This window comes from Rhinolophus sinicus, chromosome 5 (genome assembly GCF_057876585.1).
Source record: "Rhinolophus sinicus isolate RSI-liver-muscle chromosome 5, RSI-T2T, whole genome shotgun sequence".
Lineage (NCBI taxonomy): Eukaryota > Metazoa > Chordata > Mammalia > Chiroptera > Rhinolophidae > Rhinolophus > Rhinolophus sinicus.
In genome coordinates this window covers 44459745-44528898 of record NC_142505.1, presented here as the reverse complement: position 1 = coordinate 44528898, position 69154 = coordinate 44459745, and the positions used below count along the sequence as shown (strand labels likewise).

Here is a 69154-nt window from a genome sequence, read left to right as displayed (position 1 = left end):
TGTCCTTGTGCCCACAGGTGCATCTACACTTTCCTTCTGCTGTCTGCGTCACTCTTGTTGGTGACGTCAGCAACATCTGTCCTCTGCACCTCCCTACACCTCTCTCTCCCATCTTTGGGTGTCCTGCCATGGTCTGGAGGCAGCAGGACGCGATGAGCGAGAGTCCTTGCTCAGCCATACAGCAGACAGTGCAGCAAGCTGGCGGGTCTGGGATGAGCGCTAGGAGGGACAGCCAGGGGCCAGATACTGGGAGAGGAGGCTCGGGACGTCCATGTGTGGTCTGTGCAGGGAGAAGTGAGGCGCGACTGGGTTCTACGTGAGCTAGCCCGCGGGAGTCATCAGTCACAAGAGGGGACAGAGCCAGAATCAGAGGCTGTGGCCTCATGAACAGTCGGAGCTGCCAGGGGTGACCAGGGTGGCAAAGACAAGGAAGAACCGTGCTCTGTGGAGGTCTGAGCTTCCTGGGACACACAAGCCTCCTCTGGTCTTAAGGGAACTCTCTCAGATTCCACACTGAAGAAGCCAGGAGACCCTGGCTCTGGTCCAAGCTGCCACATACCTTCAGGCAGGAAGCTCATCCTCTGTGAGCCTCAGTTTTCTCATGTTTGAAATCGGCCTTACAATAAATGGACCTCAAAAGAAGAATAAGTGCATCAGGTCGAGATGGTAGATGGAAAAGTATGTCATAAATAGGCACTTAATAGCTGGCGTGGTTTCAAAAGCTCTTTCCTGCAAAACAAGAGCACAGTTTAAAGGAGCCTTCAGTGCCTTATCCCAAAGTAGGAATTCATGGACGTTAGTAGGAAGGACATAGGATTTTGAGCCCAAATAGTGTAAATTTCAGTCATGACTTTGACTCTTACTCTTTAGGAAACTTAGAAAAAGACACGGTGATTTTTTTATGCATCTATTTCAACATTTTTTCAAATGAGAAAAGGAATTCCAGCTTCCCCTCAGTTCTAGAGTAGGGACCAAATAAGAACAAAAGAACTTAGTAAAATATAGTGACAAAATAATAATAATGATAATATAACTACCCTTTACTGACCACTTACTCTATGCCAAGCATTATCTCATTTAAATCCTCAAACAACTCTCCAAGACAGAAGTAACAGGAATAATAATAATCAGATGTTAGATTAATAATAATAATCATTATCTAGTGCTTAGCGTGTTTCTCTGAAAATAAGACCTAGCCGGACCATCAGCTCTAATGCGTCTTTTGGAGCAAAAATTAATATAAGACCCGGTCTTATTTTAATATAAGACCGGGTATAATATAATATAATATAATATAATATAATACCCAGTCTTATTTTAGTATAAGACCAGGTCTAATATACTATAATATAAGACTGGGTCTTATATTAATTTTTGCTCCAAAAGACGCATTAAAGCTGATGGTCTGGCTAGGTCTTATTTTTGTGGAAACACGGTAGTATGTGGTAGCCTCTGTTCTAAGGTCTCTCGGGCATTACACATCATTAGTCCTCACGAGAGCTGTAGGAGAAGTATATACTACGAATAACCCATTCTGCAGATGGGCAGACTGAGTTCACAGAGATTGATAAATCAAGGTCTTAGGGCTTAGAAGAGCATAGCTGGGATTTATTCAAATCTAGGGTGATTTTACAACTTATCATATATATGTTGTGAGAGTGTATAAATCATATATTGTATAATACATAAGTAATTCTAGTCCCATGAATGATTGGCAGGAAGAAAGATCACACAGGGCCCTATTAGTCCCTTGCCCAGAATAGTGACATAAACAGGAAGCCATGGACAGGACCCATGCTCGCATTCCGAAATGAAGCTGTTTCTGCTCTAGGGTGTGGTTAAAGAGGTAACTTGGGACCAACTCATCTTGAGAGGAGGCCAAGCCAGCTTTGGCAGCAGAGAAAGCTGGGCCCAAAATGTCTACCCAGGAAGAATAACATACTTCCGCTCAGCAGCCGCAGGGCTGGGGCCTCCCAAGACCCACAGCTGTTACCAGCCACCCACCAGCAGGCAGGTGCTCTGCCCACCCAGCCTCGGCAGGAGTGCAAGCCTGCTGCTGCTGTCAGCTGGACTATACACTTATCCCCGGAGTCCCCGGGGATCACCCTCCTTACACACACACACACACACACACACACACACGTACACACAGCGCCTGTGCTGGCACACTGCATGTGCACCCTGGACTGAAAGCCAGACATCCTGCTCTGTACTTACCTGGTGAGAACAGCATCTGGCACTTAATAAACACTTAATAAATGTTTGCCATAATCATTGTCTGTTGCAATCAGTGGAAAAGGGAAACAGGAATTGGGAGTTGTCATGGAGCCAGCCAAGGCCAGGTTAGAGGAATCCCAGAGCTTTGCAGTGACTCCAGAAGGAGGAGACCAGGGCTGTTAGTATAACAAGGTCCAGATGTTGGGCCAGGTCTCCTGGAGGTGGGAGGACTATTTGGCCATGACCCTCTAAGGTGAGAGGCTTGGCCTTCTGGGTGTCTGGGGGCATCTGGAAGAAATGGGTAAGAAGTAGAGAGCATCTCTCCTTCCTATCTCTTCCAGGAACCCAGGGCACCTTCAAGGAGGTTGAGGACCAGACTGAAAGACTGCCGGCACCCAGGAAGGGGTAAAGAGAAGCGGCCAGTGCCTGGGCTACCTTCAGTCACATGATGAGAGCTCTGTGCTGGACACAGCCCCACACGAGGGGCAGGGTGGAACCCCCACTCAGGGAGTTCCCAAAGCCAACCATGAGCGGACAGCACCTGTTCTCACCTCATCACACTGAGACTCGCAAGTGCCTCTTACAGAGGTAGAAACTGAGGCCCTGATGAAGCTGTGGCGACCTGTGGCCTCAGGAATGTCGAGCAGAAGCAATCAATTGGTTAACACGTCTGATAAATATGTCAGAAGAAAATGCTTTGAGAGTGAACAGGCAGGGCTCAGAAGGCTCTGGAATCATGGGGAATTAGATCATGACTTTCTGAGACCTCATAGAAGTATGTAGGTTCCAAAAGCAAGGAGAAAATCGTGAGGGAGAACAGCCTTTAATAGAGAGTAAAGGGGAGTCCAGATCAGCAACTCAAATGTCATCTCTTCTGAGAGCATTCACTGCTTCTCACGGGGCCAAATCAATGTGCTCCAGGTCTCTGCAGCCTCTCACTCCAGGCCACTCAGCCCTCGCATGTTCTGGGCTGGGGCTGCAGCAATGAATCACACTTAGCCCTTTGTTCCTTAAGGGATACACAATTCATGGAGATACAGTGTCACAGGCAGGGCTCCCCCAGCAGCTGGTTCTGAGCCAAGGATTCCAGTGGGAATAGTTTAGTTGGAAGGTGATCCCAGGAAACAATGGTAGGAATGTGAGGAAGTGAGACAGAGAGGGAAGGAGCCAGGAAGCTTGGATCATTGAGCAAGGTACTGCTGTGGGCACCTGGAGGTCAGTCCCACTGGGGATCACTAGGGGGCGATATAGAACACACCTCAGAGTTGTCCCATTTTGCCTCCAACTCTCTCGCCTGCCTTTGGTGGAGGTCTGCTTGCAGGGACATCATCTCCCCAGCACTTCCCATTGCCCAGCTCAATGAAGCATCATCAGTATGCCTGGGAATAAGGAGTGACTGAGGCAAGAGTCTCTTATAGTTCTTATTGCTTAAGTCTTTACTATGTCTGCCTCCCCCAATAAACGAGATCGAGCATAGGCTCTGGAGCCAGACTGCCCATGTTCAAATCTCTGCCTCTAGATGTGGAACCTTGGTTTAACATCTCCGGACCTCAGTTCCCTTCTCTGTCAATAATACCTACCTAGCAGGATTCACGTCAGTTGACATACATAAAGAGCCAAAAGCAGCACCTGACATATGGGTGGTACTCCAGAGATGTTCACCATTATTTTGAAGACCAGAAGTCCTCAAGGCAAGTTCAATGCCTGATTTATCTTTTTCTCCCTGTGCCTGGCCTAGTTAATGCCCAGCAGAGAAGGGGCTTAGTTCATGTCCAGAATGAATGAATGAATGAATGAATGAATGAATTGGATTCAAGAGCTAATGTATTGACTTAGACCATTAATTTCTGGTTTGGTATCTCAAGCCTGGCTTTCTAAATGTCACTATTGTTTCCTATGGTGTCCCTTTGGAAGCATAAAACAGTTTTAACTGGAGTCTATGAATAATAGAAGACATAATAAATACATTTCTGAAGAAACTTTCTGGAGCCACCCCAATTTCCCTGCAAGGGACCCAATAGCCCAGGGACTGCTAAGAATGAGAGACCCTCCTAGGGTTCTGATTTCACTGCACAGGGAACTCGCTTGTGCGGGAGACACTGCTCTGAAGTTTCATATGTGTGCACCTGCTGCCCTCTGGTGGACAGACTGAAAGGCAGCAGGAAGCCTTTGAACCCATCAGGTTGTCTTTACCATTTCGAATAAGTAAAACGTTTATGCAGTGCTTTAGTTTGCAGAGCACTTTCACATTCTGTCTTATGTGAGCCTTCAAACAACCCTGCAAGGCAAGTAGGTAGGACCAGGCTTGTTCCAACCAACTGCACAGAAGAAGAAACTGCGATTTAGAGAAGATAAGCCCATGGGTAGCCAAGAACTGAAATTTAAGCCTGAGAATTTGGATTCCAAACTCAAATATTTCTTACTCCAAATGTCAATTTCCTGTTCTGACTGTGCATAAGAATCATCTTGGAGCCTTGGTTAAAACTAAAGAATCTCAGCCAGCACCCCAAATATCTCGGGGCGAGACTGGAAATCCGCGTTTCCAGCACACTTTCTAGGTGAGGCTGGTGCAGTCAGGTCCCAATACTGGGACCAGCTTTGGGAACCACTGCCTGTATCACGTGGCCTCAGTTTCTGGGCTTACGTACACTCTGTCTCAGTCTTCTCAGGCTGCTATAATGGAATACCACAGACTGGGAGGGTTATAAACAAAGAAAATTTATGTCTCACAGTCCTGGAGACTGGATCGTGGCACCAGCAGACAGTCAGGTTTAGGCCTGTGTCTTAGTTCATAGACAGCCATCTTCTCTCTACAACCTCACAGGGCAAGGGCACCAATCCCATTCATGAGGGCTCCACCTCATGACCTAAGCACCTCCCAAAGGCCCCAACCCCTAATACCATCACATGGGGGGTTAGAATTCCAACGTATGCATTTTAGGGGAGACACAACGTTCAGTCTATAACACCCTCCTTCCCCTGTACCCTGGTGCTGAGGATCTGTCTCTTCCTGCCAACATTTGCCTCCGTCATCCCCTCATCTACTAACAGCTCGGATCTCGTGAAACTCGCGAGCCATGCACACCTTATACACTATTCATTTCATCTCCCTCAGTCCCAACAGTCGGCACTGCCGTCTTACAGGTGGGCCACTGGGCGAGCAGAGGTCCCTGCGTCCACACGGGTAGTGGCAGCAGAGCCAGGATGTGACCCCCAGGCTGTGACTGTGTGGCCTTGTACCATACTGTAGTCTCCCCTACAAAATGTCCCCCTCCTGTGTCCCAGGCCCCTTAAACTGTCTGACTTTCCTATCACACGATAGAAACTAATTGTCACTAAAATGACAGCGACTAAGTTTGGCCTAAAAGATGAGCTCCCCATGTTCATATATTTCTTTTAGCTGGAAATTTCAATTCCATCAGCTGATGGGGGCGGGGGGGGGGGTAGCAAAGACATGCTCCAGACTTGAAGACTTAAAGATAGGTAGCAACACTGCTCCAGCTTGGGGACCAGGTTAAAGGGCCGTTCTGCTCCAAAGTACAGGAAAAATACCAACTGCCTAGAGTACCCCTAGACAGAACTTTCTATGGTGTTTTTTCTCTCCATGCACTTTTCACTCTGATAAATACTCCATCAGCAAATAAACTCAGGGTTTCATTCTCTTAGAAAGAAAAGAAAAGGGAAGTTTCCAGGAGTGCCCTGTGGTCTGTTAGAGACGCAGCCCAACTCCCAGACTCCTGAGCAGTAGTGAGACATCTGGTCTGGCTGTGTTCAGGTGGGTTCCTAGAGGCTGGAGGTGAAGAGAGGACAGGTGTCAGGGGAGGGCTCTGGGCCTTCCACCCACACCTCAGCCACAGCCACCATGTTTCTATATCTGGGTCCCACATAAGATTTCATTTGGGGGAGACATAAACGGTGCCATGAAAAAGGAAAGGAAAAAGGAAAAATAGGATCCAAACCAATTCCTTGTAATACAAAAAGAAAACTGACGTCCAGAAGGTAAAAGGACTTATTCAGCATCACACAGCTGGTGGAGGCCACCTAGAATTAGAATCTGACATTCTTTATTTTAAATCAACATCCAGCACCTTGATTCAGTCTTGGGTTGTACTTGGCAGTGTTTACAGATGGGCGCCGCATGTAACAGTGATAAGCTAAACACAGACCTGCCCTATGAGTCCGGCAGTTGGGGTGGGGGGAAACGGGGGGGGGGGATACAAGTCATGAAACACGTGCAACCTCCCCAGAGATAGGAGCACTGAGGATGGGCCATGGGAGCTGGCCCCACCTGAGGACGAGGGGAACCATCCCTGAGGAAGGGGTACGTGAGCTGAAGGTTGAAAAAGCAAGGTTTCTGGCAGTCACTGCTGCAGTGCAGGAGGCCGGCTCACTAGAGAGGTGCTGTGACACCCATTCAGCACTACCTACCCAAAGGAGTTTCATTCAAGGAGAAGACAGCCTTCCCAGGTACTGAGCGCCTACTGACGCTGAGCCCTGCACACCTGACCTCTTTTAACCCTTTCTACCCACCTTGCAAAGCAAGTGATATCATCCCCATCTCACAGATGGGAAAGTGAGGCTCAGTGAGGTTAATAGAATTGCCCGGTGTCACACAGCTGATCATAAGCAGGGCTAGAATTTGAACCAGAGTATATATGGTCTCCAAACCATGCTGTTTCCACAATCCCTGGCCATTAAATATAATTAAAAAAAAGACTGGAATTCTGAGTGCAAGCCATCAGGGCCAAGCTGCTGTATCTAGAAGGTTCTTTCCCACTGGGAAACATAACTCCACTTGGATCATTTGAACCAACTATGAAAATAACACAGTTCTCTCATCATTCTCCATATCAAGGGCTGCATGTGAATTAGGAATTGAAGTCAGCCAAGGTACAGCAAGCTGACCAAGTGCTGAGGGCTAGGGTATTGGGAAATACTAAGAATGACAGGATCCTGGAGGGAAGGGAAGAAAACCAGGTGGGAAAGGAAGTCCCTCTTGCCTTCTCAGCAGTGATCCTCCCCACATGGCAAGCACACACACACACACACACACACACACTGCATGCACTCACACCCCATACACACATGCACAAACATATACACCAGGCATGCAAACACATGTACACACACATATACATACACCACACACATACACATGCACATGCATACACATATTCATCATGCATGCACACACATGCACACACAAAAATACACGCACACACGGTACATGTACATCCACCATGCATGCGCACACACCATTGCACACACACATATACGTATTAGGTTGGTGCAAAAATAATTGCAGTTTTTGCAATTTTAACCTTTTAAACTGCAATTATTTTTGCACCAACCTAATGCATGCACACACCGCGTATGCATACATACATACATACATACACAAATGCACATGCACACACACACACATATGTACATATACTTGCAACCATCACCACCAATTGGGTGTTAGGCATTCTCATGTCATTAACTCCCTCTCACGTTGATTCTTTCCTTTCCCTCTGCACAACACACAGTCTCTGCTACTATCCTGTAGTCTTAGGGCAGAGACCAGATCTCTGGGAAACCCCTGCCAGCCCAGCATGGCTCTGCCCACCTGACAGGGACCCAGTGACTGGTAAAAAACAGGGCTCGTGTTGCCCTCTGGCAGGGCAATAAGGAAAAAGCAAGCCACATGAGTCTGATGTTCTTGGAAAACAAAATTGAATTGGGATCCGAGCCGGTCTGTGGTGGCCGGTTTTGAGGTAGGGCTGCCCTTGCGTGCTCTCTCTACCCCCCATGACTTCAGCTGGGGCTAGGGCTACACAGTCACAGCCAGCTCAGCCCTCGGGTAGCAGAGAGAGGCAGAAATAGCAAATGAAGTCATATCCTGGCTGCAGCAAAAGTCATAAAAACAGATAACACTGCAGAGAAAATCACACAGCAGTTATCAACCAATCAGAGGACCCAGCATCCATCTGGGATTTTGCCGAAACCATGGGAACTAAGGAGCCTGTGGCGAGTGGCTCACGGGGGCTCACTTGGAACATTGTCCTTTTGGACCCACTTTATTCCTGCTGGATTTTTCTCATTGGGTTCACGCACCAACCGTGTGTATGGCCCACTGGCCCTCAAACTTCACATACGCCGTTTTTATCCTAAAATGATATTCATATATGGCCTACTTATATTGTATGTTTTAGAAAGCAATTGAATGCCCAAAGTGAAATATAAAGGGGAAATAAGAAATCATTGTTTTAATACATGTATTTCAATTTGTGAATGCTCAGGCACAGCGGCACGAGGAGCCTCAACCCAGGTTAGGACTTCAGAGAAGTGACAGGACCAGAAGCCATTTCAGACAAGGTGTGTGGGAAATTCAAAGAACAGAGGTGAACACTAAACGAACATCAGCACTACGTTAAGCAATAACGGATGATCTTTTGTAAAACTGAGTGAGTTCGCCATAAAAGTCAGTGGTGTGTCTGCAAGTCGTATCTGATGTGGGACGGTGCTTCCTGGACTCCAGCCATTGCTGGACCACAGCTTTCCTGGACTCCGTCCACCAAAGGCTGCCAATCATGTCGCTTCGAATCACTGTAACAACCAAAACTGTCCCCTCCCTTTGTACAAGTCCCCCTAGGGGCAAAAGCATCCCACAGAGGGAGGTGGGCCATCCCCAGGGAGGTGGGCGCTGGCCTCCCTTGTGAACCAGAGCAGGAACCTCCCAGACTGGAGAGCACACAGTTGCAGAAGGAGACGGAAGTGGGAAGCCTTGGGAGGCCGTCCCTGGTTCCCCTGCCAGCACCAGGCTCTGTCCCCAGGTGCACCCCCACCAGAGTGCCCTCCACCCAAGTGTGCGCTTCTCATGCCCTTGGCTTCCCACACGTGCAGAGAGTGTGGCACTAGCTGGGGGCAGCATCTGAACCTAGAAGGTTTGCGGGGCTCAGGACTCTCAGAGCCTCCAAATCCCATTCCTGTGCTTCTCAGTCAACTTTCCCTTGTCTTCCTGCAGCCCTAGGGGAGCCGGACACCCCTCTGAAGCCCTGCTGCTCCTGCCAGCCATCCCCCACCCCACTTCCAGTGTGCAGGAAACAGCAACACCGGAACAGAAGGCAGGGGTTGCCTACGTGGCAGGCGAGGATGCAAGTGCTTACTTGCATTGCATTTGTCAAAGATGCCCTGGGGAATGGCCTCAGCCCCCGCCCCCAGCCTCCCCAGCCAGGCCTGTTGTGTCCACATCCCCCTACCCCACGGGAGACAAGGGCTGCAGGCTGGCAGGAGCTTGGGAATCAAAAGGGTACAGACTGGCCCTCGCAGGGTATGGCAATCCCCTTCTGGGTGTGGAGCGGGGATAGTAAAATGACAGGGGCCTCTGGTTACACACAGACAGGTGCACAGTGGCCCAGGCCACACCACCCCTCCAGGGCTAACTGAGCATGCAGTCTGCAGGGCACCCCTCCACCACCCCCCAGCCTGGATACACCAGGTGGGCGCTCCTGCACGTGACTGGGTACACAGGACATCCAGTTTGTGTGCGCCTCAATGGGCAGGTTCTGAGGTCAACACGTGATGTGAGAACCTGCATACATCCAAAAGCACGCTCTCAAATTTCCCCTTGCGTAGGCACCACGTTAGGTATCGGCAACTAGACCGTGAGTCCATCCAACACACAGGCTTATTCTCCCCTTAGGGAGGAGATCTCTTTCCTCAGTCAGGCGAGCATGAGGGGTGCTTACCCTCACAGCTGCCATGCTTTGAGGAAGCCCCGGCTGTGTGGAGAGGCCACATGCAGGTGCTCCAGCTGACAGCCCTCGTAGAGGTCCCAGCCAACGGCCACCATCAACCACCAGATCTCTGGGTGAACCAGGCTTCAGGTGATTTCAGCCCCCTGCCCTTGAGCCACCTCAGCCTTGAAATCTTCCCAGACATCACTGAACAGACACAAACCGTCCCCGCCGTGGCTGTGTCTGAATTCCCGACCCACAGAATGGGGAGTCGAAGTTTAGGACATAAAGGTACTTTATGCCTAAGTGCACTCTTTGGTGAGCATTAAGGGGCCTCCGGCTTGTGTGTATCTTTAAACATTCCAACGACGCTCTGCTTGGCAAATGGCTCACACTCGAAGAGGCGTGCCAGAGCTGAGCCTGACCCAGGGCAGAGCGACATCAGACTACACGCTCACTCAGGGCATGAATAGGCCTAGAGGCAAGAGGCCAAGCCCCCACCGTGAAATGACTTGTCCTAAAGGAATGTGTGAAGTTGAATTCTTGCAGGTTAAACACATGATAGGCCCCACCAGAGGTGCTCCGGAAAGGAAGACCGGTGGCTTGACAGACGATGAGCTGAAATTTCTGGAAGGACGGACACCTGGGCTTGTGTGTGATTGTCCCATGTAGCTAATGACGAGTGAGCTCAGAGACCTCAGTTGTCTTCCCCGGTGGGCTGTGGAGATAGCTGTGACGAGTCAGATGATGGTGCAGCCACAACAGTACCGCTCAGGGTAGTCTGCCACATACACCCTGTGGTCAGTGCCGTAGATGTAGTAGACATTAGTCTTTCCTTGGTACCAGTAATGAACTTCTGTGAGGGGGATCAGCTCAATGGTCTGGCGCTGAGGAAACAATTGGCCAAGTAAAACTTCAGTGTTCTGTTCAAGTCACTCTTCTGCTCAAGAACCTTCAGTAGCTCCCTACTACCTGTGGGATGAAGTTCATGCTCTGGAGTTGGCATTTTGGCTCCCGTCTGCCTCTCTAGGCATATATCCCCCTGCACGCCTCCATATACCCTACATTCTGGCTCAAACCGACTTGTCATGTTTAGCCACCATCTGCTGCTAGGTTTCGTGAAGTGGCGGCACAGGTATCCCCAGGGGAGTCCCCAGATGCATGAAAAGTCACCAGCCAAACAGGACATCTCCCAGAAACATTCATTTTTAAATGGTGGGATGACAAATGGTGGGTAGAAGATAAAGTCATTTTTATATTAAAACAACCATGGACATATTAGCGAGTGGATTATGCAATTTGAATTAAATTTTAAAATAGAACATGGACACGAAAGAAATTCCAAAGTTTGATGGGCTGCTTCAGGCGATTTTCTCCGACCCTGCCCACCCCCCACCAAATGGGAAAATCGAGGCCCATGGCCCCATGGAATCTCCAATTTGGAAGACCATCTAGGTCGAGCTCCATCTCCTTACCCTAGCTGTACCTGTTTAATGCTCAGGTCTCCTCTCCAGCACTCATCTGTACCTGGCACTCCCTCCCTCCCACAGAGTGGTCCTAAAGTCCCTCATTTTCTGGCCCCTTCTCTGAGCACTGACTCAACAACCTTCTGAAATCAAGGGGCCCAGAATGGAACTAGCAGCCCCGCCTTGGGAGAGAACACTGGCTCCTACTGCGGTACCCTCCCCATTAGCTCTCCATGCTGTTTTATTATTGACAACTACAGATGGAGTTGCCATAAGGAAGTTACCCCTAATCATTGAAGTGAAGCTTTCTTGGGGACATCCTGTGGGCCAGGCTCTGTGTCAAAACCCCTAAGTTCTTCTGCACTATCTGCTCCCCTGTCCCAGACTCAGATGTGGGGATCACAAACCCAGAGGGAGTTTGGCCCAGGATCAGACTCTTACTTGCAGGAATTTCCCCTGCTTAGGAAAAGAGTCCAAGTCCTGGCAGTGTATGTGATGGTCTGAGGCCCCGTGGAAAGGGTGAAACAGGCTGGGGGTAGAGGGTTGGATTTTGAGAAGCAGCTCCCTACTGTACTGGAGGAGAAGCTTAGGGGAAGGATGACATTGTGAGAGGAGGGGGACCCAGATCAGGGCATGCGTTTTCAATGAAGCTTTCTGTGTGATCTTGCACTTTCTTTCTCTGAGCCTCAGTGTCCTCATCTGTGAAATGGGGATAAAACTTCTATGTCACAGAGTTGTTGAGAGAATCAAATGAGATTGTGAAACTGAGTTTTTTCATATGCCAGAAATTAGTTTCCCAGTGATAATTTGGGAAATACAAGGTAGAAACCCCCTCTTGACATTTTGGTATGGGGGACCCAAAGTGGAAACTATGAGGAGAGAGGAGATGGTAGTCAATATCACTACTCAGAAGGCCTGGACAGTGGTGTCAGCACCACTCGTTTCCAGACTTTTCTACTAAGGTCAAACAGAAAGCACAGCAATACCACCCTACTGACCCCCCCACCTGCCTCCATTTGCTTCTGATTTGAATGCTCTGAGTTTGAGGCCACAGGTTGGTCAGGACATCAATTGCCATCAAGTGGTTATCTTGTAACCAGCCATTTATCTGATTCTACACCTCGGTCATGCCCCTAGGATGAAAAAACCTGAGGTCTGAGCGTAATGACCTGGGCTGGTGTCATGACGGCGGTCTCCACTTTGGATTGCACTTGCTAACTTCTTGATGCCAAACAGAATGTCGGCATGAATCTTTATCTACAGTCCAGGACCAAGGGACAATGTAGGAAAAGACTCACAGACGTGGCCTCTTCTCCCATTACGTTCCCTTTTAAAGTCTAATGTTCCCCCATGCCTCCAGTTTACCCTTCCCTGCTCCAGGGCTGGTTCACAAATGGCTTGTGTTGCCCGAAACAGGATCATGCTGTAGGGAAAAGCCCCAGGAAACCAGGTTCCAGACCGAGGCCAGCCACCTAGGTCTAGATCTCGGCAGTCACTTCGCCTCTTTGGGCCTCAGTTTTCCCAGGTGCCAAATGAAGGGTCCAAAAAGGACTCAAATCATGTTTCAGAAGCAAAAGAGTCCCAGGATAACCACTAGTGTCCACACGCCGCTGAATCACATCCTCACCTTCTTCCCAGGTCCCAAGCAGATACCTCAATATTTGGGGCGCTTCACTCTGACCCACACCATAGGATACTAGTGCCATAAGAGCAAGCTCCCCAAGAGACCGTTCTGGGGTCTCTCGTAGGTATTGTTCTCATCTCACCTGGGTCCCCTGGAATCTGCTTCTGCACACTCACCCCCATCCCGCTTCTACACACACTACTGCTCACAGCTCAACCTTTCTCTCCAGAGTCCATCCTTGAGATACAGAACCCACCTCCCACCCACGGGCAGAAAGTGCCTGGGCGGTGGTGCCAATGATTGGATGGTACTACAGAACAAAAGTCCAGCTCTCTCACCTCCAGGAGGACAACCTGAGGTGTGATTGACCCTCAGAGGTCACCTGGGTTTGGGCAGAGTCTGGGCCGTCACTGGCACTGTGTCCTTGCATGACCTCCCCCTCTTCCCTCTTCAGCTCCCCCACTACTTTACCAGGCTCTCCTGGGACCCCTTCCTTAAAAACTCTTTGCCTCAGCTCTGCTTCTGCAAAGTCCAACACAAGGCAAGGTCCAACCCCGCTCATTTCCTAGAGAACACGGAGGCCCCTGGCGGGGAAGAAAGGGGCTGAAAGCCGTGGGTGCATGCCCGACCAGGCAAGCAGGTCCTAGCCTGCTAAGCAAATTGTCCCTGCAGTGTCTGGCCCAGTAAAAAGGGTCCCAAATCTCCCCGCTGGCTGATCTCCCTGGCGAGCCTACACTAGCTCCCAGAGTTGCTTGTGTGTCTTAAATGTGGTGAATAACAACATTTGGCTTGGAGTCGGGAAAGTTAGGTTCTACTCCTGGGCTCTTCCACTAAGAAGCTGCGTGACCTTGGGCAAATTACTTCCACTCCCTGGGCCTCTGATGTATTGGAAAAGCCGTAAGTTTGGACTAGACCAGGGTTAGCCTATGATGGCTCACAGGCCAAAGCAGGCCCACCAGCCTGTGCACTGCTCACTTAGCATTTTTTAAAAATTGTCATCAATATTGAGAAGTCAGAAGGCTTCATATATAAAAATCTGGACTTTAGATCTGAAATCTCTGCCTCTGAGTCTACATAAAGCTGAGCGATGACGGGTCCCTTTGGATGAAGGGCTCTCCCGCACATGTTACCATTCGGCCCTGGTAGGCCTTTGAGTTTGCAGTTCCCCAATTCCATGATTTCTGAGGTCCATTCCAGCTCCAAGATGGTCATTTATTAATTTTAAATTAAATGCATCCTTCTCTCTCCTGCAAATAGGGGGCATTTGCAGAGAAAGAAGAGGAAATACTCATTGCAAAGGGAACAGAAGGAACAAGGACATTTTGATCATTTTGATCACCAGGTTCCAAACACTTAAAGCAAATTGTCTCATCCTTACAACACCCCCTGAGGCCGTTCTAGCATCTCTTTTTCCGCAAATGAGAAACTGGACTTCAAGGAGGAGGACGGTTAGGATGTGGGAGAACCAGGATCTGAGCCCAGTCTGCAAGACTCGGGCCTCTGATGACAAAACCCCTCACAGAGCTCTGGCGCTGGGCATTTCCTGGCCAAACCTCCAACTTCCAGCAGCTTCCAGCCAGGTAACTGCTGGTTGCAACGGGTACTACTACCATCTAGAGGCCACCAGGATACAGCACCAAAGCAACCCTAGCTCCTGGGGACGCAGCAGGCACCACCGCCACCTAGTGGCCACCAGGATACAGCACCAAAGCAACCCTTGCCCTGGCCACACCGGTGCCCCAGGGAGGCTGGTGGAAGATATGCCTGGGATTTGGAAAGTGCCCTGAAGGGCTGAACGCTGGGTTCCCACCTGCCTAGGACTCTGGATCTCGAGCTTTCCCTTCCCCTCTCTGAATACCAGGGGGTTCGAATCAAAATCACACCGAGCCAAATTCCTGCTTGAAACCCAGCCATAGCTTCCTGTCACTCTCAGGATAAAAGTCCAAACTTCTCACCATGGACTATGTGGCCTGCCCTGCTCTCTGCCTCCACCCGCTGACCTCAAATCAGTCCCCAGTACCCCCCGTTTTCTCAGGCTGAGACTTCTTTCCACCACCCTCCCTCTAGCTGCCTCTTCCTTATCCTTCCCCCCCGCCCCTCAGAAAAGAGCCCCAGCAGAAGAAATATCTCATTTCCTCCTTTACGTGACCAGAGGGACGGTGCCCTCAGAGCCCCAGGCTGGCCCTGGAAGCCTCCCCAAAGCCCCAGGCCCCTGCCCAGCTCACCTGCTGAAGGACTCGGGCTCTGGAGGCCAGAGCGGCACTGTGCTGGGCAAGGCCTCGCTGGGAAGCCAGAGAGATCTCCCTCAGGGGGAAGTCGACAAGTGGGTATACCTGGGGAGAGAGACACACCCACCTCACTCTCTGACCATGTCAGCACCTAGAGCCTTGGTGAGCTGATTCCAAAAGGCAGGCGGGAGAAAAAGCCCAGAGGGGAGGGCCCGAGGCCATGCAGCCAGCAGGTGGGGATTGCTCAGTCACCACAGACCCTCAATCACCAGCATTAAAGCCTCGGGAATTCCAACAGAAGCAGGAGGCTGTGGACAGAGTACTCCTCCACCTGCAGCCCACTCAGTCACCCAGCAAGCCTTCCAGGCTGCCTGACTCGGGGGATGCAGGGCTTTCTATAGGGGTGAGGCCTGCCGTGAGCATTTAGGAAGCCCGAGTGACTGGGGCAAAGAAAGGAGGCCGAGGAATATTATTCAGCCATAAAATAGAAGGAAGTTCTGGCATTTTTACAGCAGAGCTAGACCTTGAGTGTATTATACTAAGTGAAATAAGTCAGAAAAAGATACAGATGGTATGATCTCACTTATATGTGGAATCTAAAAAATAACAATTAAACTCATACATGCAGAAAACAGATCCATGGTTGCCAGAGGGGTGGGGCAGGGAGGGGGTTGGATGAAATGAGTGAAGGGGTTAAAGGTACAAACTTCCAGTTATAAGATAAATAAGTCCTGGGGATGTAATGTACAGCATGCTGACTGTAGTTAATAATACTATTTTGGATATTTGAAAGTTGCTAAGAGAGTAGATCTTCAAAGTTCCCATCGCAAGAAAAGACTTGTAACTAGGTGTGGTGATGGATGTTAACTAGACCTATTGTGGTGATCATTTCACAATATATACAAATACTGAACCATTATATTGTATACCTGAAACTAATATAATGATACATGTCAACTACATCCCAATTATTAAAAAATGCATGTTACTAAGTGAAAGAAGCCAGTTTGAAAAGGCAGAAGGAAGGAAGGGAGGAAAGAAGGAGGGAGAGAGAAAGAGAGAAAGCTGAGCACCTGTCCCTCTCAGAGAAAATGGCATAGGGACCTTGCTCAGGTATCCCATAAAGGCCAAGTTCCCTGCCAAGGCCTACGCAGGTACAGCAAATCTTTTCTGTAAAAGGCAAGATAGTAAATGTTTTAGGCTTTGTAGGCCATAGGGTCTCTGTCTCAGCTACTCGACTCTGCCCTTCTAGCACAAAAGCAGCCACAGACAATATGTAAACAAACAAGCATGACTGTGTGTCAATAAAACTTTATTTATAAAAGCAGGCTGAGGGCCAGTGTTTGCTGATCCCTGGCCTACAGGACCCTCCCTGATCTGCCTGCTGGCCCCTCCTGTGTCTTAGCTCCTTGCTCTGCCCAGCTCAATGTAAGGTCTCTGCCATGCTGTTCCCTCCGCTGGACACCCTTGCTCTGATGGCCACATGGCCCACTTCCCCTCTGCACTGCCTGCGGGTCTTTGCCCAGTGTCACTTCCCTGACAACCAGCTGAAACACCACCCCCAACCTTTTATGTCTCCTCACCCTGCTTGCATATTTCTCAATGACCCTTACCACCATCTGACATTGTGGTCAAATGTTATTATCTTCTCCCTCACCAGACTGTGAGATCTATGAGGGCAGGGATTTTGTTGGATGGTATCCCCGGGGTCCAGAATGGTTCTTAGTATAGGAGAAGTGTCTCCAGGTTTGTGAAAGGAAGAGAGGAGGGAGGAAGAAGGTGAAAAAAGGGAGGAAGTAAGGTTTAAGAGTGTGAAATTCATGGGAGAACTGGCCCCCTGGGGTCCCAGCCGCCTCTGTTCTGTCTAGGTAGCTCAGCCTGTCTTTCCAAATGAGAGCAGCCCCACAGAAAGCCGGAGGAGCCATAAGAGGAACCTAGCTTCCATGGGACAGTCTGCAAAGCCCTCCTTACCACTGTGTTTTCATCCTTAAAGAGGTTTTCTCCTTTGGCTTTAGCTAGGAGCTCCCCGGGGCAGTTCAGCCGGTGCTCAGACACAAACTCAAACAGGCTGTTCTTCCTGGAGGTGAAGAGGGTGAGGGACAGATTAGAACATGGGTTTGGAATCAGACAAACCTGGGCTGGAAGGCTTGTGTTACTACTACTGGTAGGACCTTGCGAAAGTTCTTTAGTCTCTCTGGGCCTCGGTATCTTCAACTGTAAACTCAGAAACTAGTAAAGTACTGACAGCTCCATCTTATTACCTCATTTCACCCTCACCTGTGACGTGCTCAACGCGATGTGTGAAGGGAGAAACACTAAAAGCCTGGGAGCCTTCCCTGACATGGGAATTTAGGACATGGGGACTCACTTCCCAGATGGGAATGTCCACATGACGACTGGCTGTTGCACTAGAAAAAGTGGTGCTGGCTGAATTTGAATTTAGGTCTGCGCTGAAACCCGGCAGCACCCCACCATCCCATGCTGCCTCTTCCCAGTGATCTCTCCCCTTCCCAAGTCACTTTAATCCCTTTTGTCCCAGCAGGTCCATATACTGTGAAAGCCCCAAGCAAGTGGAGTTTCCCTGCAGAAGCCAATCCAGCCCACATTCCCTGGCTACCCCCCCGGGCCACGGCATTGAGACACTGCCACATACCACATGATGACCAGCTGAATGAAGTGCAACAGTTTCTTCTCCCCCTTGCAGGTGGCACAGGTCTTGTTCCCCCTTCCCGAGCATGTGCTGCACCTGAGAGGGACACACCATCAGTACCACTCTGATAGTGATGGGGTCCTGGGGGCCTCCAGAGGCTCCACCCCCAAATCCTGTCTCATAGATGCAGCCTGTGGTGGACATGGATTACTTCCACCTGCCCACCATCTAGGCCTCCTCCTTCTGGTGGCAGTACCCCAATTTCCCTCTGGAGACCACCCTTCTCCCATCCAGTCCCCAGAGTTCATGGGCTTGCCCCCACCCCTTCTAGGACCAGCTGGGGACCTCAGCCTGGCCAGTTAGCTTATTATCTCCCTGGCCACCGTGGCTTACACAAAGATGGGCACGTGACCCAGGTGAGTGCAAGGAGACCTGCCCCATAACTTTTGTTGGAACATTCAGGAAAGGGATACCCTTTTCTACTGACATTACTAAACTTGGAGATGGCTTGCCTGAGAATAAAGCCAACACAAAGCAAAGCAGTCTGAGAAATGGAAACCGATTCTTGATGACATTGTTTAAGCACCTGGATGCAGCTGTACCTTCAGCTGGATGGAATATACTCCTGAACCCAGAAATACACTCCTGAACTTTTCCATGACAGGGGACTATAAATTTACTTTTTTGCAACAGCCAGTTTGAATTGGATTTCTTTCGCTTATAAATGAAATAAACCTGAGTTTCCTTCCAAATCAAAGACTTTCTTTACCAACCACAGGTGGCAGGTATACCAAAGCTTCACCATCGGGCTTCTTAGAAGGATAGCTTGGGCCTCGATGAGCCAAAAGTATCATTAACCAACACAACTTTGAGTAGTTTCACTCCTCATGATTTCCTGTTGCCCTTTAAAGATTTATAAATACGTTAAGGAATACGATTTACAAAATGCAACGCCCCACTGTTTGCAAAGCCTTCTGAGCAGAGATGGAACTTGGTTGATTGTTTAGACCATCAACCAACCTTCCTTGACTTCTCTCTCCTCCATTCACACCCTGCAATGAGTTATAAATAAGCGTTTCCCCAGGCCCCGGGACTTAGAGCATCAAGAATCACATCTTTGGGTGGTTTTCTGTATTCACTTCCCCGCCACGCGCGGCAGGACGAGGTCTCCTCTCTGTAAACTGCCTGCCTGCCTTCGTCCAGCGGCTTCACCCTTACACCTGACTCACATATTGCTTGATGAGTTCCAGTCTTTTCCAGAAATATTCAGCCCATGAGAAAAGCCCACCCACTCCACAAATATTTATCAAGCACCTGCTGTGCACAGAGGTCTGGGGACACAGGAGTGATAAGACAGACAGGGTGCCTGTTTGCTCACCAGAAGGGCAGACAATGAGAAGCAAGAGCCAGGGAGAACCGTCCTACCTGCGCCTGCCACACCCCGAGCACATCTGACATCTCCGGGGCTGCTTGGCTCTGCGCTTGGCTCCACAGCAGGAAGGGCACCTCACCTGCGGACACACCACAGCCTCAGCCTTCACTGGCCTCCCAGGGAAGTGGGGCAAAGAGCATCCTGAGACCTGGTTCAAATCCCCACCTGGTGACCTTAAGTTTGCCCTTTCCTCTCCCTGGGCCTCCGCCCCTTCATCTGTACAATGGGAGGATTGGACATAGTGAATTTGTGGACCTCTTCTGTTGTACCTTTCAAAGAATTTACATCCTAATATCCCTGTTTCTCCTGGGACATCAGCCTCTCCTGCTCCCCTCGGGTCCCCACAAACCCTGGGACTGTCCCCTATCCAAACAGCCATGGCCAGAGAGCGCAGGAAGAGGGGCGGGCTGGCTGAGGGACCTGATGCTGGAGACAAAGATCTCTGTCTTGGAAAGGCCCCCAGAAGTGACCCAGGCAATGCTTCCCCAGTTGGCTGATGGTGGATGCTGGAGACATTCCAGGAAAAGCCTGAGGGAGGTGGGAGAGGGAGGAGAGGAGCGGGGTGGAGGAAGGAACAGAAAAGACCCCAGAGAGGGGCTCCGGAAAGCCACAAGGAGAACAGCAGGGGTGAGAGCACAGGAGAGAGACACCGGTACTCAGCACCGCTGGCCCCACAGATGGGGTGTGAGTGGACAGAGGGGTGAACACACAGCAGGCAGAAGAAGGACACTACCAGGGTGGGAGGAATAGACAGAAAGCAGGCAGACAGAAGGATGGAGGAAGTCCCAGCTTACAGTGACAAGTGGTTAGTATGTGTCCAAAGGATTAGCTACAAAGGAGAGCGCTAAGCACACGTGAGGAGCTTGGTTCTGCTCCTGGGATGGTCAGCAGCCCTGAAGATTTCTGAAAGGCTGATGTCATGAGAGCCTGGCTGTGTGCTTAGGGGCCTGTACTGGGTCGAATGGTGTCTCCCCTCCTCCCCCTCACCAAAATGTACACCCAAAATGTACACCTCAGAATGTGATCTCATTTGGGAATAGTCTTTGCAGATGTAATTGTTAAGATGAGGTCATGCTGAACTAGGGCAGGCCCTAAATTCAATGGCCGGTGTCCTTATAAGAAGGCCGTGGGGAGACACAGAGACACACACATGGGGGAGAAGGCCATGTGAAGACAGAGGCCGAGGCTGGAGTGATGCAGCTCCTAGCCAAAGAACACCAAGGATTGGCAGAAGCTGCCAGAAGCTGCCAGAAGCTTGAAAGATGGCTTCTCCCTCAAGGCCTCCAGAAGGAAACAACCCTGCTGACACCTTGATTTTGGACTTCCAGCCACCAGAACTGTCAGAGGATAAATTTGTTGTTTTAAGCCACCCAGTTTGTGGTCATTTATTGGGGTAGCTCTCGGAAACTGATACAAGGCCCCGTCTATTTTGTCTCTGGAAGCCCTCTGACCTTCAACTTCTCAGCACTCATCACCCTACAAGTGCTGGTCCCTGTCAGCCTCCCACACAGACAGGGCGTCCCCGGTTGGAAGGAGCTCCAGTTTTAGTTTTCATCCTTTTGCAGGGCCTGGTACCAAGCAGGTACTCAATGAGTGTTTGTAGATGGATGGGACAAGGAGAGAAGAATTAAAATCATAAACCATCAAAGTGAAAAACACCAGTAGAGACCACCCCATCCAACCTTTCCATTTTAGAGGTGGGAAAACAGAGGATGACTTCCCTAAGGTCACACTGATAGAGTGGGAAGTGCCAGGCCCCCAGCCCAACCCTCTGTCTCTATGCGGCCCTTCCCCTCACACTGTCCCTTACTCACCAGCCGCCACACGTGACTCACCATGCCAGCCCCATGGCAGCCGCTGCACTTGTAGCGCCCACGCCCATGGCATTTGTGGCATTCCTGAAGGTGAAACTTGCCTTGAATCTAGTTTCCCAGGCACCAGTAGCTTCACCACCCCAACCCTCGCCCCCATGATGTCACCATCCCAGAGCTAGGGTGGGAAGACAGCCCTTCCCACTCAACTATGATCCAACGGGCCTTGAATGCCGAGCCCAGGAGATCGTGTTAGCATTTCCTCAGAGCCCCAGCCCAGTCTGTCCTGGATACTAAGAAGGGGACACTTGCTCTCCCAGCCCCGCATCCTGACTCTCGTTCCCAGGCTAAACCACAAAGACCACCTTCACTCATTAAGTAGCTAAAGTGGTCTTTGGGAATAGAAGTCATAAACAATGGACACATTGTGAGAGGCAATGAGCTAGCTATTGGAACTTAATCATCGAATCAAAATAGCATTTCCACTCTCGAGAAAAGAGTGGAACACTTTGCTTCACCTCTCACAGTCCCTTCCATCTTATAATGCTATGAAAACAGAGGGTTAAATGACGTGCTTGCATCAAGTTCTACAATGGAAACAAGGCAGACAATTAGATGAGAATGTAATATAAAATATCTCAGCTGTGTTTTTGTAATACATGAGGTTACCCTCACTTCGTGTTGTGATATTTCTGTATAATAGGATAGAGGTTAAATGTTGTTCCCCTACGGATTTCTATGAAAAATTCCAACAATGTTTTAACTTTATTTTATATCCGTTTTATTCAGCACATCAGCTGCTTACTATCAGGCAAAAAAAAAAGTATAAAAATCATTCAGATGGTCTAGGCGTGTGAATGCTCACTGTTTAAATCTGAGGAGAATTTTGTAAATGGGATCATCCTTTTGCTGTGGGAATAGAAAGCCAAGAAAGAAAGCAACAGCCTGGATTTGGGGTTTCCCTTTTAAAAAGGATGAAGTTTGAAGAAACTTCCAGGGCCTGGAACACCCGCTCGGAGAGGAGGGCAAAGGTCCCAATAATCATGTTACCTTGACCAGCGATGAGTGAGGCACTTGGAACTTCCTGATGTCTTCCTGGAACATCGGGGGCACCTGGACCTTGATGTCCCAAAGCCTGGGGGACGCCCCTCTTTGTGGCCCATCCACAGAGTGTTCTGACACAGAGAGGGATCAGTGTGAGAACAGTGAGTCTGCCAGGACAAACTTCTATTGATTTACCAAATACTTCAGAGGCTTCTCTCGGTGCCAGGCGTGAGGCCACCCTGAGGCAGGGAGATAAATCACTGTCTCCTTGCGGTCAGTGATGAAGCCCCCAAACTCGGGGGTTGAAGAGACTTGGGCTTGACTCCTGGTTCCTCTCCTTCCTAGCTGCATAACTCTAGACAAATGAGTTCACCTCTCTGACCTTCAGTTCTCTCATCTAAAATGGGGATAATGGTGGCATCTACCGTTTAGGATGGTAGCAAAAATTACATAGAAGAAGGCATAGAAATGTTTAGCGCAGGCCTGGCACATGGTGAAAGGCTCAATCAACAAGCACTCTCGTCTCCATCCCCACCATCTTCTTCCTCTTCCTCTTCCTCCACTCAAGGAGCTACAACACGATGGTAAGCGCTTTGGACAAGAGTTTCATCAGGGACTGTGAAAACCCAGAAGACTGATTCATTCCGCCAGGGAGGGAAGTGGCAGGAGAAGAAATCCTGAAAGGCTTCATGAAAGAGGTGACTTGTGAGCTGAGTCTTGAAGGATGAATCGAAGTGGTGAGCAGACAAAACAAGTACAGCATAGGGCTTCCCAGACAGAGAACCTGAAGCCTCCAGTGGGTTTAAGCAGGAGTTGGGATGGCACAGTGAAGAGGGGCCCAGGGATCTAGAGACTTCGGGAGGTACTGGGGTGGCCTGGGAGGCAGGGAGATGCTGCCTTTGTAATATGGCCCCATGTGGCAGCACCAGCCTGTGGTCAAAGGCAAAAGCTAGACTTTCTCAGGACCGTCTACAAACCATTTCCTAGGCGGGAAGCGTTTGCTAAAATCAGCACTGGAAAGCCTCTGATGTAAAAGCCCATCCTCTCATTTTACAGGGGACGGGGAAACTGGGGTTCTGAGCAGAAGAGCGTCTCATTCAAGGTTAGTGGCTAAGATGAGCCCCTGCCATATTTGCTCCCAACTAAACTGATTTCAGACTTACTAGTGAAGGGTTGAAATGTCCATTCACTTATCCTGGATTCGCTGAAAGTCTCTAGTCGATACTATAGAGAAAAAGAGAGCATATTCAAACTCGTGCCCTTTCGGAAGACAGAGCATTATACAAAAAGAAGCAGGTCCCCCCTCCCCAAACCCTCACCCCGTGCTGGGGCTCAGTGGAGAAACCAGAAACCCCACTCGTGGCATCCGGGAGCTGCTTAGAACAGGCTGGCAATAGTGATTTCTGTTCCAGATGTCTCTGCTGAGAGGTCAGTCAGCCCCAGGAAAGTCCCTGACAGGCTCACAACCGGGGCGATTTCAGTTCCCCATTTCTGTACATGTAGAAGCATTCTAAGAGGCAAGTGTGGGAGCAGCAATTGTCCTCTGAGGATGGAGGCTGCTGGAATCCACTGCCATGAGGCTCCCCTTCTGAAGGAACTTATCTGCCTGATGTCAAGGTCCTTCTTGAACCTCATCCACAGAATCACAAAACGGGAAGGGAGCTTGGAAATCACATGGCTCCTTTTTCACAGAGGAAATGGAGACTCAGCGAGGTCAGCTGACTTGCCCAAAGCCACACAACTACACAGGGGGCTCTTCTCTGGGACCCCTGCTCTAGCCACTCCCTGCAAGGCTCGTCTGATTTCTGTGCAGTCCTGTGCTCACCAGAGGATGGTTGTGCCAGTGACACTAGGAAATGTGAACTTAGAAGCTGTCCCTCAGCCCTATCAATGCAGAAGGTGACACGGGTGCCTGTTGAGATCCCGGCGCAGGATTTCCCTGCAGTGTCAGGCCCCAGTGATGAATAAACGATTCCTTGGCACAGATGTAACTTGGTAGAGGAAGCTGGGAGGAAGGGGAGTAGAGGGACCTCTCCCAGCCCACCCCTGGTGTCTGAGCACACGGGCTCTGGCACCAGCAAACCTGAGTTTGAATCCAGCTGCGGATTTGGGGGCAAGTACTTTTGCCTCTCTAAACATCCAATTCCTCCTTGTAAACTGATGACGATTAACACCTACCACGTAGGTAGCTGTTAGGTTGTGATATGGCACATCTAGCATGATTTACACGATGCCTGGCACATTCGAGCATTTCAATGAAGGTTGATAATTACTCCTTGTATTATTACTCAGACTTCAGACCAGAGAAGTCGCAGAAGGGACGTCAGCCACCACCATTCACGCTCACTGCCCCACCCTGGACGCCTTTCTCCCGGTTCACATCACAGCCCCCGCCAGGCCCAGCTCTCTTACCCTGCACAGGGTCTGCTGCTTCAGCTCCTGGATGATCAGGTCGCCCGCGGCTGTGCTGCCATAGCAGCATTTGGAGTTCACGAAGCTGAGGAGGGCTTCTCGTGCCACCTCCTCCGTCACCACGGGGACTCTGCCGGGGATGGAGCAGAGAGGCAGGGGCGTCTCAAGAGGGCCTGTGGGCTGAGCCAGGCCAGACTGCCCCCTCATTGTGCAGATGGGAACTGGTCCACAATAGTGGGAAAGCACTCAGGAATCCAACTAGGTAGGGCATCTCGGCAAATGGAACCATGCAAACAGATGCCCAGGGTGGGAAAGTGGCAGGTCTTTCTAGAGGACAGCAAAACCACATTAGCTGAAGTGTGGAGCTCAGGAGAAGGGCGGATAGAGCCTTAGAACAACAACAAAAAAAAAAGTTAAAGATGAATTATGCCATTTTACAGATGAGGAAAATTGAGATCCAGAGACAATGTCACACAGCTAAGAAGGCAGAGCTAGGCTAGATGAGGTTCCTGCCCTTGGGAAATTTGACCTCAGCCAGAGGAACTGCAAGCAACTTCATCCAACAGCAGCACCCACAGCCACTCACAGAGAGCCTGCGGCGTTAGAGAGAGGGGGGGTAGGAAGGCAGACAACCGACTTCTTCCTCAGCCTTCTCTCTGGCCAGCTTGCCCTCCTCCTGGAAATCTCTTTCCTGAGGCCCAGCTGCCATGTCCCCTCCTTAGAGAACCTCTCCCTGCCACAACACCTCCAGTAAGCAGGAGCCCTGTTCTCCTTCCCCCAAGCCCTCGTCTCATCTTCATACATTTCTTCACAGCAGCCCGCTCCAAACGGTTAGCTCATTTCATTCACACTAGTGTCTCCAGCAGCCCACCCCGCCCAGAGGGTCCTGTGTGCCTGCAGGAAGCGTGTGGACTAGAAAGAAGCCGGCCTGCACTGGGCACGGAAAGTGGGAGGCCAGAGAGGAGAAGGGGAGTGCTCCAGGCTCCCCCTTCTGTCTGCACGAAGCTGGCAGCAAAGCTGGAACTCCGCCCCAGCTCTCTCAAAACAAGGCCAGTGTGGGCCTTTCCAAGGAGCAATAAGTTTTTTCCATAAAGGGCCAGAGAATAAAAAGTTTAGGCTTTGCGGGCCGTCTCATCTCTGTCTCAGTCACTCACCTCTGCTGTCGTAGTGGGAAAGCAGCCACAGGCAGCAGGTAAACAGAAGACAGCAGCTGTGTTCCGATGGAATTCGATTTACAAAAACAGGCAGTGGGCCGTAGTTGGCAACCTGCAATCCCCACTATGGTTTTCAACTCTGGCTTGGGAGCCAAATAGCCTGAAAAGCTGCGTAAAATAGAGATTCCCAGGCTCTATCCCTGGAGAATCTGACCTAGGGGTCTACCGCCTGATGTGCTGTCAGGGTTGAGATCGTGGCCCCTGAGAGCCCTCAGGAGGGTGCTATCAGGGGCAGTGGTGACAATGAGACTCACCACACGTGATTTGTGGGATGGCTCTCTGATGGTCACCGAGCACACCTGCAGCTCACCTTTGTTCCAGGAATGAGGACCAGCACCTGGGTTCCTCGGGTCTCCCCGGGGCCTCCAAAGGTGTGAAGAATATCTGCCGTCCTGGAAAAGAGGGAAGGAGTCGGGCTAGCTCAAAGGGACAGATACTTGTGGGGTGAAAGAAGGAAAGACTAGCTGAACGTGAGAAAGAACAGATGAAGAAACTGGTTCTCAGACCAACATCATTCCGGTCTCTAATGGACATGGTCATGGAATGTTCGTGGACACACGGCTGATGCCATGTCCTCCCATTCCCTCCCTCAAAGCTGATAAGAGGCTTCCTAGGGCCCCCAGAGGAAAGGGGAGCTAGCTCGGTGCTGGCCCGTTCCAGAGATTGTCCCCTCAAACAGCAGAAGCCCCAAGAAGAGGCCACAGCACCCAAGACCCCACAGACTTACCACCACCTTGAAAAAGGCAGTCATAGCTGGGCAGCCTCTCCAGGAGTTCAGCTGGGGGTGCCAGAGGACTCTCGGCCTCGAAGCTGAGGTCCACCACACCTGCAGAGAGACATACCTAGTCCTCAGCCTCGGGGACGGAAGGGGTCTTGATGGCAACTTCACAGGAAGCTAACAAATGAGGGCAGGTGCATTATAAAAGCCTCACAGTTTAAGCCCCTCTCACTCTGGCACCGTCTGGACAAAAAACACGTCTGCAGGGCAAGCAGAAATGGGGTGGGGGTGTGAGAGTAGCAGCAGTAATAATAATGATGGGAAAAACATTAAGAATGGCAGCTCCAGTTTGATGGCCACCTACTCTGTGCCAGTCACCATGACAGCTGCTTTGTAAACATTGTCATATTCCACGACTCTAGAAGATAGATGCTGAATTATAGGTGGTCACACTTCTTCAATGCTCCTCTCTCTCATTGAAAGATGATTTAAACAAGTGCTGGTGAGGCTGTGGAGAAAAGGGAACCCCGTGCACTGCTGGTGGGATTGCAGATTGGTGCAGCCACTGTGGAAATCAGTATGGAGGTATCTCAAAAAACTGGAAATGGAACTACCTTATGACCCAGCAATTCCACTCCTATCTATCCAAAGAAATCCAAAACACTAATTCGAAAAACTATACGCACCCCCATGTTTATTGCAGCACTATACACAATAGCCAAGACTTGGAAACAACTGAAATGCCCATCGGCAGATGACTGGATTAAGAAACTGTGGTACATTTATACAATGGAGTATTACTCGGCCATAAAGAAGAATGAAATCTTACCATTTGCAACGATATGGATGGAACTAGAGAACATTATGTTAAGTGAAATAAGTGAGACAGAGAAAGACAAATATCGTATGATCTCACTCATATGTGGAATCTAAAGAACTGAATAAATGAGCAAAGTAAACAGAAACAGTCTCAGAGATATAGAGGAAAAACGGATGGTTGCTAGCTGGGAGGGGGATGGGGATGAGGGAAAAGGAGAAGGGATTAGACAGCATAAATTGGTAACTGTAATAATGCCATGGGGAAACGAAAGACAGTTTGGGGAATATAATCAATAATGTGAAGTTTTTGTAGGGTATCCAATACACACTTGTCTCATTAGGGAGACCACTTCAGAGATGATGTAGATGCCTGATCACTGCACTGTACACCTGAAGCTGAAGCTGAATAATAATGAATGTCAACTATAATTTAATGTATATAGTCATGGGATATGGAATACAGCATAGGGAATAGAGTCAATGGAATTGTAATAGATATATATGATGCCAGAGGGGCAATAGATTGGGGGAGGGATTATCACTTTGTGAGGGGTGAAATGTCTAACTAGTATATTGTTTTGCACACCTGAAACTCATAATAAAAAAGAGAGAAAAAAAGATGGGTTTATATCTCCTCCCTTGAACCTGGGCAGGTTTGAGACTACCTCAACCAAGGAACACAATGGAAGCAATGAAGAGACTGCAGTGTCTACTTCTGGCCTCTAGGATCGCTCCCTCTTGAGTCCTGAGTTGCCATGTAAGAAAGCAGGCTGACGAGACCACATGGAGATGCCCTAAGACTACATGGAGAGGGCCCAGTGGAGCCCAGCTTTCCTGCTGCCCTCCACCCCCACCCAAGCCACCAGGCATAGGAATGAACCCATCTTGGACCCTCCGGGCCAGACCAGCTGCTTGCTGAGACTGCTGAGGGACCCATTATGGACCGCATGGTTGTATCCCCCCAAATTCATATGTTGACACCCTAACCCCCAATGGAATGGTATTATGAGGGAGGCCTTTGGGAGGTGATTAGGGCTAGATGGGATTATGAGGGCTTCTGCCCCATGATCGGATCAGTGTCCTTAGAAAAAGAGGCTACAGTGCCCTCTCTCTCTCTCTGCCACGTGAGCACACAAGAGAAGGCAGCTGCCTACAAACCAGAAGTGGGTCCTCAGCAGACACTAGATCTGCCAGCACCTTGATCTTGGATTTCCCAGCCTCCAAAACTGTGAGGAATAAATGTGTGCTGTTTAAGCCACCCCGTCTACGGTGCCTTTTCACAGCAACCCAAATGAAGACAGACCCTAATGGATTGCACGTGGAACAGAAAAAGCACCCAGCTAAGCACTGCCCAAATTCCTGATCCCCCAAAAAAATGAAAACATGGCTCAGCTGTCGTTTTCAAGACACTGTCATATGGGGCTGTTTGTTATGCTTCCTGTAATGGGCAGCCTTTGCTCTGGGACTCCCCACAGACCTGGGTAAGACTTTTTCTCAGCCACACCATGGTCTGAGGCTCCTTCTGCTCACGCTCCTTCCTGCCCTGCTCTCAGAAGTCTGACCTGCACTGCGGTCTGGAGACCGTCCCTGCTTACATTTGCTCCCTCTTCCCTTTTCCCTTCACAGGTGTCTTCAAGGGACCTCTGGCACATCTAATGCCATCTTGGTGTCTGCTTCCTGGATGACTCAAACTGACAGATTAATACTACCCCATTCTACCAGTGAGAAGACTGGTACTCAGAAAGGTGGTGACTTGCCGAAGGTCACATAACCCGTGAGTGATGGGGCTAGACTGGTCCATCAGTCTCCAAACGCTGTGTTCTTTCCAAGCACTTTTCATGAGGCAACCCCTATGGAAGAATCACTCACTATAAAGCTGCTTTTAAAACCTTTTCTTGATCTGTCAGGCTGTGACACAAATATGCATGGCCCTGAGACTCCAAGCAGGAAAGCATAATGTAAGAACTAGCCCCCGGAAACGCAGGACAACTCAAGAATCACCTCCCCACACCTGTTGCTTCACCTCACCCCCACTCCTGGAGGTTTGAAATGCAGGCCTTCTAACTCCACCTGACAGGAGGCATCTGAGGCTCAGAGAGGTTACTCCAGTAGTCGTATGGTGCACAGCAATGCAGTTAGAGCAGGATAGAGTGTCCTTGTTCCAGTTCCAGCCCACTGGCCCACCCTTCAAACCTGGTCCCTGAAGCCGCCATGCTGAGGGACAAGAATCCCCCAGCTGTCTTTCTAGCTGCCAATTTAATCACAGGAAGTTGGCTTTAAAGGGTAAAGTGATAAATGGTCAGTGGAAGGTGGTTTTCTCTGCATTAAATCAGTGAAGCACACTCAGGTCAAACTTCCAGTTGCTCTACTACATCCCCCAGATCCCTCTTTTATTTTTATTTCTTTTTTTCTCTTTCTTTCTTTCTTTCTTTCTTTCTTTCTTTCTTTCTTTCTTTCTTTCTTTCTTTCTTTCGCTCGCTCTTTTTCTTCTTTTTTTGGACAGCATTTTAAAGCCTATAGCTCTTGACCTCCACAAAAATAAAAATAACATGTCCTGTCCTTTCAAGTTTAATAAAAACAGAGGTCAGAAGAGTAACCAGATCTTTTTCTAAATTGGAGCAGCTTGGTTTGTCTGGAAGTGAAAATGGCATAAGGTGAAAAAGTCTGAAATCCTGAAACTTGTGGCCAAAAACAGTGGAGGGTAAGGGGACAAACCCGTTCCACCACCCCCCGCAAATTAGAAATGTCTTTGTCCTCTGACAATAAGAAACACATATGCATCTCAAAGCTTCTTTCTCCTTGCAGGAAACTTACAAAGAAAGCTGAAATAGAAGAATGTTTGCAGATGTAGACAGAGTACCTGTCTTAGCAGGAAAATTCATCCTTGTAAGCAAATGATTCTGCCCAGAAACAGGTGAGAGAGCCAGAATAGACACAGGTGTGATGCAAAGTGACATCGTCCCAAAGCTTCAAACTGAGGCCTGTCCATGGGGACCGATGTCCCCAATATGATCACCTGGGATTCATACCTTGGTTCCCAATATTGTTTTGTTTCTAATGAGTTTATTACCATTCTCAGCTATTTTAGCCACCAGTGACCCAGGGACCAGCAAACATTTTATATAAATAGTCAGGTAGTAAATAGTGTAGACTTGGTGGACCAAGTGATCTGTCTCAATTACTCAACTCGGCTTTGTGGCTTCAAAGCAGCCACAGACAATACACAATTGAATAAGTGTGGCTTTTTCCAATAAAATTTTGCAAAAACAGGCCGTTAGATTTGTCCCTTGAGCTATTTTTCGTCCACCCCCACCTAGACACTCACCTGTGTGGATGGGTTTGAGGGAGGTCAGAAAGGTGGCAGCTGCAGTTTGAACCTTTCTGGGACCAGGGCTTTTGCACATTCATTGCAGTTCCTGTGAGCCCAGTAATCAGAATTAAAGATGAAGGTCAGTGTTAGACTGTAGGCAGGGTGACTAGACTCGGAAGCCTGAGGCTCAGTGCTCAGGAACCTGGGTTCTCATCCACTGGAGCTGAGCCATGTGATACATGACACTGTGCCAGCCACACATCTTTGCAGAACTCAACTCCTTCAGTTGTGAAACAGAGTGGGTGATATTAGTGCCCATGTAATGAGACAATGTGCACAGAGCTCTTAGCCCCAAGCCTGGCATTTAATAAATGTTCGGCCAATGCCATGGACCTTATAGGGAAGGTCTTCCTTTCTCTTTGTGCTCCTTTAAGCCAGGAGACAAGAGTGAAAATGTCAAGCATGGAAAGAAGGGCAAGGCCATCAGAACCCTCTCCCCAGGGACGGCTCCCACCCACCTAGAAGCCTTGGGTCAGCGAGGGCATCAACACTGTCCTCCACAAGAAGACAAGGAAATTCCATATGCCTGCTATGTCCTGCTGGATACCAAACAAAGGGGCAGGAAGAGGGGAAGAATGAGAGGTGGGAAATGTAGAGCCCCATCCATCAAACAGGAGCCACCCTGACCTCCCAGGGCAGTCGCCATTCGTCAGAGCTAAATTAATCTCACCATTATGTTATGGACAAAAATAAAGGGCTCCAGGCTGACCTCCAGGCGGATGCGTCATTTCCTATGCAACAGGAACGCAGATGTCACGGGGGCATTGTGTGATGCCCAGCGTGAGGCACCCCGAAAGGGGCCCCCAAGAGCGTCACTGTTTCCATGGCGTTGGGGCTGAGTTTCAGGGTGGTTGTCCAGCTGGCCACCTCACCCTAACACATGCATTGTGTCCTGTGGCTCACAAAGGGATGGATCTCTTTTGCACTTCATGACAACCATGGTTTTCCCGTTTCGCAGAAGAACAGTTGAGGCTGGAGGTCTGATTGGAGGCAAGGAGCTCAGACATTCACGGCAGAGACGGAAATAATACTTAGAACTCAGGTCCTAACTCCAAGCCCAGTGACCTTTTCGCTTAGCTGAATACCCTATTGCTCCATGCAAATGGCATCAGCTGGCTGCTGAGAAAGCTTTACAAAGTGGTACCAAGGTAGTGTTTCTGCTCACCAGCCACCAGCTATTTTTCATTAGTACAGAAAGGAATTTTTCTCCTAGAGAAAAGCATAATTAATGGATAACCTCTTAACTTTCTCTTTTAAAATGCCATTCCTTTTATTTCAGAGGATAAACAGAGCCCACATCTTCGGCCCCTGATTCCAGATTAATCATCTGAAAAGCACTGAAATCATGCCATTTCTCGGCTCAAGTGCCTCCCCACTGCCATTTTTTTTTTAAATCTTATCTCCTTCCACAGGTATAATAGCCCCTTTTAGACAGGAAACCCCACCCCCTGCCTTCTTGCATATAGTTGGTGCACATAAATGCCTTGGGGTTTGAATTATATTTAAGATAGTACAAGAAAGATTCAGATGGTCGAAGTCAGAGAGACAGAAAGTAGAATCGTGTTTTCCAGGGGCTGCGGGGAGGGAGAACGGGGAATTGGTGTTTAATGGGGACAGAGTTTCAGTTTGGGAAGATGGAAAGGTTCTGGAGGTGAGTGGTGATGGCTGCACAACAATGTGAATGTACTTAATGCCACTGAAGAGTCCATTAAAAACAGTTAAGATGACAAATGTTACGTGATGTGCATTTCACCACCATTTAAAATAAAAGGGAAAGAGAAGGAGATTCAGGTGATTATAAGATAAAGAAAAGGAAGACGTCCTGTTTTGCCAAGAAGGACAAACAAATAATCGCCTACACTGTGCAAAGGCCGTCCTAGCAAGACTAGAAAGCCTGGCAAGGTCATCCCGTCTCAAACACTGCATTGGCTCATTACTACCCACAGCTAATGCCAAAGCTCCTGAACTTGGCAGATAAGGCCCTACATCACCTGTGGGACAGGGAGCAGACGAGAGTCTGCTCACGTGATGGGACAATAGCCTTCCTGTGTGGTCAGGGAGGGGTGAGAGCGGGGAAGACAGCTAACTGGGGAGTGAAGTGGTGAGAATAAAGAACAGAGCAGAAACGGGGAGACAGAGAGAGATCAACCTGCTTAAGGTTTGAAAGAGAAGTGTGGAAGCTGTGAGGTATGGGCCACTGAGAAAATATTTGGGGGAGCAATGTAATGCCCACCACGGGAGTGAGACCGACATTGAGAGAAATGGGGAGAAGACCTGGAAGAAGTTTTCCCCCTCTGGTGTGCCAAGAGAGAATGTAGCAAATAGTACCACATATCGTCAATTAGCCGGGATGTGGAGCTCACGCTTTGTAGAAAGTGCCATCGTGCCAAGACAGGGCCACATGGGGGCTGGGCTTTCTGCCAGGCGCCTCTCCTTTCCAGAGGCGACTGGTTATTTCATGACTGAGGTTTGTACTTATCCTCACACACACACCGTGGCATTTCTCCCAGCCCTGGCTCTAGCTGTTCTTGCCCACGGACCCCCTATCGCCCAGTTCAGCCTGACTCAGCCCAAACCTCACCTTCTGCAAAGTCAGCCTGCGTGTGGTTCCCCACTTCTGTGCCCTCAGTACTCCATTCCACTCTCTAGCACTGCTTTTGACGAATGGCTTTATAGGAAGAATGATTATGTGTAAAGTACCAGTGTGGGGTCTGCCTCCCCCACTAGATTTTGAACACCTTGAAGGCAGGTGGATGTTTTATTCAACCTTGTTCCCCCAGCCCTGAGCACAGCACAGCTAGCCTGCTGCGTAATCTCAGGGGAAACTCACTTCACTTTTTAGAGCTTGATATCCTTTTCCTAAATTAGGGCTCGGGGAGTATGTCACTGAGAGGAATGAATGGTACCATGGAAAAGAGAGAGTTCTGGAAGCAAATTCAGGAGCGTTCTTGGGAACTTCTCTAAGCTGTGACAACATTGCACTAAAGCTTTTATTTCTTACTCCCCAAAAAGTCCATTGGGACTTTCCAGGCCCACACTCCCCTTCTAGAAATATGGTGCTGCAGGAAAGACTGGAGGGGGCCCATGAGGCCAGGGCCAACCTGTCGGGGAAGGCCTGCATTCCCGGTGGCTGTGCCTCCATCCTGAGGGATGTGTCAAAATGCTGAGGCCCTATGGTCAGACACCAAGGCTCTTGGCAGCTGGGCCCCTGCCGGGAAGTTCAGCATCCTTTCCCACTGAATTACAGTGACAGCTTCAGAACCACTCTCAGATCTCCAACTCAGAGCTGGGGTGGGGGACAGTTTAATGGATAAGCCTCTGGGGAGCAGAGCTGGTTCAGATGCCAAGGGGAGAGTCCCATCTCTTCAGCACTGAATCACTGATGGTGACAATTTGGTGGCCTCGTATCACTGCCCCCACCTGCCTAGGGACCGGTGCCCAGGAGCAGGGAGGTGCCGCCTAGGTCCTATGGTCCTGGAGCACAGCAGCCTCCTCCTAAAATTCCCAGGGGTGCTAGTTACATCCCATCTTACTTGAAGAGGCTCTTGCTCACCATTTCTGGGAGGGGTCTCAGTCTGTAACAAAAGAAGTTATATTACAAAAGCTATGGTGTTTGGAATAAGGAAGGGGAATTTTCCTCTTCAGCTCTGTGCTAGAACATCTCCCTCTAAGAGAAGAGTGACTAAAAACACATTACAGCTGGGACCATTGAAGAACAGGGCCTGGTCAAGCTAGAGAAGAGACTCTGAGGGGTTCTTATTTTAAACAGGGAACAGACACGTTCTGAGTAGCCTTGGGGGTAGAATCAAAACTGAAAAGTGGAAGCTTCAGAGAAAGAGGTATCAGCTGAATGTAGGAAAGAACTTTTGACAGTGTCAGCTGTGGAAGGAGGACCAGCCCACTACAGAAGGCATTTGAGCCAGGACTCACCGACCCTGCCTCCAGTCGGTGATGCTGCCAGAAGCATCCCAGCACTTGGCAGTGGTGGTGGTAAACGGCCTTGAAGGTGACTTCCCTGTGGAGGTCACGTCCCACAATGTCCCTATCCATTCCAGCTTTGGTGCCAAAGTGTTTTCATTGGAGGAAGATATTCTCTCTCTGAAGCTGTCCACATTATCGACTCAAAAACTGTGGGACGACACAGTGACTGGGAAGGGTAACTCACTGGGAAAAGTGGGTAGCCATCTCTCACCTAAGAAGGGATGCTAAAGGTATACATACAAGTCCCATAGCAATTCGTCTGAAACCTGGAGAAAATTTTACGTAGTTCCGGAGTTCATCAACTTAGTTTCAGAAAACTTTTCTGGAGGATCCCATACCTTGCAGTAGACCCTAAGTGTTGACCTGAGGTTTGATTGTATTAGAAATCATTATGTAGGGTGAGCTTACGACAGAATTGGGGTTTTTAGAATATTAATGGAACTAGAGTTCACCACACTCTCACCTTGCTTACTGAAAGGATGATGCCAAAACAGAAACATCACAGGTAATAATATTTTCTATTAATAGAGTTTAATTTTTAAATTCTGGGAACAAAATCTGGCAATTTTTTCTAGAGTCAACATTTATTCCACGCCTACTCCGGACCGAGTGATGCTTTAGGCACTTTACATCCAATTAATCCTTTACTAATTCTGCAAGGTGACAGGAGAGATTAAGTGACTTCACATCACCCAGCAATTAGGAGGCACAGCTTGGATTTGAATTGAGATCTGACCTAGCCAGTTTCTACTAAGAGAAATTCCAAACATAAACTGAAAGACTTCTAATGAGCAGTGTTTTGAAGAGGAAATATTGCATTTGAATGTTAGTAGAAGCTTATTAAAATAAGACTATGGATACATAACTTCCAATCTATCAGATAAAGTCCTTCTCAAACACATGCTAAAATTTCTCCGTGCAGTTTCCTACTTCAATATGAAAAAGGATTCCAACAGAATTTAAATTGAGCTCTAAGATTAGCAGGGATCTATTTTATATCCCACTTCAGCTCTGAAGCTTAAAGCTTTGAGATAACAACATTAAAGACAATAAAGAGTGTTGAACCCTCAAAGGACCTTCAAAGTCGCCAAGTTCAGTAACTGTGAAAATGTACTAGTGTCGCGGGCCTCCTGGGATTCAAAGGAAATCTGTGGTGCCACACCTCAAAAAAAAAAAGCATATTCATACAACATTTTACCCACACCTTCTTCATGGTCCTCAAATTAAGAAGTCCTGTCCCAATCTCCTTTCATAGATGGGGAAAATGGGGCTCAGAGAGGTTAAGTGACTTATCCAAGATCATACAGCCAATTCATAGCAGAGCCAGGACTGGAACCCTAGCCTCCCAATTCCCAATCTGATGCTCTATCACATTGCCCATTCCAAATTCAGGATCAAAAATATCCTTTTTTAAAGCATAGCACACTTTTTCCTAAAATACCATTTCCTTCTTCATCTCATCGTATAATCCTTAGAGTCCATTGTATTCCTGTCCCAGTAATGATAGGATGGGGTCACCCGGGCTGTTTCAGGAGCCGTAATGAACAAGCGCGTTCTTTGCTAGACGGAGACCAGGAGGAAAGACCTTTCATGACATTTCTTTAAAACTAACCTCCTCTAAGAACAGAACCCAACTGTGATTAAAATAAGAATCCTGACAACCACACTTTGACTCTGGGGTTGGAGGGGGAGAGGCTGTCAACTAGAGAAAGGAAGGCTAAAGAATATGTGGCTTAGACTGTGTTACCATGGTTAGGGAGAAAAGTTCTCCTCTTGGGGTTTTACCATCCTCCTCTGCTGCCCAGAGGCACATAATGGAAACAGCCTGCAGGCTGTAAATGGGCTTTGCACGGAAAGGACAGAAGGAAGGAAGGAAGCAAGGCTGCTCCCAGCAGCACACATGCAGAACCTGAGACAGCGCTGAGGGCAGAGGGAAGGCTTCAGCTCTGTGCCGGCTACACAGGTGGCTGCCCCACACCCTCCCTGCGGTACTTACTGTCCTCATCACTCAGATCCCTGTCCATGGTCCAGAGGTCCAGCCAAGGAGGTTTCTGCCTTTCCAGTGAGCTCAAGCTGCTGAAATCTCAAGGACCACCCTCGGCACCTCCCTGAACAGCAGCCCATTGTTACCCGATTTGAATTCAACAAAGGGAAACATGGGGGGGGGGGGGGGAGAACACTTTTCCCATCAGAGCCACTGCTCTGGACCTGATCTAAGGGGTTCTTGGAACTCCTACTCACCAGACTTTCCACTTGGCAGGCTCTTGCTGGAGAAGAAACGAGGCCACACAACACATCATAAGCAGAGCCGCTAAAAACCCCGGCTACGTGGGCCACGGCTGTCACCACACCAGCCTAGCCCCCTGCGAAACCTCCACGGGTTTTTCCAGGTCTCTTTCCAAGCCTTTTGCATCGAGGCTCGGTACTTCTTCAACCCCAGCCCTTGGAATATCAACCCTCTCCTCTGGAGGAGTCTGAACAATGAACCCCTGAACCCGAGTCACCTGGTGGTAGAAGCTTGTGCACTGGCAGCCCCCTAACTGTCGCCTTGGTGATGACCCCTCACATCTGGCCAGGGCAGCCTTGTGCCACAGGACAAAGCAACTACCCGGTGCCCTGGCTCGCCCAGCCCAGCAAGGCCTGTGGGGGGCGCCATGACAGTCCTACATGAACACCAGTGATTGCGTCCCCTGGGGAAGCACTGACTGACTGGGCACGGCCACACCACACAGACGGCTCCAAGGTGTGCTACAAAGTGCCTTCAGTCCCTCTCTACTGCTTCCCCCTCATCATTCTCTGCCCACTCCCAACAGAATGCTGGTGACAACCATGAAAACAGCAGCAATAGCTGACAAATACTTCTTAAATACAGTCAGACAACTCAACACCCACAAATAGGTTTTTATGGTTGGTAGGAGCACTGAATTTCTTAAACTTGAGAGTTGCTGTTGTTTTTTCTTCAAGGAAGAGAGTTATGTAAGTTTTATTACTGTAAATACATGAGAAAGACCAAGATCCTGAGGAATGAATATATAGTCGTTTGATAATTTTATACGTACATTAAGCAATGATATTAAACCCTTGTAAAATTGTCTCCATGGAAACAGGATGTGTGTGCTTGGCTGTGTATATAGTTTACCCGAAACATAATATACTCACATGTGTGTGTCTATATCTGTGTCTATATGTCTGTGTGTGTGTATATTTGAGCCTAAACATGATGATAAATGATGATAGATGATAGATAGATAGATAGATAGATGATTGATAAATAAATAGATCAACTACTTGTGTTTTAACAACAACAATATACCACTATTACATCTTGAGAACTTTTTAAGCAGCAGTATATACTTACCTAAAACCCTCCTCAGCATTTGAAAGAAAAAAATCATAAGAAAGTATTTAAATGGCAAAGAGAAGGAACAGGATATTCAATAGAGTTGAATATGAAAGGGACCAGAAATCTTGAGGTTACAAAAATACAGACCATCATGAGTTGTTAGGAACTAAGGAATGTAGATCAAAAGGAGTGACAGTCCCTTGCTACACACTAGTTAGATGACATAGTAGTGGATTAGTACATATGTCTTAAGATACATAGAAGATGAACAAGCCAACTACTAGACCTTTCTAATCTTGCTTAGGCATCAAGGCAAGAATGGGCCTACGTGCTTGAGTGACTCAGCAAACAACGTACCCATCACTTCACAGGATTCATGGTATCAGCAGAAATTAGCATCACCCATTCTAGGACCCAGGCCAATATGAAGTTAATACTGGTTTCCACCTCCCACTAGTATCAAAGGAGTTTGGGCTGGGGAAAGGGAGGCCCCAACTGTGTGTCAGGCACTTTACCTCCATTCTGTATCACAGCTGTTGATGGCAAAAAGTGGGCTTCTTACAGCTCTTCTTCCTGAACTGGTCCTCAGTGGTCTGTGGATACGATCCATCGTTGGCACTCTTCATGTCCTGCTTATGGTAAATATGCACAAAACACATTTGTTGAATGAAGGCAGCTGTCCAGGAGGTGACTATAGGCATTTATTGCTGTCTGAGAATCTTATTTGTTCTTGGAAAGAAAGTCTATATAACCTCATACCTTGGTCTCTGAGCCTTGAGGGTATGTCATGGCTGTGGGAAACGTGTTAGGGTGGTGTATGGCTTTAGAAGGGAGTCTAGAAATCACATTGTATGGCTGCAGTTTAATATGATGTGAGGGAAACGCCTTGAAGGAGAACTCAACAAATGCCTTCAAGCGTTAAAGGGCTGTCATGGGGAGGAGGCAGCAGAACTGAATCTCAGGAGACCTATCCAATGAGCACGCATGCTCAGAGCTGGTCCAGAATGGGGGAGGTGGGTGGGAGCAGACAAAAGAGAAGATCTGTCTAATGAACAGAGAACTTCCATCCATTGGGTTTGGCTTCTCTGAAGAATATTAAAGCAGAAGCTTAATGATTAAAAAACCATGCGCAGTGGTGGAATGCAACAATTTATGCCCTCAGATTCAGTGCAAACTGGGTTCAGAGTCCAAAAGTGGATGCTGCAGCACTACCGTCACTTTTTGGAACAGTCCTGAAAAACCGGAGAAGGGAAATCCTCCTACTGGGCAGAACTTTGAACAGTGCACCTGGCTGTGCATTTTGCCTGGAATAAGAAAGGGTCACGGGTAAGAGTCTACACCAATTCATGAGCTGTGAAAAAATGGTTTCCTTGGATGGTCAGGAACACCACTAGTAAATTGGTAACAGTGAGGTCTGGGGAAGAGATATATGATAGATTTCTCTGACTAGGCAAAGAATGTGAAGATATTTGTACCCCATGTTAATGCTCACCAAAGGGTGACTTGAGCAGAGAACTCAAATAACCAGGTTGATGGCATGACCCATTCTGTGGCTACCAGTCAGGCTCTTTCTCCAGCCACTTCTGCCATGCCCAGGGGGTCAAAGCATCAGGAATGGAGGTTACACAAGGGCTCATAGCCTGGGTTTCCACTTACCCAGGCTGGTCTGGCCACTGCTGAGTGCCCAGTCTGCCAAAGACCAACACTGAGTCCCTCCATGGCCCCACTCCCTGAGGTGATCGGCCAGCTACCTGATGGCGGGTTGATTACCTTGAACCACTTGGACCGTGGAAGGGCAGCACTTTGTTCTTCTGAAACAGACACTCTGGATATAGATTTGCCCGCCCTGCACATAATACTTCTATCAAAACTACCACCTCTGGACTCCAAAATGGAGCAGATGCTGCCTCCTCTGAGACCAAAGAAATGATCATGTTGCAGAGAACAGGTTCTTGGTTACACTGCCAAACAAGCTGAGCAAGCGGTGAATTTATTAAAAGAAAGAAGACAGGACAGTGCAGTCCCAGAGGGGTGGGAGTGGGCAGGCTGGGGAGAACTGGGGCTTGGGAATTTATTGTTTTTGTAATGAGGGCACAGGATATTCAAGACTTTGGGGTGGTGTAAAAGGTGTTCCCAGATGGGTCTTTGCTGACCACTCCTTCCTCTCAGGAGGGATTTTTTTGTCCTTATTTGGCCCTTGTTGGAACAGTCATGGCAACACAAAGGGTGCAGATTTTTCTTGGCTGCCATGCTAATAATATTATAATCCATTATAATAACTAAAGTTCACCTTGAGGGGCAAGACGGTGTCCTGGATCTGCTCTTGGCCACTGGAATCCAGTTCTGGTCAGTCTGGTAGCTACACCTTTTCTTAAGGATGACCTCATTCCTCATTCTTTTCCTCCCCCGTCTCTTCCCGCAACCCTGTTCTTTCTGCCTATGGTAACAATCAGATCAGGCTGGTTCAGAGACAGAGGTTTCTAGCAAGTAGATCTGTTGTCTAAGTAGCCAGAAAGTTCATCACATGTTCATTCAACAGTTCAGGCAGTGCTTATTATGTACCCAGCCTCAGGTAAACCAGGTAACTCCTGCCCTTAAGGAACTCCCCGTGGCAGGTGGGAAATTCATAATCAAGTACTTAAATGCAGAGGACCAAAGGCTGCGATGGAGGGGCAGACAAAATGGTCTGGAATATGGAGGATCAAGGATTATGTGGGATCCACAGATTGGGGTGGTTGTAGCAGAAAATATACAGCTTACAAGGCACCAGTTAACACTGAACTGTGAAACCAGTATCAGGTGAACTTTCTGGTTAAACATCAGACCTACTTGCCAGGAATCTCTGCCCCTCAGCCAGTCTGCTCCGATGACTTCTTTGTCTCAGAAGAGGCAGCTTCTGCTCAGCTCTTGCACAAGCTCCCAACAAGCATCAGCCCCTACTTGCCTCCTCCCTGTGACTAAACCTCCATCCCCTGGCAGCCATCGCTGGTTTTTCTCCCACCAAATGGTGGCCTCCCAAGATGATCACTGTGTCTGTCCCAGGCTTCCTAATGAATTCACTTGCGCTGGCCCTGGGCCTGGTTTCTTAGTCAGTCAACAGGAGTCACCAGGGGGTCTGCCATATACAAATTCCCAGGCTCTGTCCCCAGATAGCCTGATTAAGAATGTCTGAGGTGGAGCGCTGGATTGTGTGTCCTTTTTACAAGACTCCCAGGTGATTCCAATTCAGTTGGTTTACACTTTAAGAAACACTGACTTAAGGAACACACTCAGCACAATTCAGCATTCCAACATTGTATTTCTTACGAGAGTCATTTCAAGGTACAACCAACAGAAGTTTAACGAGATTTCTCACCGTTTGTCTTAGTTTTTTTTTTTTCCTTTATACGGAGAGGACTTTCTTCAGCTCAAGATAAAGAATTATTGTAATATTGGGTTAAGTGCTTGACTGAGGTCATTCTATCAACTTACAGGGAAGACCCTCATTTTCCTTCCCGAAGGGCACAAATATTGAGGGGGTAACACTAATGACCACAACGAGAATTGAAGAAGCATTTTAGAGGCACAAATATTATCTCAGTTGGTGGCAGCTCCACCTTGAGCAATCCTAGGACATTCAAATACAAACGCCATCTATTCCATGACTCGTCTCTTCCTCTGACCCCAGAGTGCCACCGTAACCATCTGGTAAGTTGATGACAACAAAAATTCACCCAGAATTTTAAATTATTCAAGAGTCAGCCATTTCTACAAGTAGGCAAGTGGAAAGGCTCAATTTCAGTCAAGGTAAGTTGTTTTCATGCAACTTATATAAGTTGTTATATAGCACTTTAAAAAATGTTTTTATAGTGTCATGGGATAAAATGCACATGACATGAAATTTACCATCTTAACCATTTTTAAGTCCACAGTTCAATGACATTAAGTACATTCACATTGTACAACTATCACTACCGTCTACCTACAGAACTTTTTCTTCACCCGCAACTGAAACGCTGTCCCCATCAAACAGTAAGCCCCTGGAAATCACCATTCTGCTTTCTGTCTCGATGAATTTGACTACTACAGACTTCATATAAATGGAATCATACAGCATTTGTGTTTTCGTGACTGGTTTATTTCACTTAGCATAGTGTCTTCAAGGTTCATCCATATTGTGGCATGTATTTGAATTTCCTTCCTTTTTAAGGCTGAATAATATTTGTATGTTTAGACCACATTTTCTTTATCCATTCGTTGGCCGATGCACACGTGATTACTTCCACCTTTGGTTTTATGAATAATGCTGCTATGTACCTGGCTGTACAAATATCTCTTTGAGACCCAGCTTTCAATTACTTGGGGTGTATACCCAGAAATGAAATTGCTGCATCAAATGGTAGTTATGCTTAACGTTTTAAGGAACTGCCTTACTGTTTTACACAGCAGCTATACCATTTTGCATTCCCAGCAACAGTGCATAAGGGTTCCAATTTCTCCACATCCTCACCAACGCTTGTTTCTGTTCATACGGCATTTTTCAGTTCACAGTTGGTATCGCCCCTTGACAGATGTTTTTAAAAGGCTCCAGGAGGTGAAGTGACTTGCCCAGAATCACTCGGTAAGAAGCCAAGCTGGGGCCTCCTAGCTCCTGGTGCTGCAATGTCCCCCTGCCACACAGGAAGCACTCATTCCAAATCCAGTCTCGCTCTTTCCAGATGACGTTCTCGCCCACCATCTATATACGAGGAGCTCTGAGCCACTCACTGTGTTTATCCAGTGAACACTCGCTGAGCATCTGCTAGGAGCCAGGTCCTGCCCCAGGCCCTCTCAGCAGTCCATCTAAACTTGGATCCACCCAGAACCCTGGCACAAGCCAAAACTGCCCAACAAAGGAATTCTGCCCCAAATGGCCTGGCAGCTGTGATAACATTGTTACTGGCTTATCTGCAGGCTGGGTAGATGGAGACCCGTTGTGCCCATGGCAGGAATCGAGGATGGAATGGTCTTGACACAAATAAGAAATTTGCCCAAGTGGGAGGTTCCTGGAACACTGCACCCAAGCACCCTCCTCTCCCTGGGAGCCAGGGAAATTGGCGCACCCCTTCAGGCCCAAGGCTCCTCTCTGCAGAGACAGAAAAGGGACTGAGAGTTTTGATGCCTCCCAAATGCCAGGATGAAGGGAGATATTTCCTAGGTGCTTTCCTGCCTAAACCCTTACAATAACCCATAACATAGTTATGATTCTCTTTATAGATGAAGAAGCAAGGGCTCAGAGAGGGAAAATGCCTTTCCCAAGATCACACAGCTCATGTTTGGCTGAACCAGGATTCAAGCAGGACCTGTGGACGCTCATACCCTAATGTAGACTACAAACAATCCTGTGCATTATTACCTGTCGTTGTAAGAATCTGGGGGAAAAGAGAGTGATGTGGTTTTCACTGACCTGGCTAGAAAGTGGCTCGGTCCCTGTAGACCTGGCTACCTAACCCACTGAACAGGAAAAGAACAGAGGAAAGCTGTGTAACGTGATGCCTGCAATCCCTTGCCTTTAGGGACCGTCACTCTTCCACCCTTCCCTTTTCTAGCTGAGTGGTGATAGTCTGAACCTCTGTCTCCTTGACAACAAGAAAGCCACATTTTCACAGGGGTCCCTCCCAGGTCTTTCTGGAAGTCTCCAAGGAATGCTCCCCACTGCACTAACCCACGCTGGGTGTGCTGCCACTTTGTCACCCTGGCCTGATGCTCTTGGCCTCTCTCTTTTACCTCCTCCAGTCTTCTGTCCTCTTCCCTTACCATCTGGACATAAATGAGACCTCTCCTATAAGCTTCTAGAGCCAGGCTGTCTCACTTCACAAAATTCAGCTGTGGACAGTTTGGAACACAAGAGAAAACCTAACCTGGGTCGTGAACACGTCACAGCTCCTGGATTCCACCGGCCCTGACTCTCCAGGGAACCCCAAACTCACCAACTTTCTTAATAGACCCTGGCCTGCCACTGTCTTCTAAAGGCCTGGTCACGTCCCCCCTCACGTCTCCCTCAGGACCAAGGCACTTGCTCCCCGACTCCTGGCAGCGTCGAATGCTCAAGGCCCAGAGCTGCGTCCTTCCGGAACGTCTGGCCCCAAGGAATCTGCCTTGCTTAAGGGTATGCCCCACCTTTCGGGGAGGCCCACAACCCCCATGACTGGTCAATGCCAGACCTCCTTGTCTGAATTCAGGGCCGCTCTGAAGGGCCACCCTGCTCCCGAGCTCCTCATGGAATCGGCTGAGGCCTCGCAGTGCAACTCTCCCTCCTCACAGGCCTGCTCCCTCCTCACAGGCCTGCTCCCAAGAGCACCCCTGACTGACTGGCCTCCCACACGTACATCTCACATCTCGGAGCCTTCCTCCCTCCTTGGAAGGCAGCCTGCCTATGGGGGCTCTTTAATCCCATCCACCCTGTCAGGGCCCCACAGCCCCTCTGGTTCATGAAGATGTCAGGAACCACATTTCTCATTCTCATGTCAGTTCCTGGGGGTGGTGAAGTGGGAGTGGCACCTCCTCACCCCCCATCTCTAAAAATCAGGGTACCTGGACTCATCTTGTCTCCATCGCCACTCACTCCTGGGTAATCTCAGTCAGCTTCATGACCATCTATCCATACACGGACAATTTCCAAATTCGCACCTCTCCTCTGAACTCAGACCCCTCTGTTCAGCTAGGACCCCTCCGCTCAGATACCTCCCAGACATCTCAACTCTGCACATCTAACTCTGCACTCTTGATCTCCAGGCCCCTTAGGCCCCTCTTTTTCTCACACCCCTTGTGCAATGTCAGCATGTCACACCCACTGGCAGTGTTGCCATTTGCTCCCACTCGTATCAGAGCCCCAGCCCTTCCCACCCAGGTCAGTGCAGGGGCTTCCTCTCTGCTTCCTATACCTGCCCTTGCCCCACCGCCCAGAGCTTGTATCTGTCTCTTCCGTAACTGCAAGTCACATGCAGCCCTCCTCAGTTCAACACCCTCCATCGCTGCCTCTCACTGGAACTGAAAGCCCAGCCCCTGCCAAGGCCTGTGAGGGGCAGCCTGCACCTCCCCATACCATCTCTGCCATGGTCCCCCAGTGGCCCCCACCCCAGCCTCCCCATTGCTTCTAGGCCACACCAAGCACACCCCCACCTCAGGGCCTTTGTACTGGCTGTGCCCTCTGCCTGGAATTCCCTTCCAGATCTCCACACGACTCACTCCCTGGCCTCTTTCAGGCCTTTGCTCAAACGTCACCTTCCCAATGAGGCCATCTTTAGCCCTCTATCTAAAGTTGAACACTCTCACACAACACCCCCACCAAATCGCCAGTTCCCTATTCCTGGTTCTTGCTATAGTTTTTCTTCATAGCACTTAGTACTATCTAACACGTTAACTATCTTACTCTTTATTTTGTTTAATATCTGTCTCCCCACCCTATGATCAGGACGTAGGCTCCATGAGGACAGGCTCTGTCTGTTTTGTTCCCTGTTTTGTTCCCTGTTAGCTCCCTGAACAGGACCTGGCAAATGAGAGATGTTCCATAAATATGGAAGGAAGGAAAGAAGGAAGGAAGAAAGGAAGGAAGGAAGGAAGGAAGGCACAGTCTACATTATTATGCAGAGACTTTATCATCCCATTGTCCTAGACTTCTGAGCCGTTTTCTCCAAATATGAGTTTGTTCCATCTGTGGAACACTAGTAATTTTTCAGTATCAGCCTGTCCCTGTTTCTAGACTTTCATACTTTCAAAGACAGAGGAATTCAGTCTCCGTGAGCCCCGTTACAAAGATGGCAGGAGGAAGCTCACTGGGACCTGAGGCTCACAGTTGAGCTAAGGATGCTTTCCCAGCATCCTTAGGGAATAAGGATGGCTCAGGCCTCACAGGTCAGAAAACTGACGGGCGACAGCTCAAGATCCATCCCATGGCCAGGACTCTGAAAGGTCTTTCTTGTGGAGCTCTTCAGCAGGTCCACTCAGATGCCAGCCTGGGGGCTTCAGATTTAGCCAACTAGCACCAGTGTCTAGGGTCTGGCTGCCCTCCTCTCTGGGTAAGGAACTGGGGCAGATTTTCACTCCTGGCTCCTGGCAGGCCAGGAGGACTGAGCAGTTTGTTTCAGGCAAAAGTCAGAGATGCTGATCTCATATTAAGCGAGGCTGCCTGCCAGCAATCCACACGGGGTGAGCTGTCCTTCCATTCTCCCTCCCTTCTTACTAATCCATTTGTCTCCAAAACCAATTTGGAATTTTAAAAGGCCAGGCGATTTGGTCACTTACATTTTCAAACACAAATTCAATTTGCTCTGTGAGGCACTGCCCGCCTTGTGAGGCCTGGGGACAGCACTAACCACTAGCCCCGGGGACTGCATCTGTCATAGATGCTGGGGTCCCTTTGTGCCTCCCCACGCCGCTCCAGCAAAGTGGTGGTAAACACATGTTGGCACCTCAGAAATCCTCTTGTGCTACCTCCTCACTGTACACATGGGGAAACCGAGGCCAAGAAAAGGGTCACACGGCAATGACCAGCAAGCCGCAGGCTAAGATTTCTTCCCTGACAGACAGCCTCATATTTTTGCACTGCGGACCAAACAGGCAGCCAGGAGCAGGGTTGGGGGTAGTAACCTGCTGCTTTTCACTCATCATCACGCTGTCTCCTTGCAGACAGGTACTGCAACCCTAATATCAGACACGGTGAGGTGCCTTCCATGAAGCCGAGAATGGCAGAAATGACTTCTCCTGCACGCCCTGATGGTGGGCCTCCTAACTTGTATCGACTGGAGATATAAGCAAGGACGATGTGCTGCCATCATTCCAATCTAATCCTCCTCCTCACAGGCTGGTCCCTCCTTTCAAGGCCTCTTCTTGCCCAACGGCTTCACCATCCATGCCCCCCACCCCAAGGCCATACAAACTGGACACCTCTAGCTGTCCTCAGCTCCCGCCTCCCCTCACGCCATCCCTCCTGGCAATCTTTCCTCCCCCATCTCTTCTGTGTCTCCACACCACTCTGCACAGAGCCATTGTTTATGGATATGTGACTGCTTCTCCCGACCCCCCAAGGCATTTCCCAACGTGTGGGGGAGATGCCAAGCAGGGAACCACTCCCTGAATGGCCACCCTGAGGAATGCCCATTGCACCTTGCTTCCAAATGCCAAACTTGACTTGAAGGAAGAATCCATGATGAAAACCCAAAACAGCTAGAGAAATGAACAAGGCTGATTTTGTGAATCTAAAGGAAGAATCACAAATGAAATTTAAGTGCCATACATATAATTCAAACCTGGCCACACAGGGTCACTGTTCGTTACTGACCTCAGGGCAGGTGGAAGGGACCTCAGACAGCATCTGCTCCAAACCCCTAATTTCTTTTTCCTTTTTATTTATCTTCACTATCCTTTTTTATATTTATAAAAGAAATACCATAATGTTGTGAAAATAATCAAACTTAGAAAAGATTAAGTTAAAAATTAATACCCCCCCACTTCCAATGTCCATATGTGAATTTATATGTAGATCGTCACATAAATGTACACACACTTAGAACTTTTCAAAGCATAAATGGGATCATACTATAAACACAAGGTCTGACAATTAAGTTCACAAACTCATCCTGGAAAAAGTGCTACATACCTCATTGCTGAGTATCACTATGGTCACCTTCAAAGTACTCCCCTTGGGAAGCTATGCACCAAACACCAGTGCCTAGTCCACCCTTCAAAGCAATTTTGGAACTCTTTTTCTGAAATGGCCATCAGAGCTGTCATATTACCCTCGATGTCCTGAATGCCATCAAAATGTTTTCCTTTCAATACTTCATTTATCTTCGGGTAAGGAAAGAAGTCATTGGGGGCCAGATCAGGTGAGTAGGGAGGGTGTTCGAATACAGTTATTTGTTTATTGGCTAAAAATTCCCTCACAGACAGTGTCGTGTGAGCTGGTGCATTGTCGTGATGCAAGAGCTATGAATTGTTAGCAGAAAGTTCAGGTCATTTTCTTCTAACTTTTTCACACAGCCTTTTCAGCACTTCCAAATAGTAAACTTGGTTAACTATTGGTCCAGTTGGTACAAATTCATAAAGAATAATCCCTCTGATATCAAAAAAGATTGGCAACATCATTTTGACTCTTGATTTGGACTGATGGAAATGTTTTGGTCATGGAGAATTGGCTGACTTCCACTGAGCATTTTAACGCTTTGTTTCAGGGTCGTATTGGTGCACCCAGGTTTCATCACCATTGATAACATGACCCAAAACATTGTCTTGCCTCTCCAAAAGGTCTTGGCAAACTTCCACTTGCATTTGCTTTTGTTCATCTATGAGCTCCTTCGGGACCATTTTTGCACACACCTTTCTCATGCCAAGATTTTCAGTGAAGATTTTCCTAACTGTTTCTCTGTCGATGTTTACTTGGTCTGCTATGCTTCTCACAGTCAGCCGATGATATTGACACACAGTTGGATGAATTTTTGCAATGTTTTCATCAGTTCCGCTCGTTACTGGCCGCCCTGAACTTTCTTCATCAGTGATGCATTCTCTCCCCTCAGAAAAACGTTTAATCCTTTTATACACTGCCTTTTTTTTCATGGCATTATCCCCATTAACTTGCACTAACATTTCCCTGATTTCATTTCCTCTCTTGCCAAGTTTAACATGAAATTTAATGTTCGTTCATTGCTCTAATTCAAGCTCATTCTCTTAAGGCACACAAAACCACGCAACAATAATGAACGCCACTCAGCAAGACACCGCCACAAGTCGACATGAACACAGCTACCAAGGTTATGAAACATCTTACCGAGCTGTTTGTACAGTGCAGCCAATGTAAGCGCATGGTGGCAAGTTTGTGAACTGAATTGTCAGACCCTCATACTTCATATTTTAACTAGCAACATGCATCTTCTTTCATTTCTTTAGAATATTTTGTGTCCCTATGGATTATATATATGTACACACACACACACACACACACACACACACACACACACACACAAAAGGTGGGACAATTAAGCTCACAAATTCATCCTAGACTGATTCTCTATGCCTGCCCATTAGCCTGCATTACCTCTATCTACATACTTCATTTCACTGAAAAATAAATTGAAAATACTCACTTGGAATTAGTTACGTACACAAACTACTAGTTGGAATCGCAAACCTGCCTTAGGCCAGCTTTTTGATTGACATCTGGAGCTGACTGTGCAGAAAGAAAACACAGCTGTTCCTTTGTTCAGAGCCAATCGGGCAGCCTAATAATACAGCCCCATAACCACTCAGCATCTGTTGGATGGAACAGGATGGTTTCTAAAGAAGAAGGCCTGGGTCCCTCCCTGGTCAGTGGTAAGGTGGGGAGGCCGAGTGACGCAGACTGCAATTTTGAAAGCCTACTCTGTTCTTTTTCAAGTTTGGGACACTGGGGAATTTTCCGTTTTCTCTATTGTTTTTCCTTCCCCTTGCACTACTGTGGGGCAGAAAAACTTGAATTTCAAAAGGATATTTTTCTAACTAAATATAAGCCTGTGCTGCTATGGAAACAAAGTTGTTCTTTGGCTTTTTTTCTTTTTTTTTTTTTTTTTTTTTTTCGCTTGTTTTATTTTTTAACAATAATTTGTGTCCCACTTCAACAATGGCCGAGAAAATATTTTAAGAGCAAGAAAGACCCGGTTAGTGCAAATTTCAAACAAAATACACACAGCTCAAAAGGCTCCATACAAGAAATTCAGATCTCTGACAACACATGCTCCCCTTTTTCATTTCCTACTAAACAGCTCCCATCAGCAAGTCTAGCAGAAGAGGGAACAAAAAGTCCACTCCAGGACAAACTTCAGTATTTATTCCAACAACCCCCAGGAAATGAGACCTCTTAGACTGGCTGCCGCCTTCCCCCGCCCCATCCCTGCCCTGTCTCAGACCAGACTTTTTGTTCAGGCAGTATATACTGGTGCTCAGGAGAGAAGGTGTTTATTTTTCTGCCTGTTCACTGGGAAGGTGTAATTCCAGGGCTTCCAAGGAAAATGACCCAGTCCTGGGGACTGTGGAATGATGTGTGCAGGCCAAGATGGGTGGTGTCCTTTGGAAAATGAGGTCGGGGGTGGACCGGGGATGTAAGCAGCAGGGTCCCCTGGTGATCTTGCCATCATCTTCCTTGGGAGAGCAAAACCAACCAGAACAACCAGAGTTTGGATCCAAACTTTAAACACAACCCCAGCAGGTTCTGTACCTTTTCTCTGGGCTTCAGTTTCTCCACTTGTGAGACAAGGCTTGGGGCAGGTCCAAGGAAAGAGACCTCTAGAAACTGCCCCCTCCCCCTGAAAAATGTATTATACAGACAGAGGCTGGGGAGAACAGAGTGGAAATTTAATTCAAAGAGGATTTGCACCAAACTGGCACAAAACCTGTTTGTGGATTGATCATTTCAACTCTCAGGCTCTCAGATCCCCATGACCAGCAATAGGCAGTCACTGCCTGGGACTTGGGGATGGAGATACTGCCCTCCCACCGATACCACCATGCCCATGTGGAACTAATGTGATAGACTAGAGGAAAAGGCTGTGCTCTTTACATACATCATCTCATTTAGTCCTCCCTACAACCTTATGAGGTGGTAATTATTATCCCCACTTTAGAGATGAGGAAACTAAGGCACAGGAAGGGAAATGAGTTGACCAGGCTCCTATAGCTGGAAGTGGCAGAGTTACGACTTGAATATGGTTTCTCTAACCCCCACAATCTTTCTATCTCCTTCTCATAGGCTTTATCGTCTTATTTTGTATCTCTACATCCGTAACATTGCACTCAGTAAGCATTTGTTGCGTGGATGGCTGGGTGGGTGGGTTGATGGGTGGGTGAATAGGTGAACACTCAATCCTGCGTGCCATAAGAAGTCATTGAGGGTTTGAAGACAGGGGAGTGATACAAAGTGATGTAAAAAGCATAAGACTTAGCCCGTACATTCAAGCAGCTTTCAACCCAGTAGGGAAGACATAGCATGGACATCTGAAATGTCTCTAACACTGAGAGACCACTTCCGCTGAGGTGGCCCATATTTAGGGACAGCGGGTATGACAGGAGGTCAGTTGGGAGGGACCTCACTCTGCTCTGGGCAGGGGGAAGTCAGGGAAAGCTGCCTGGAGGAGGCAGGGCTAAAGCTGGACACTGAAGAATGGGAAGAGTTAGAGGGATGGAGAGGAGGAGTGAACAAAGGCGGACTCCAGAGACCATGCATGCGCTTTCTGCTACATCCTACCAAGAGTGAGTACAGAAAAACAGGGTGGCATGGGAGTGAGGGAGGAAAAAAGGGAAGGGAAAGAGAAAGGGAGAGAGGAAGGTTGTAAAGAAGAAACAAGAGGTGAGAGAAAGACAAGCCTTCTCTAAGGTAACTTACAGAGGATTCAGCTCTGCAGATTTCTGACGCCCAGGCTCCTCTGCTCATCAGAGAGACAGGCAAGGTGACACGCTCACCCTCAGATACATGGGCCTTATGGGCTGAAATCAACATGCTGTTGGGACTCTCCAAATCTCTTTCCACCCTCCCTGCTTTCACAGCCCTGGGGGGACAGGAGCACAAGAATTCTTTTCCCTGTAATAACTCTGAGGCATGAGGGAATACTAGATGCAAGGTCTGAGTCGAGAGCAAGACCAGGACGAAGGCCAGCTCCCCACCTCCTCCCTGTTCTTTTCCCGCTGTGTGGGCAGGCAATGAGGGCAGTGAGAGAGGCATCCACTGTGTACCCAGTAATCCTGGGGACAAACCACTTCCAAGCTGGTTCACCCTGGGCAAGTGACTTAACCTCTCTGAGCTCGGTTTGCACATCTGAAAAATGGGGCTATTCCTCACAGAGCTATTACAGGATAAGAGATGGTGCATGTAACACAGTCAGGACAGTGCCTGCCATCCAGTAGAATCTCAGTAAGTGAAAGTCATTACTATTAGTAGTAGCATTGTTTTTATTCATATTACAGTTGGACATAAGATTAAATCCTATTGCTTCTTGCCTGATGACTTCAGAAACTCTCTCAGTAAGATTCTGGTCTTCTAGTTCCCGGCTGAGAGAAGGCGGGGATAGTCCAGGACTGTCTAGGACACCTGGCCTCCCTGACTAGGGAAACTAGTCCCCAAGGATCCCAGCTGTTTCCTTCCCACTGACGCTTGCAGGAGACTAGCCTTTGCTGGCGACTGGCTGGGGCCGCCAGGCTGGGTGGGGCTGGCCTCGGGGACTCTGTGATGCATTCTTGAACCACCCAGCTATGGTTAAAAATAGTTCTGCTTTGTGAGGCAGGGTGCTTACACACTCCTTGACCTGGCAGCCTGCCTGCTGGAAAGGCAAATGCCAGACTATTTCAGGCTGTGAAAACAAGCCCCTGCCAGGCCCCAGCGTCAAACCCCTAGATAGTGGTATTAATACTCTACTATCTCATACTTTCAGGCCAGAAAAATAAAGAAAAGAAAGCTCTGTGGCTGCATGATTCCTTCTTCTGTGACCCACAACCACAGCTGCCAAAACCACTACAAACAATGCACATGACCCTCAACGCCATGTTCTCTCAAACAAAAAAGACTCAGAAGGCTGTGTAGTCGGAATAGTAACAACAACGACACAACAAAGCACTTACCATACACAAAGCATTACGATAGGCGTATTGTTTTCATTTGATCATCTGTTCATAACAGCCGTAGGCGGTACCTGTCGCAAGCCCCAGGATCTAGGAAAGGAAACTGAGGTTTCCCGTCAGAGAAGTGAAGTAACCTGCCCAAGGTCACACAGGTAACATTCAGAGACTCTGAGATTCAAGCCCAGGGCTGCCTGACTCCAAATCAATGCTCTTTCCTCCAGCTACTTCTCCTGATGCATTACGAAAAGAGCACCTGTTTCACTACTTTTCTTTGTTTTAAGTAACAAAGCCCACTGGGGCACGTTCAATGGCTTTCTGGTGCCCTCAAGAGAAACTCCACCCCCTTAGCTTGGCCTTCAAGGCCCTCCGAAGCCAGCCTCTCCTCCCTCAGAGTTCTGTCTTCCTTCTCTCTGAAAACACCGTGTGTTACTGTCCTCTGTCGCCTGCTCTGACTTTGCCCATCTGGTCCCTTGGCCTCTCTTCTCTCCTCTTTCCCCCTCTTGCCCCCCTCAAACTCATACATTGAAATTCTAACCCCTAATGTGATGGTATTTGGAGGTGGGGCTTTGGGAGGTGATTAGATCAGTGAGGGTGAAGCCCACAGAATGGGATTAGTGCCCTTATAAGAAGAGACCCCAGAGAGCTTCCTATCTCTGCTCTCCACCATATGAGAATACAGCAAGGAAGAGGCCCTTCACCAGATACCAGATCTACCAGTGCCTTGATCGTAGACATTCCAGCCTCCAGAACTGTGAGAAATGAGTGTGTGTTGTTTAAGCAACTCAGTCTATGATATTTTGTTGTAGCGGCCCAAGCTGACTAAGACACCCTCCTTCTGCACCCAGCTCCAGCCCCACCTCCTCCAGGCAGCCTTCCCTGATCTCTCTTTGCCCAGAGCAGAGTGAGATTTCTCCTGTCTGACCTCCTATTACATCCACTCTCTGTGTGCTTGGGATACCTCTGCAGAGGTGGCCTTTCAGAATTAGAGAGTCCTATGTCCATGCGGTGTCTTCCCAAGTGGACTAAAAGCTGCTAGAAGGCAAGGGCTGCATCTGTGCTTCTGTGTCTGTTCACATCACTCCCCTGTCTCCACATCCTCAATGACATAGGATGGCATTCATCCCTCTATGCATGTCTACATCCATCCATATAGTTATTCACTCACTCAACAAATATTGTTTGTGTGCCATGTATTATAAGAGATATGGAAATCAATTAGATACCTACAGTCAGAGAGGAGAGAGAGAGATGGAGGGAGGCAAGTGAAATACAGCCAATCAGTGCTGGAAGGGGCAGAAGGGGCCCTGGGAGTCTCTCCAGGGAAGGGAACATCTGAGTGGATCTAAAGGTCAGTTAGATACAACGAGGAGGCCTTTCTTAGACAAGCTCCTGACGCCCCCTCTACAGTCTGACCTGACATCCCTGTCCCCTGTCAGCCATTGTATTAGTCAGGTCCTAAGAAGGAAGGCTGGCTCACTCAAGTGGGGATCACGTGAGAAGTGTTTGCTTTCATGGGGACAATTATACACAAAGGGGCAGGTGGGGGAACCATAGGGGACAGCGCAGTTGCAATGGAGCACTTACCACCCCCCTACATCTAAAAGGGTAAGGAGAGGGAGAGTCTACAGAAATTCAGAATGAGGGAGTTGGGTAGAGCCCTCTGAGAAGAACAGTGACTTTCTGCCAAAGGGCACAGGAGCCCAAGGCGACCTCGAGGGAGCCGAGAGGATCCCTGCCCTGACCTCACTCTCCCCCAGGCTTCCATTGGTACCTCCCAGTGGCTAACCCAGCCAGCCTGCCAGGGCAGGGAGCAGGGCGAACAAGGGTAAGGGTTGATTCCAGAGGGACAGCCGAAGCTGCGAGCCCATCAGCCATGCATGCCTGGCTCCAGCACACTGGGACTAACTGCTGTCCCCTGAGCCCAGCCTTGGCCCTTACACTTCTGTGCTTTTGCTCATTCCCTTCCCTCTATTGCAACCGCCTTCCCCAGCTTCTAAGCCCATCAAAATCCTATTCCTCCTTTAAGCCACACTCACAGGCTGTGTCCTCTGAAAGCCTCTAGCTTATCTATTCAGAAAGCATTCATCTTTTCAGCACTTATGTGATTCTCCTCTAAGTCAGGAGTCTGGAATCTGTCAAGAGCTGTGAAGAGTGTGAGAACGTAGCCTACTTGCAAGCTCAAGTTAGCCTGCCGGTTTCACGGATACTGGCAGAAGACATGAGATTCCTGGGTCAGAGGCAAAGGGCATTATTGCTCACCACAATAGCTGTAGCCAGATGGTCAGCACCTTTGGTCCAGTTCACTGAGCCCCAATTCCCACAGGACCACACGACAAAAGCCAGGTGGCACCTGTATATACTGGAGGCTGCATTACAGGAGAGTAACGCTGATCTTAGGGACCTCAAGCATTTTATAGAGGGCAGTAAGCTCTTTTCAGAGGAAGACATTCTCTGTCTCCCAAGGATGTCTGCTGTATAAACATCCTGGAAAAGATAGTCCAGAATAAAGGCTACACAGACTCTCTGTTTGCAAGACAGGCAGAGACACAGAAGCCCAGGGGTAACAGTCCCCCATGGAACCTGCTAGGTACCATTGAATGTGAAATGTACACCCGCGGTCCCACTCTGCGCTCCTGATAACAAACATCGGGACTGAGTCTCCAGTCAGTCCAGCCCTGACCGGCTCCCATCCAGTGGATGCTAGGATTCGGAATGATAGCACCACCAGAAATTGGGGACGGGTTGATGAGTACTAAAGAAACTGACTGGTTCCCCCAAACCCATGAGGCCCTCAGCCGTGGATGGGGTTAGGGAAGGAGACGGTAGGGAAGAGAGGCAACCGAGTGTGGAGGACCCAGAGTAGGGTGCAGCCCTGGAATGTCTATGGCAACTCATGGAATTCACTTGTGAGTCTCATTTTCCCCATCTGTAAAAGAGGCTTCATGTCAGTAGCTAGCTCACAGGGTGGCTAGGAGGATGACATGAGTTCAGCCCTGTGAAGTACGTAGGCCAGCACACAGGAAGTAGTACATATATTAGCGAAAAGGAACAAAAGAAAAAAAGAGCTGATATACAGAACAGGAGAAGGCTGAACACCTGGCCCAGAGGCCGGCCCCACTCCAGAGCAGGGAGCAGAACCGCAGCTGCAGAAGGCGGAGAATGTCATTACCCAGCGTGTCCTCCTTTCCCCAGGCAGATACAATTTCCTACACCATTGACTCTGGTCTCCATCCCGCATCTTCCTTCACAGATGGGATGTGATGACATCCACATGGCTGAGGATGGCCCCAGACTCTGATGGTGCTGACTAGGGAGAAATGATACCCATTAAGAAAAATGGAGATGAATGATTTTGGAATCTTCCTAAACACAAAATAAGTACCAACGCAACATCCCTGCTATTATTCCCACTCTCATTTAGACATTGATTTGCCCTCTTAGCAGTCATGCCATACACCAAATCATTGGAAGACCGTAATGGCATTAATGAAAATAGCACTGCCACACACTGAGCGTGCCAATGAACATGTCAGCCCTGAGACAGGGCTTTGCATCGATGCTCCTATTTGACCTACATCACAACCCCAGGGACAGTCATTATCATCATTAGCCCCATTTTACAGACCAGAAAGCTCAAGCTCACAGCAATAAAATAACTTGCCTCAAGTTCTAAGCTCAGAGGTAAACCCATGCAGGCCTGACTCCAAAGCCCAAGCTTAGCACAATGCATTCTACTGCTACAAGGAGCCTGGGAGATCACCTACGCCCTCATGTTTGACTGCAGAGAAACACAGGCCTGCAGAACAGAACGTGGGCGGTGCTGAGTCCTAGAAAGTGCCTGCACTAAAACTCCTGACTCCAGGCCCTGGCCTCGGTCCCTTCATCCTGTATTCTCTGATAGCTTCACCAGGACTTTGTGAGAAGCAAACACAAAACGATATAAAAACGCAGAGAAAATTAAGAACACTGGTTGAGAGCAGGGGTGGGGCGGGAACCATAGCAATGTGGCTGGGAAAGCTATTTCCAATTCAGCCTAGTCCAAGAATTCCATGGTGGATTAGAGCAGCGATGTCCACCAGGGGGCGCTAGGAATTTGTTAACTGAGTCACTAAGCAATCTCAATTCCTTCATTTGAGGGAGGGTTTCCTAGTCAGCGGTTCCCGTGTGGACACAAGACGTCATTGTAAAAAAGCACACAGGTAAACTCATAAATATTTTCAATAATTATGTATCTTCTAAGAAAATTTCGTTTTCTTCTAAATGCACTTGGCAAAGGACTGGGGTATAACTATTTCCCTCGGTTAGAAAGTGAAGGATTCTTTGGTTCTTTAACTTCCAAAATATAGTGTCTAATGAAAGGGCTAGAAGAATCATATTACTCAATAAGCTCTTCAGGCCCTCGTCAATGCAAGGCGTCTGGGGGGGGGGGGGTGTCCCGCTTGAGGTTCTTGCAGGTCAGAGAGCCCCACGGCTGCTGCTAACCCAGAAATCACTCGCAGGCCTGTGTTTCTGTAGGATGAGGGAGATGCAGAGCCCAAAGGGGTTGTTTTGTAGCTCCTAGAAAATGGAACTAGGCAGAGGGGCATAAGGGATGTTATATCTTCCAAGAGCCTCACATCCTTCTCGGCAATTTCAGGTCATTTAATGCTTGTCAATTGGAAGCCAGCTGTCATGTTGCACAACTTCAGGGGCCTGATTCCCATCATAGTCTTTATAAACGGTGTCCCTCTTTCCCTTGGAGTTGTGTAGAGCACAGCCATACTCGAGGGGGTCCCTGATGGTGAGTATTCATCCATCCATCCATCCATTCATACATTCAACAATATTTCTGAGCAACCGCATTTTTGCCAGATCCTATGATAGGCTCTGCTTTTTAAAAAAACACATAGCCAAAAGTGCCAGGGAGTTGGGAGAAATAACAGCTTTGAATTGGAGAAATGCAACCCATTTTGAGAAACCCACCTTTCCCATTTCACAGATGAGAAAACTGAGATCTTCAGAAGGTATTTACAGCATGATGATAACAAACCTAGGAAACAGCAGAGTGGGGAAAAGCCCAGTGCCCTGACTCCTGGCTCATTACTCTGGCCTCCTCCCGGTGCTGCCCTCCAATGGGCCTTTGACCTTGACAATATCTCTGACCTCTGGAAATGACCCAAGATCATTGCTTCCATTTCACAGAAAAACAAGTTAAGGCATCCAGAAAGCAACGTGGACAGGTTATCAAGCTCAGCCTCTCTTCAACTCTTACATGCTTCTCGAGGAAGACATCTTTCAATTCCTGTAAGTCATGTCTGGATGTGCTCATACAAACACGGAGCTTGTATTCTCTCTGGCATCAGCGCCTACAGACCCCACCGTGACAAACGCCTTCTTCAAGAACAGCTCTCACACATAATCCCTGCCAAACGTACCCACTCCTTCTCCTCTGGACTTTCTGCTTCACCTTCTTCAGCTGTGTGAGCTCTGTGGTATCAATGCTCCAGAACGTTTATTGTCAGCAAGTTAGGATGCTGGCAGCAAGCATTTCAGTGTGGGGGCATTTCCGTTGCCACAACAGAAAGAGCGGGGGGGGGGGGGGGGGGGGGGCGAGGAAGAAGAGGGAGGAAGAAAGAAAGAAAAGGAAGGAGAAAAGGGATTGGAAGAGCGGGAAAATGAAGAAAAGAAAGGGGTGAAGGAAGAAGGGAGACGGAGATGGAGCGAGGAAGGAAAGTGGAAGGGAAGGCAGGAGGCGGAAAGAATATCCTGCTAATAAGGACCCTGGGCCTTCTACTCATGTTCCCATCCTAAGGATCTAGAACAGCCTACGACAACTGTTTTAATGAGCAGTCTGTCGAAAGAGGAGCGTTTTCACCCTGCAGTCTCTATTCCTCACTGCTTGGGCCTGAAACCAACGTCTACTGCAACTTCCACAGTCTCCTCTAACTGGGAGAAAGGGCATTGTGGCTCCGGCTCAGGCCTTCGCTAAGAAAGAAGAGAATCTTATTATCAAAGAACGTCAGAATAGGGCAAGACCCCAGAGATCTCTGAGGAAGCACTCTCAACCCCCCAATCCGTGTCCCATTTCCATTAACCCAAAACACAGACCAACAAAAAAGACCTGCTTTCCTTAGATGTCACTTGAAATGTCTAAACAGATAAATACCATTACTATAAATAAGGCAAGGCTACGGCAATTTTACATGAAAATAATTTCTTTTTCCCCGCAGGGGAAATTGAATCTTGACTTTATTCATGTGCTATCAGTCTACTTGCCTACCCCAGGTTTTCTCTCTTGGGTCAAAAGTGGCAGCTAAAACATAACCAAGATCGTTTTTGACATGGAGGCCATTGTGCGCCTTTTGTTATGTTGACAAAAATGGGAAATAAAGTACAATGAACGCTTATTTGTTTTCAGGAAATGAGAGAGAATATTTACTCTCCCAAATCTTTAAAGTCAACCTTATGTAAGTGGTCTTGCCCCCGAAGTCAAGCTTGAGTTCCAATACACCTCTGGGAGACCTGGCAAAGACTAAGTGCTGGAGAGAAAGGGGCTCCTTACAGAGTTTCAAATGTGCTTTTTAGCCACAATATCAGAAAAAAAGTGTATATCCTGAATTCACCCTGCATACACATTAGATGAATTTTTTTTTTCCTTGAAAACAAGATCACCAAGTGTAAACACTAACAAGAAAATTTTAACATGGACATGATGTATCTATAGATACACTTTGGCTATAATTGCTTGACATAGGAAATACCGAAAAATGAGTTGGATGTTTATTTCATAAAGTTTCGCAATCACTGTATTCAAGGTTTCAAATACATCTGCCGAGTTTGCCCAGTTTCTTAGGTCGGGCTGCCAAGAAGCAGACCCTAGAGGAGGACACGTGTTCAAGGGACTTACGTATGAAGCAGGAACTGTAATGGGGTGAGAGAAGCAAGATGAGCAAAGGGGAAAAGCTGGGCAGAGGGGCCATTCAAGCAGGTCCTCATCTTAGCCAGGTCCCCTGAGACCTCTGGGGCATGAGTTACAGACCAGAATTTCTCTGCACCCCCAAAGCAGGAGCTGGACTTTCCTAACCAGCCCTGCAGTCCCTGGTTATAGCCACCTCAGGTGCTACAAACTCCCAGGAGGCACTTCTGTTCTCTTTGCCTGTGCAGAGGGCTCCAGCCATCCCAGGGTGACCCTGGAAGAAACAACAGATGCAAACAATGGTAGCAAAGCACACAGAAGCTGCAACATGAACGCTTCAAACCTGTAAAAGAGATGCAGGGGCTCCGGGAGAAGCACTGAGACACACTGAGATTGTCTGCTATACCAAGCTATGTGGACAGTTAATACTTGAGAAAGTTTGGAAAGGTCTTTCCCTGAGTATCCCAAAGAATAAGTGACTGTGACCTTCATTGATTCCAGCCAAGTTAATTTCCCTCAGTGTTCTGGGGTCAGCACTCAACTCTTTACACAAAAGGCAAGTGATCTGATGTTTGAACATACTATTTTTCATAAACTGGCTGTCTTGAAAGCTAGAGCAAGCTTCCCACGCAGAGTTTTTCACTCTAATGTTTGACAGTGATAAGATATTCTAAGAAGATTAATTTTTCTCTTGGATTTTTGTCCCAAATGCTGATCTTAAACCTGGCATTGTTGAAATCAGTAGACAATCTCATTTTTGTTTTCTAATTAAGCTCATTCTCTCAAATAATGTTGACAGTGCTTCAAACATATCACCAATGTAAGGGCTTAGGAACAGAGTTTCTTCGATGCAGTATGCATAAACAAGCAGTGAGCACAATTTTTCTTTATTGGTGATGAATTAACCTTGAAATTTGGTTTTCTCAGCTAAGTCATCTTTTCAGCTATTGACTGTAAAAGCAAACAAAACAATACTCTGGAATTTATTTGTAATTTTCTCTCCAAGTGCAGTTTTAGCAACACTCAGAGTTTGTGGTTTTCATTAATCTCTTCAACAATATGAAGTTCTTGTCATTCTTTGTGATTTAAAAAGAAAAAAAAACTATTTCAGATGTTTATAACCTAGGTAGCTTCATGATTATATTCTAGTATAATCCAGCCTCATATGCTAACGAGAATTGTGCCTTATTTAAAAAAGAAAAGAAATCTATCATTTGTTAAAGGTTTGTCTATGGGACTCAAAGCTGAGCCATCACATGTCTAGTCTCAACATCTTCTACTCAAATGAAACACCAACTCAACATAATAAAAGGCAGTGAAAAGCAATTTTAATTATTTATACTTTGTCACATTGTTTAAGTTACAAAAGTAATACATCATGTTAAAAGGACACAAGAGACAACCTGAAAGAGCTCCCACTAGGCAAAGCTGGAACAATTTGAGCAACAAAATAAGTAGCTATAATATTTTATTATAATCCAAAGAACAAAATAAATAAAAATAAATATCCATGAGCCCATACTGACATTTAAAAAAAAAAGACCGAGCAAATAAATAAATGGGGGGAAAGTGATAACTCTTCCTTACAGAAGAATTCCAATTAAATAGAGAAGGAATGGGGGACATAGAAAGCCACCATCAGAGCACCCAATAACTACTGTAAAACCCATCGATGAAAACTAAAATTAGTGGGTAAAAGTTGAAGGTGAAACAGGATGTTTGATAACCTCAAAGAATCCCCCCCCCAATATTTATTAATTACAAAAAAGGAAATAGCAACTTTACAGTAGAGAAAGCTGGAAGACTCATGATCAAAATCAACACTACCCTGTTTCCCCGAAAATAAGACCTCGCCGGACCATCAGCTCTAATGTGTCTTTTGGAGCAAAAATTAATATAAGACCTGGTATTACATTATATTATATTATACCTGGTCTTATATTATATTATGTTACATTATATTATATTATATTATATTATATTATATTATATTATATTATATTATTATATAAGACCCGGTCTTATGTTAAAATAAGACTGGGTCTTATATTAATTTTTGCTCCAAAAGACGCATTAGAGCTGATTGTCCAGCTAGGTCTTATTTTCGGGGAAACACGGTAGCATGTACCCCAGTACACGTCGCCTGTGTGGCATTCTTCCCCTAAATCCCTAACCACAGTCTATCTAATCATGAGAAAACATCACACAAACCCAAACTGAGGGACATTCTACAAAATACTTGATGAATACTCTTCAAAACTGTCAAGGTTCTAAAAGACAAGACTAAGAAAGCGTCACATGTTGGCAGAGACCACGGAGACATGATGACTAAATGTCGTGTGGGACCCTGGATGGCGTCCTGCTGGCACCGAGCAAGAACACTGGTGGGAAAACTGGAGAAATCTGAATAAAGTCTGTCGTCTACTTAATAGTCTTGTCCCAGTAGTAATTCTTAGTTTTGATAAATGTACCGTGTTAACATTATGTGAAGCTGAATGAAGGGTATATGAGAACTCTCTTTCCAACTCTCTTGTAAGTTTACAATTATTTCCAAATTTAAACAACCGAAAAAAGGAGTACCTGCTGTTGTAACAAGTCAAACCAAATAGGAGGGATAAAGAAAAATTTCACCCTCCCTCCCCACCCATCCCACCCCTCGAAGTGACCAGTTTGGTGTTAACTTTATGGTTTTGCTCATAGGTAGCTGGATAAATAGATGATGATAACAAATGATAGATTAGGTAGATAGGTAGATAGCTAGACAGACAGACAGACAGACAGACAGACAGACAGACAGACAGATAGAGATAGATGATAGGTTTTCCCATTTTTCAGTTGTTTGTTTTAAAAAACGGGTTGTTATGAAAAGCAAGGTAAATATTTACTGATTTAACCTTTACAGAATTATCTTTTTAAAGGCTCCAAAGGGCCATTCTGTTGTAGGATGCCATCAAAACATGTGGGAACCCCTCTGTGCCCCCAATTTTTTTCTGGGGCTCTTACAGTCCCTGCTAAAACTTTTTCTCTATCTCCACTGCATGCCTTACCTCCAAGTTTCCACCCCGCTGTGATTTCCTTCCCTGTTTATTCATCTCAGCACCCTCCTTCCAGCCTTCTCAACCCACTCTGTTTATTCCATTCTTCTGTGCCTACTTCCCTACCCTTCCCAGTGGGAGCCAGTTCAACCTTCCTGGCTCCTGCACATGCCCCAGTCCACTTGGTAGCATGAGCTCCATCACCAGAGTCCAAAGCAAGTAGCAGAGCATCCTTGGAGATGGCGGGGAAGCTGTAAATACATCGATAGCTCTGTCCCTGCCACACTATGCTTGACTCAAATGGTTTTCAAGTCAAGAGGGCTATATGGTGGTATGCTCAGTATTTTTGGACATAAACCATCCCGAAGAAATTGTATTTTAGCCTTTGCAATAAACATGGATCCATTCTTTATATGGGCCTTAGAAATTTGGGGGAAAGGGTGTTTGCTGTTGTGGTCAGGAAGAAGAACACCCAGGAGAAGAAGGAGGGACATGACAATGAGGAAAGGGGCTGGTTGCACTTTCAGGGTGACCAATGGTGTCAGTGGTGACCTGTTGGGGGCAGAGCAGTCCCAGGAATCCAGCTCTTCTTGGGATCAATTTTTGTTTGGCTCCCTGTATGCAGCAGCAGCCTATGATCCTATCTCACCGTTTAATGAAGTCTAAAGGCAGATCTGTGTGTCCTCACTCTAATTTCTTTTGGGCAAAAGTAGAGAGGGTTCTAACTTATGGGAGGATGTCATCAAAATAATTGTTTTTGATACTTTATTGTAGTAACCACAAACAAATCGAACTTTATTTAGCACCAGTCATGCCTGGCACCAATCCTCAGTCTTCCCATTTACTTGCTGTGCGACCTTGGGAAAATTATTTTCCCTCTCTGGGCCTATTTTCCTCATATGTAAAAAGGTACTAATATTATTCATCTTACATAGTTGCTGTGAGGGTTAAAGAGCTAATGCATATAAAGAGCTAATGCATATGTAGAGCTTGGCATTTAAAATTCCCCCATCTTAAAAGGATAAATTACCCAAACTATGTATTGCAATACAGATAGATAGAGCAATAGAAGTAGATATGTATGTGTATATATGGCATTTAGAGACCTTTTGATTATCTGACATGGCCATTTGTATGCAAGTGCTTACCCACCCAATTTTGCTGGAAAACAATTAGACACCATATTCCTTAAAAAACCTCTCAGAGTTTCTACAGGTACCAAGTAGGGGCTGCAGAAAGTGGCAGGGGCGGGGGGGCGGGGGGGGGGTTGTCCTCAGGGTACACCTGAGGCAACTTTCCAACAACAGATGTGGGTCAGATTTTACTTCCCATTTGTAAACCATCTCCGTGAATTGAATGAGTTTCCTTTCTTTAAGAAACCAAGCACGGGAAAAGTTACATATTTTGAATAAGCAATCTATTGCTCAAACTCACCATCCATTCAGTCTCCCTGAATTGGTGGGAACAGGTAAAATTAAAAAGGTCTTACCAGGGGTGAAACCAGGCTCAAAACTAAAAGGGAATTGCTGTTTATTGAGTTCTGTCTTACTCATTAACTGGATTATCAGAATTAATCCTCACAAGGACACTTAGGAAATAAGGACTATGATTATCCCTTTTTTAATAGGAATTAGGCTCGGAAAGTTATAATACATACAAAGTGCTTAACAGAGCGTTAGCACATAGTAAACGTGCAACATGTCATAGTTACAGGTATAATTATTTACCAAGGTGTCACAGCTGGTCAGTGCACAGCCCGGCTGCTTTGAATACACATCTGACTGCTAAAGCCGTGTGCTTGCCAATGCTTCACAGAGACTTACCAACTCTCCTCCTGCCTTTTCCCCTACATTCACATGGCAAATATTTTTTGAGCACGTACTTTATCTTTATCCCCAACAGTACCTTATTACTTGCAAGGTCTTCTTAATTTGACACCTCCTTTGAATCTCAATCTTCTAAGATGAGCAGAGCAGAAACTGCTCTCCTCATTTGTAAAATGAGGAGACTGAAGCTCAGAAAGGTTCTGCGAGTTTCCCAGAATTCAGAATTCTTAAATATACCTTTCCCTCAACACTCATATGTGTGAGCACATGTGAACACACACACACACACACACACACACACACCCCACCAATCCCCTGAGGTTACAGTTATTCATTTTTTCTTTAATTACAGAAATACTATGTACTGATTTATAAAATGACCAAAGCTATAATAAGGAAAAGTTATATTTTCCAGTAAGTACACTCCTCAGAGACAGCTGGTGTCAATATTTTGGGGTAATTCAAACATGGTAGATTGGTGGACCAAAGGCCAAAGCTAAACCACCACAATTTTTATTTGGCCAAAAGGTTTTAAAACACATAAATCAGTTGCCAACATTTAAAAAATTGGGGGATTTCATATAAATACTATGGTTTCCAGCTTCTCCTTAAAAATTTGAAGAGCTAGCAATATGTGCAACAGCTGGCTAGGAGCCTCGTTTCCAAAGGGCGGGTTCTCTCTAACCTGCCTCAGTCCCCACACATCCCTACGTTACACCTGGCCTAAGCCACTAGTTTCTATTAACTACTGGCTCCTCTACTCATCAGTTAGAATCTTTCCTGTCCTTTACTATGCAAATAGTTTTTACATTAGAGATCATCCTGTATGAACAATTTTTTCACTGGCCTTTTTCAGTCGGCTTTGTATCATCAGTACTTTTCTACATTATTAGGCATTCTTTAAATATTATCATTGCTGTACAGCATTCCATTGTAAATATATGTGTCCTGTATTTTATTTCTGACTTTTTGCCATTATAAATGTGATGGTCTCTTTTTGATTACTCAGACTTGGGATTTTTTAAAGGTACTGTTCTGGGATTGATCGTGTTGGTCTCTTTTCAATGCCACCCGTGACCTACGACCTTGGCTACAGTGGCTACTGCTTCTTAATAACCCACCAGCAAGTGTCAGGCTCTGAGTTCTGGGTTTGAAGTGGTTCTCCATGGAGTCAAGGTATTTACCTGTCTGCAGATATGAAAAGAAGAATCCCCGGGGTGTGATGCTACATGGAAGGGAGCCAACATGGGCCTTCAGGACCACCCAGCTCCCGCCCACCTTGCACACAGGGCAGCCCTGCAGTGACCCATCCCATCTGCCATTCCTCCCATCCTTGGAGCCACCCTTTTACATTTACCCAGTAGAGTGAAATGTCACTTAATCTGGGAATTTCACCTTTCAGAAAATGACTCAGAATATAGAAAAAAGCCAAAAGGGCCTGGGCAAAGTCAAAGCTATTGTCGTCACCAAGTACATACACCAAAGCCTTTGCTCACAGCCATGACTCATAGTGGAGACAGATTTTTAACAAGGTTAGTTATCTGATGTCCCAGATCATAGCCGACTAGAAATAATGAATTAAGAGGGGGCAGAAATTAGAGAGGCACTGATAGTAACAGGAAGTGGCAGTTGCCAGTGAGGAAAGAAATGGAAAAGCTAGCAAAAACAGCCAAAAGACTTAAAAACTCAGCAATCTGGGGTCCAAGGATAATAGAGGCATCCTCTGGAGACACGGCAGAAAGTAATGCCCCAAAGAGTGAGGGCCACCAATGAGCCAGAGCACAATTTCACTTAGCACAAGACTGAGCTGGATCTGGCCCACCCAAGGCTCCGAGGGGTGAAATGACCGGAGAACACACAGCAAGTGGCACAGAAACAGAACTAGGGCCAGGTCCCTAAGACCTCAACCCCTGGCTGTGGCACCCTGATTCTTTCCCCAGACTCAGGGTCATTTTCAGAGGCTCAAATGGGCAGAGGTAGTCCCAGAAGGGGGAGCATGTGGGAGCTGGAGCTGACCCTCCAACCAGATGTCCCTGTGACCTGAGGTCAGAGAGTTTTGGTACAGGCTGAACATGACCCAGGCAACAGTGAGCCAGCCAGCAGCCCTGGCTCTTCATCTAGTCCCGGCCTCCACCTGCCTCCTGACTGGGAGGAATTTCTTAACCCTCTAAAACCCCACTCAGCTATCAAGTGAGGATTTTAGTTCCTGTCTTACCCACCTGGGGGCAATCTCCTGACTAAATCTATTACCCTGTGAGAGAACCTAATTTAGAAGCTGTTATTGCCATGTGGGTAACCGGCGAAACGGGGAAAGGACTGGGCCTGCTGGCTCACGAAAGCAAGATAATGCTCTATATTGGCCCCAATCAGCTAGCCAGCCTGCGGGATTGTCCAGAACATTTGCTCAGTGACAAATGAATGTTAGAGAGGCTTTATTCTAAAAAAGAGCAAAAGGAAAACTGCAAAACAGACACTAGCCGGTCACTCTATCAAATAGGAAGGTTGGAGTAATCATTTTGGCCAAGCAATTTTTATGATAAGAGATATTATTTTTGCACTTATGCATCTTCTCTGAGTGCTGTAATCTTTATAAACATTGGGTATGGTTTTTAACCTGGCTTATGTTCAATCCAATGTGCCTGCTGTGGTTCCTTTTGCTTTCATCCTGAGGAGGGTTGCCCATGAATATCATCCCATCTCTGTTAAGACAGGCCACCTGAAGACAGGGTAAGAGAACCGAGGGCCAAAAAGGTGAAGGTACTTGCCCACCCAGGTGACTGAGTGGCAAAGATGAGATTCAGATCCAAACCCTCTTTCCGCCAAAGACTTTGTAAGCATGATGGTGGCTGTAAGGAGAGACAGAGGCTTAGAGAAGGGAGGCCGGGGGCCGGGAGGCTTGGGCGTTGTAACTGACACCGTCCATCTAAAGTGTAGTGAAAAATGTTATCCTCTTAATGAGGACCTAACTTTATTTGGGAAAATACCTTGATGAGACATTTTGGGAGGAGAGGGGTCACGTGAGGCCATGAAGGTAAAAGAAAAGGAGACCCAAATTGCCATTCCTTGGAATTGCCCAGGAATGTGCAGACAAGGAAGGAAGGGAAAGAGAAATGGCGAGGAGATGCCTGGAAATGGGACTCTAGAAATGGTGGGACATGCTGTGTAAAACGCCTGCAGGGGCCACCGCTGGGGCTCATGCAGAGATGCCCACGTCCCAACTCAAAGTGGGGATGCAGCAATCCAGCCCCTCTCTTCGCTCCTTCCATATCCTCACAAGGGAAAACCTACCACATTCACAAACCGCCATGCATACATGGGATTTTGATCAGGAGAGGAATTAAAAGTTTTACGTCTGGGCCCATTAAGTGCAAAATAGAGAAAGTGGGCTGACCTCTAAGTTAGAGAAGCAGGAACTCCAAACTAAAAGTCACCATAAAAAGGAATCCCCCCATAGGCAGCCAGATAGCTCAGTGGTTAGAGTGCGGTGTTCATAACACCAAGGTCGCCGGTTCGAGTCTCCACAACTATACTGAAAACAACGACTTGACTTAGAGCTGAGCTGTGTCCTCCACAACTAGATTGAGAAATGACAACTTGACATGGAGCTGATGGGTCCTGGAAAAACACACTTTTCCCAATATTCCCCAATAAAAAAATAAAATTAAAAAAAAAATCTATGTATTTTGGGGGGAAAGAAAAAAGGAATCCCTCCTAGAAACTCACTGAGATTTGGGGGAGGGATTGAAATTTTCTGGGGAATGGTGGAAATGGGGCTCCGAGTTAATGTTATCTTCATGACAAGGGATGGGGGCCCCACCTGACATCCGGGCATTCTGCAAAGAATAAGATCGTTAATATCCTGGATGATTTCAACATGTGGAAGAGGAAGTGAACACAGAAACCACCATGTCCAACAGTCTCTCCAAGCATCCCTAACCCACACATGACTCCCCTAATTCTGCTCACACGGTCCGCAGGAGGAATCCCCATCTTTGATTCTAGCATGGCACGTGGGATGGAATATGTATCTCAGGAACCTATTTTAGAGCTAATTCTAAGTAAGAGCTACATCTGCAAGAGAAACAGAATTTAAGAGTGGTAGCTCCGAAAACTGAGCATTACCTGCTGGGTCCTTTGGTGAGGGATGGGATGGTCCCTTTTAGGTGAGGTGAGAGTGGGGCTTCAGGAAGCAAAGAGTGTTTTAGGGAATCACCTGCGCGTGGAAGAGCTGCGGGCCAGGCATCAGTGGCCTGCGCTTTCATTCCACCGCTGCCTCACACTTGCTGAGTGACCTTGGGAAGGTCACTGTAGGCCTCAGTTTCCTTTTCTGTAAAATAGCTACACTGACATCTGCTCTTCCTACGGTATTTCAAAGCAAATTCAAAGTGAATGGAGGCATTTTCAGAAGTAACAAGCAAGCAGGCTTGAAAAGTGTGCCCACCCTGCTCGTCTCCAACTTGGCAGCTAGAATGGAGGAAGAGTCCAGGAAAGCCTTGGCCTTGGTTCCAAACGCACCCCACCCCATGTGCCAAGGGCAGGTGTACAGCACGATGTGGGACAACCAGGCTCCAGGCTAAGAGTGGAACCTTTACAGGAATAACGATAATGGTGGCAACAGTGAAAACAGCAATTAAACACATACATGCATCACACACTGTTAAAAGCATGTGGCGTGCATTCTCTCACTTACGCCTCCCAAAAATGCTATGAGGTTGGTACTATGATTATTATTCACATTTTGCAGATGAGG

General features: G+C 47.6%; 1 protein-coding gene across 5 annotated transcripts; it reads right to left on the bottom strand.

Moving 5' to 3' along the window:
* Positions 1–8442: 8442 nt before the first annotated feature.
* On the bottom strand, positions 8443–36818 carry SSUH2 (ssu-2 homolog). 5 transcript variants are annotated; one of them, XM_088798442.1, is made up of 13 exons: positions 36704–36818; positions 26547–26645; positions 26130–26211; positions 25760–25871; positions 24606–24735; positions 23357–23417; positions 22200–22324; positions 21153–21236; positions 19332–19417; positions 17910–18002; positions 17228–17333; positions 15254–15361; positions 8443–10825 (listed from the first exon to the last, which is right to left on the bottom strand). In XM_088798442.1, the coding sequence occupies exons 1-13, from the start codon at positions 36710–36712 to the stop codon at positions 10679–10681; spliced, it is 1242 nt and encodes a 413-aa protein (XP_088654568.1). In that variant the 5' UTR covers positions 36713–36818; the 3' UTR covers positions 8443–10678. The 5 variants fall into 5 exon arrangements, with proteins under 5 accessions (XP_088654568.1, XP_088654569.1, XP_019603798.2 ...); XM_088798443.1 differs by having other exon boundaries at positions 21174–21236; XM_088798444.1 differs by having other exon boundaries at positions 10782–10910.
* Between the last annotated feature and the right edge of the window lie 32336 nt (positions 36819–69154).

Bases quoted from the DNA above. Each gene is read 5' to 3' on its own strand.
- SSUH2 (XM_088798442.1), bottom strand. The intron at 21,237-22,199 runs GTAACATGATTA...TTTCACCTTCAG, and splicing joins CTCACTCATCGCTGGTCAAG to GAATGCCACAAATGCCATGG. The intron at 19,418-21,152 runs GTGAGTAAGGGA...GTGTGTCCGCAG, and splicing joins TGAGTCACGTGTGGCGGCTG to GTGAGGTGCCCTTCCTGCTG.